This window comes from Aulonocara sp. 'chitande type north' Nkhata Bay, linkage group LG6 (assembly GCF_057382095.1).
Source record: "Aulonocara sp. 'chitande type north' Nkhata Bay isolate Kocher_YH1m ecotype deep benthic linkage group LG6, A_spYH_male_GT1.1, whole genome shotgun sequence".
In the NCBI taxonomy this organism is placed as follows: Eukaryota; Metazoa; Chordata; class Actinopteri; order Cichliformes; family Cichlidae; genus Aulonocara; species Aulonocara sp. 'chitande type north' Nkhata Bay.
The window spans coordinates 20,294,686-20,355,633 of NC_141349.1; the positions used below are offsets into that span (position 1 = coordinate 20,294,686).

The window sequence follows — 60,948 nt, forward strand, 5'->3', positions numbered from 1 at the left end:
AGAATTTTACACAGACTTCTTGGATATGGTGCCAATACAGTTAATTGCACAACAGGCTGTATAATTTGTCAGATAATGGCACCGAAAGCAACAAAAGCCATCCATAGTATATACCGTCCCAGCTATGCTACCTAAACTAGCTAAGGTGACGTCTAACCCTAACAGATGTATAGAAGTTTCTCAAACGATGTCGTGCACGCGTTGCTCAAGAGTTGTCCACCATATTGAATGCGATCTCTGATCACTAGGGAAGAATGTGTATTCCCCAACTTGTTGGTGAGTGGTTGCTGGTTGCTGCTACAGAGAGTCACCTATCCGGTTGTTCAGTCTGACGTCACTAGCCGTGTCTGGGTCTAAACTCCGCTGCAGGTCCATATATCAAACGATCACTATGGCATTACTGAGAGTTGAAAAACTGTCTAAAGTCTTTCATCTTTAATAAAATGATCAGCGATCTGCTCTACCAGGTGTAACAATTGAGTTTAACATCCAGGCATCCATGAAAACGGAATTTATGACATTTAACGGAGTTAGAAGTAGCAGGGAGTTAGCTCGCTAGCTTCTATCTAAATACAATATAGCATGTCCTGACTGCGGGGTTTTGGAAACAAATTAAAACGTACAGCTCTGTTATCACTTCCAGCATAAATGAAGACAGAAAACTAAACAGCAGTGACGTTTGTAGGGTTACTGAAGTTGGGCTAGCTGGTATATAATGATGTGCTACGTGACCGCTAGCGACACAGCTATGTTAGCATAATATAAACAAGCTAACTTTTTTTCCACTCGATAAAAGTTACCGTGAGTGTTCTTGGTGGTCAGGAACAAATGTAATCGCATGGCAGGATGCTGTAAAAGGACCAAACTTCAGCCAGGAGAACAACTGAGATAATCCATCCACAATACGAGGTTAGTCATTCCTATACTGCTGCATGGGCTGGGCTGTAGTTACATCCTAAGGTTTTAAAAACTGAGCTTAAATAAATGATTAGCGGTAATAAAAGCCGAGGGAGTTCAACAGTGATCACTGACTGTTTTAGGAGCTTTTTGAGATCAAATAGAAGAAAATACATAACATTAAACATGTTAACAACACAAAAGCCATATTAAACGCAGACTACTTTAGACCCGGAAGTAGGATTCGTCGCGTCATCACTGAACAACCGGATATTTTGCATAGTAGATAGCGACTTGTGCAAACACACAAAGTAGTAGCCGAGCAATCGTAAAGTTTGATAGAGCCCAAGACCGTTCACCTTCAAAGTAAAAGCTACTTTTCAAAAGATTCAACTTTAACTTTGAAGGTGAACCGTCTCTGTTTCTGGTGTGCGACCCACTTTATCACGTTTCAGTACCGCCATGCTAACTATCGTGTCTGCTAGCATCACAAGTAGTTGTCATCAAACTGTCGAGAAGTACACTTTTTTCCCCCATAGTTGCTATTGGTTGCCAGATTGTTGCAGAACATACACACAATCATGGACAAGTTGGCAAAACTACCAAAATCTGCAAAAGCCTCAATAGCACTTACAGCCGCTTGTGTCGGCATTAGTTTATACTGATTATAAAAATGACTCTCCGTACAGTTAATATGGGAACATTTTAATTAATTTATTTTATGTAAGTTCACTGTAGAATTAAACTTAATATAAAAACTTTTTAGGTATCAACCTATTAATTTTACTTGCAGCATGAAAGCAGATACGTGAACATGAGGATACAGTAAATATTGTGATAAGTGGAATCAGGTTCCAGAAAGGCCTAACATTTAACTTAATTTATGACTTGACTTGGCCTCAACTGTCCCTTTTGTCTGTGAGAGCGCCACGCCTCAACCTTATCTCTGTTACTGCAACAATAATGGGCAGTTCACTTTTTACATCTCATATCTTAACGTTGCTCATTCAGTGGTGCACAACAAGGCTTTTGTGTGGCATTGCTGACAACTTTTCACCACCGCCTAAATCCTCTGATTCCTAAGCAGGAAGGTACAGGTATTCATCCTGCTTCCACTGATATCCCTGAGCACAGAGTTGTGTTTTCCCAGCTGTCAAACACCTGACATATCTTTTAAGCTCGGCAGATAAAGCACTTGTGGACAGGGCCTTGGCTCCGAAAATGCATGTTTGTCATTATATGATGTTAGACCAGTTGATTTTTTTTTTATATGTGAAGAGATGATAGATTTTTATATAAAGGAAAATACCTTTTAGCTTGTCCCACATCTAATTGGACCACACAGTGCACACATAAACATAAGGTATAAGTGTAAGAAAAGTTTATTAATCATTTGGAAGTTATTCTATTTCTGTGTAAATATACTTTCAAAGATTATCAGATCTTCCCACAAACCCTAAAAGTAAAAATACCATGCTCTATATGACCCAATTTAATCACATTTAATTTATGGAGAGCTCTTATTATCCTGTAAACCTTGTTTCATCAATTATTTCAAACCATTGCAGCATAACATGCCAAAACTGCAGCCCAAACACCATGTTTAAAGGATAAGATGAGTTTCTCACACTGGCATACAGTAAAAACACTCCTCAGTCTGTCTGAGCATCACTGCAGTCAGTCTGAGTTGGACTGCCATTGTTTGGAGACAGCCTGTTATCAAAAGTGGTTATCCACAGGTTGTGGGTGTCAACCACAATTGACAGTTTGTCTTAGTCACAAAGAGATTGCCATCCTACTTTTACTCTGATGTGAATAAGCCATTAAGGATTACTGCAATGAGTCTGCTACTTCGTGGCTGACCACATAGTGGGGGCCATGTAAAGTTACAGAGTGGGGTCGCTGAGTGCTGAGTGCATAAAAGCTGCAGAGTTTTAAACCTCACAACACTGTTCACAGGTTTCCTTGACTGAGCAGCTCTTGTAGGTGACTTACTTTTGTCCACATAGTACGTTTAATATCAACTAATTTCCCACAACTGATTCTGTTGTTATTCTTTTAGATAAGTATAAATTCCAGGTCCTATTTTTCTGGAAATAAAAACATGTTCAAAGAGTTCACATGTGTTCTCTTCCTGTTGATAAAACAATAATATAGACTAAAACACAACAGAAACATTATGCAGAAGAAATGCTTAAATCTCCATAGAAGCTAAGAAACAATGCACTTCAAGTGGCATTTAAATAAAACCTGACTTACCTTCAGTCACCATGAACCATTAAAATGTTACCGATTTGATACAAAAACCAACTTATCCTTGCGGCTATGACGTTTAAAATCCATCCACTACCTCAAGAGATCATTATAATATTGTATCCAAACAATTTATGACTCACTGGAACTGATTTCAGTGTTGCTAAATGTGGTGCAGATGAGATCTGTTGAAATTGCTAAAACTGGCTTTTGCTATCGTTAGACAGAGTCAGGATATCTATTTCACTACCGGTCATCATAATATGAATGCGTTTACTTTCCAGACAAGTGAATGTTACTCATCCAATGAAATCATGACACAAAATGCTTCTTCTATTCATCCTACGACTCCTTGAGTCTTTTCAAAGAGGTCAGCGACCAAAGCGTCTGTACATTCATCCCTTCATCACTTTGCTAAGTGATTGTTCAGTTTTATTCTGAGTTGAAGTGAAAGTGTGTAGACCAGGCACAACATTTTCTGCTCTGTGGGTTTTAGATTACACCATCCCGTTACTTGGTATTTGCGATGTGAGATGATCTCCGTGCATGCATTCACCAACTTGAGCATGGCCACTCAAACAGGATGTGGTTCAGAACAGTCCTCGCGCATGTGTGTGTGTTAAAAGGAAAGAGCCACTAGTATGTTGGGTGTTGCAAGTCTCACGCATACCTGTAGCTGGGCTGTGCAGAAGGAGGCTGGCCTTCTGACTCAGCCTTGCATGGTAACTGCCAAGTAAGACAGAGGGAGAAATCTAGACTGGTATGCTGTTTATTTCAAGTGCCACCTGTGTGTCTGTTACTGTGGGATTTGTATCTCCTCAATCACTGACACATGTGGATTATCTGTACTTAAGGCAAAAAGCCAATGCAAGCCACATCTTGTGTGCAAGCAATCAGGCACTCAAACACAACATATCTTTCCCTTTGTGGACTGAATCTTCTGAAGAGCTGCTACCAGTATAATTGCTGTAATTACTTGGACAACAATGTTATTTCAGTGTAACTTTTTGCATTTGTAAATTTATTACATTTATGAAATCAGACTGAGCCACCCTGGGGCAGGACTGTTTAAAAGCTTTCAAACAGCGTGTGTGACATAACTGCAGATTTATCCTCCTGGCACTCGGCTGGCAGGATGATTGGTGATGTTTGTGGTTTTTGTCATGAGGTGCTCTGGACTTGTGCCTGGCAAATAATGTCAAACATGGATACAAATACAGGTTAATGCTGGGTCAGCTGCTGAGGAGACATTACAAGCTACTGAGTGAGACAAAAGGATGAGAAAATACTATTGAACAATAAGGATAATCTCTCTCATCAAAAACCTGGATTTCTGTCTGTGTCGGTGCAGGTGGAAGTTTGCCTTGAAGCAAAGTAACTTTCATTTTCTTTGTTTAGCTTCCACAGGTTCTTGTCCTGCTCTATTCACCGTTTGTGCCATCAGGGGGTTTATACGAACTTGCATAATGTACTGTGTGTCTGCTCTAATCCATAAAAAAACACGGAGAAGGAGGTCATCAGAGGTTCATAGATTAAAGGCCTCCATTATAATCCAAATATCAACAGTCCTAATACATAAAGCTGATACAACCGAAAAACAGATGTAATTTATGGGGAGCGGTTTGCTTTTTGTCTTTGTAAATTTTCATCCATGGTGGAAAGCTATCATAATAAAAGGGTTTATGCTGTGTAATCTGGCTAAATTATCATCTGTGCGTTCATCTGAGTGCTCCCCTTTCTCGCCACAGATCTCAGAAGTTACCCAGGTGATTAAAATGTCAGATGACAGACAGTGAAAACTAAAGAAAGGGACAGTGAAGCTAAAGTTTTGATAAAATGAAGTCAACCATTTGGAGATAAAGAGCTGCCTCTTTCCTGAACCTCGGGATGAGACAGAAAGTGCGCATAGGAGATAACACAAAAGGTTAAAGACTCGGTTAAAATAACTCTGCGACTCTATATTCTGAGAGTGCGTAAGGCTATTCTGAATCAGTTTTACCCAATAGGATTAAGTTTTGTTGCCTGACGAGTTATTCTGGATTCTTCTAGCAAATGACAGACTTTATTTTTACATCTTAGGCACTTAACTGCCCAGTGAAGATCAAGTCTTATTCCTTTGCAGCATTTGATTGAAAATAATTCCATCACATCTTAAATTAATAGTGTTTAATGTCATTGGTTGGTTTAGCTGGTTTAGCTCATGCATTTTGTTTTTGTTTTTTGTTTTCTTTTTGTGTTAAGCCTTTTCCCCTACTATTCCCCTACTAACAAAGAAATCGTTCGATCACTCCACGCCTGAATCCTGACTGAGACCCTGCATCTGCAGGAGTAAGAAAAAAAAGGAAGAAATTAAAAAGAACAAACCACTGTAAATCGTGTGCGTGCATGCTGTTGAGTTGTGTGTGTGTGTGTGTGTGTGAGATTCACGCCGTGCTTACACGCAAATAATCTTGAGCACCCACGCGCTGTCATGCATAGAGAAGTTTCAGCTGCACAATAGCAGTGTGATGGGTGTGACTGTCTCTGGGATTAAAGTAGGAGAATAGATCCAGAAACAGACAGGTTCTACCGCCTGCTCGCCGAGACTCCTCCTTAACGCTGAGCGGGGGAAATCCTGACGCTCTTTAATGTCACGGTATCTGGAGCATTACAAGTAATCTTATTGTGTGTGATCTGATCTTAAATGTCAAGCCTTTCTTTTGAGGTTGTCAGCCTTGAGCCCCTTTTGTAAATGTGAACTAATGAAACACTTTTATTCCCCTACCTATTCCGACCCCCCCCCCTCGCCCTCCCAGGTTAATTGATTTGTTTGTGTATCAACTTTTTGTTTGGCAGACCATTTGAATGGACTGACGGATTTGCACACCAAATGTTGTCCCATTGCACTGTTTTGCATGCTGCGCGGCTGGCCCTTAACCTGGCACCACTTGTCATGAGAGCCCTTCTCCCTGGTCTACTGTTGGCTCACACTTACAAAGCCTTTATAGGCTAAACCACTGTGGAGAACAGGAATAAGCTACATGGAATTTAATGTGCTCAGCACTGCCAAACAACCCTATTCTTCGTAAAAAGCCAGATGCAGCAAGCTTATTGTTCTGTGTTAAATATGAAGGAAGTTTCCATTGACTCCTTACCTGATTCACAGATTCATTCTGTGTACAGGTGTCGGAACAAAACCTTTCTGAATAATGATTTTACACCCCGCACTGTAAATACAACTTAATGACCCCATTTATTATAGTTTTACAGTAGTAAGAGACTCAAACATCAACTGCTTTGATACACGCTTATATAAGTATTTCTTTTGGAGTCACTCTTTTAATTTTTATCTCGCAATTGATCTCTTTTTGGCTACTTTCCATATGTTTTATTGGAGTGTGTCATTTTTTTTCTTTTTTTTTGGGACATTTGTTCATATTTGCACATATTTCGATTTCTGCTCTGACGCTGCAAACTTTAGTGACTAGTTTCCAAATTTTTCCAGTAACAAGCCTTTATGTAAGAAACTACTTTGTTTCTACTCATGAAAGTGGTTTCCTTTTGCATTTTTCTTTGTGAAAGTCTGCAAAGTGCTCCAAAGAAAGGCAAGGAAGACATTTCTTTTATTACAAAACGGGATGTGTGTGGGTGAGGAAATCAAGTTGAGTTGTACTCATCATCCATGAAGGGTGATGTTGCTTTCTTTTCTGTGGTTACACAATATTTCTGTTAGAGCAACATCACTGCTGAATTAATCTAATCTAATCTAAGAGTAATTGTACCTGAGAAGCCGTGTACGGGGGACTGGATACACAGGATTGGCTGGCAGGGCAGCTACAGGATTCGGTTTATACACACATCAGTCCTGTAATCACAAATTTCACTGTAAATCTGAAACGAAATAAAAGGCACATAGAAGGTTTTCTTGGGTTTAATAGAAAAATGTGGAGAAAAAAAAGTAGAAAAATGTTGCTTTCTACAGTTTTGATTGTGCCTTGAGAACCATTGTTTGGCAGCTGCAGTGATCCTGTATTACTGTAGTTATATTTGTGTATTTGACTGATTTGCTCATTTGTACTAACTAATTTCAAACTACTCACATCAGCAGCAGAACACAAAGAGCTGACTGAAGCGACTCTGTGATTCACCTTGAGAAAACTAGCACTCAGTAAATAAAGTGATGACACTGTGGGATATGCTTTGGCAACACTACTTTTCTCCAACTGATCCTTATTAGCTTTATTTAACTTTGAATTAAGTCTCCCAAAATGGTACATAATGTTGTTAGCAGTGCCACTGTCTCTCCTCCTGTTTGATTCAAAATCCACCCCAAGATTGCCCCCTTAAAGCTGGAAGTCTGAAACTCTTTAGGAAAGATGTGGTATTTTACGGCTTCATTTTCTCACGTTTTTCACTCTAAATTTCAACGAGGAGTCCCGGGTGACAGACCTACTCGCCTCTGGAAGTCACTCCAGGGCCGGAAACAATCTCAGACCTGACAGCCGACTGTGGCGTCAGACCCTCAGAGACCCTCATGGTGTGACTAACAAATTTTCAATAACACACCCACGCACCTGCGTAAAATACTGTTGCTTGGTAGTACCTACATACTTCTTTTAGTCCCTGCCTCTTCTCTTCTTTCTCTGCTCCTGCCATAGCTACCTGACCTGTCTTACTACCTTGTTTGTCATCTGCAATCACTTGCTCTTTGAGCGGCTATGACAGACAGGGGTATTAGCTACCTCAGTCTAGTGTTGAGAGCTGGGCTTCCCTGCTGAATAGAGAAACTATGTATGAACACCACAGGAAAACATGTAGCGACACACAATGGCACACTCCCAGTAACAGCTGCTTCTCACAGTGTGTGTGTGTGTGTTACTGCTCTGCAGATTTAACTCTTTTATTAGTTTTTGGCTTTTTATGTAAAAACTCCTTTATTTTTGTTAAGTGTTTGTCTCTTGTTAGTGTTATTTAAGTGCGTGATGAGGGACAGAAAATTAGAAAAGAGCAATCAGATCATCTGATATCTGACTTTTAATCAGATTATTAACACAAGTCAATTCATTCCTTAAATGCATTTACTGTGCGTTACTGTGTTTAACACACTATTGTGCTGGTATTTTAAAAGCTTATCGTGCTGTGGTTTAAAAAGTACAAAATTTCTCCTCAAACTGTAGTGGAAAACTGCACAGGAGTCAATATGTACTCAAACACAACGATTACTGTATTATTTTTGACCACAGGTAAACACAGAGCGAGGAGGACAATGCCTTTGTGTTTGCATGGCACAGAAATACTAATCCTGAACTACTGTTACCTTCATTAGTTTCAAAGTAAAGAAAGCATGTTTTTCATTATATTTAACAATGTAGTGGAAGCAGTGATAGAAAACACTAAGGTACACTGAGACATTAATACCTAAGCGAACACTTAACACAAATTTATTGTTATTATTTGCTTATATTAAGATATGTCAGGGATTACATTTACACTGCTAGAAAGAGGACTTTCACTTGGCTGACCCACTTAAGATCAGATTGCTGAATTTTACAGCACCTTTTCATGTGCCTATAATACAATAAAACTGCTATCGGAGTAAATCGCTGTTGAATCAGTGCGTAGTAATGAGAATACTTCTTTGTTTGTTTTGTTTGTTTATGTCGATATTCAGTTGAATTTATAGGTTTATATGATCAAATTTCTTTGATAGTCACACAGTAGAGGGCCTTAATTTTAGGAAGCAAATATAATTTCTTTAACATGATTCTTAGTTGTTTTTAGCTACACATGACTAAAATTTAGCTTTTTTAAATGGCTTTATTACAAACACGTATGTAGTGCAGATGATGCACTTTAATTTCAGTGTATTTACTCTTAAACGGCTAAAGTCATCTCTATGGTATCGGTTTTTTTTTAAAGAAAGCAGTGACATTTATTAAATGTATATGTTTGAAAAACAAACGATGATTAATATGATTAAATTAAGTAAAGGGTGAAGTAAATGATATGAATTAAAACAGACTAACTATTAGAGACATCCAAATCAGTCACACAGCACGACAGCATGACAGTATAAAATATTAAATTTGTTTTCAGTGCACAGTTGTGTTAGACCGCATCAGTTTTATCTACGTGTACTTGATAAATTGGTCGCTCGTTTTGTTTGCCGTGTGTGGAAACCTCGAGATGTTGATTTAGCCGTGGGAGCAGACTGCTTCGTCCTGCGTGGTGTTGCTGGTGTCTCTGCACAGTAAGACTTGTTACAGATGAGCGTAGACAGCAGAACCGGCGTTAATGCCCCACAGCCTGTGGGTGGTAGCAGGATTTGATACTTGTTGTTCCCTCACCTTCACTGAATGTGAGGAACACGTCTGTGATTGGTGTGGGTTCTTTGTGGTCTGCTGCGGTTTGGGGTTGGCCAGAACAGAGATGCAGCCTGCCATTCATGCATTAAGAGCTGCGGCGGATTCAGGTGTCAAAAATGATGGAGTGGTTGGCTGTCCTGCCAGTTTAAGCTTGCCATGGCTGGCTAAGCGAGCGACTGACAGAGTGCGCAGCAACCCTTCTCTTTACACGCACACTAAATGAATCATTGATTCTGACTCGTGCAGACGGGCCTGTTCAGCTTGATTTTAAAAGAATAACTTTGTGAACTTTGATCAAAATAGCTTCTTTGATTAAAAACAACAAATCAAGGCAGATAAATGTATTGTAGTAGTAGAAGAAACAGCTGGGAAAGGTCTAAAAGCAGCTGTGGTCAAGGATCATTTGGATTTAAGCAGCTTGATCAGTTGTTAGAAATTTTCAGGAGCCTCTTAAGTGTGTCAGGGTCTGTAACACAGGACGACATCTGGAGACACGATGGCTGTGAAGGATTATTTCTATTCTTTTTTTTTCAAAATGAAGCTGTCGTTTTGGTGGTACAGCATCCAAGCAGGCCACCCACCATGAGCGAGGGTCTAAAGGAATGCTTTTTACTGGATTGCTTGCCCCCGGCCCCCCCCACCCCCTTACTCACTTTCCTCAGACCTTGAGTGTGTGTGTGTGTGTGTGTGTGTGTGTGTGTGTGTGTGTGTGTGGGCGTGAGACAGAAGCGTCATCACATATATTACCCGGACAAGACGAGTGCGTGCTCGCGTACTCTCTGTGTTTTTGTTTGTCTGGAGGTGGATTTTCCGTGCGTACTGTGACCACCAGTGTTGTGGCTTCAGAGTGGCTTTGTTTTAATTTATTGACAGATTATTCAGGGAAATGGTAGAGAAAAGGATGGGAAGTTGTTTTTTTTTAATTTTTAAAAAAATGTTGTTGTTTTTTTACACATGAGCAATTTAGACCGGAAATTATGTGGCAACAATTTTGATAATCTTTACCTTTGTTTATGGGGAAACTCCACAGAGGATAAAGAGAACCACTGCACAAGAACTAATTTCCTTAGTGGGCATTTGAGGATTGCTCTAAAAGTAAGTTAATCCCTATAGATCCCAGTATTTAAATGCCCTCTTTTACAGCATTAAAAAGCATGTTTGCAGCCTGGCACTGATTTTCTTTAATAATGACTTATTTTATAAGTCATCAGAGTTAGGTACATGGTTGCCTTTGACTTTGCTATGTTTTGACACAGACAGCTGTCTTGAAGGCCTCAGTAAATAAAGTAACTGAAATGGATTTCTCAGCCATGTTTGTGTTGTTGGAGCATTTTAAGCGTATTTTTATGGAGCGGTCTGACGACTACTATAGCTTACTCAGTGATAGAGCTCATTCAAGAACTTTGTGCTTTAGTTTCTTGTGAGTTTAATTCTAGTATTTTAGTAGTTTTAGTAGCACTAATTAGCAGATTGCACCTGCACAGATTATGATGACAGACAGTATAAAACACAGACCCAAACACCATCAGCAATGGTTTAGAAAGTCCCATTCTGAAGCTTTGATATGAGAGTTTCTACCATTGCAATCTTGATGCTTTGCTATTGGATGTGATTAGTGGCCCAGGTCTGACTGTGAAACCACATGCTCACTGGCTAACAACTTATGGTTATCAGCCCATTTATTCCTCCTTTCTGAAATGTAGCATGACCAAGATTAAGAAACTGGTCTTACATTAATATTTATCCAAATATGACCCAAAATGAGCAAATGAGCCCATAAACTCTTCAGGAAAATGTTTAAAGAAGTTGTGTCAGAACGCCACACTCCCATGCCTTTAAGTAAAAGTTTTGCATTTTGAAACGTGTTGGCTCCGGCACTGGAGCACAGGCAAACCTTCATTTCCAGTTTGCATCATTCTTTTTAAACTTGGTGCAGCACCTTTGTTGCAGTTAAAAATCCAACAACCTCCGGGAACCTCTGCCAGCCTATTAGGAAATATGCGATTCTCTAGCAACCAATTGTTGTGGCAGTGGTGGACAGCTCTTGAGCAGTGTGCGCATGAAGTCAGGTGAGAGACCTACACATGACCTCAAGTGGCTACTAAAAAATGCAGATTTACAGCACCTCTACGCTGGCTTCATTTTTCAGATGCAGAAAGCTTTTAGAATCTTTTATGCGGTTTATCTTTATGAATTGTGGTTTAGCTCGGTTTAGCTGATCACTTCATACTCTATTCAACAATGTAATATTGTAAACAAACGCAAACTCAATATTGCAACAAAAAACAAAAATAAGCAAAAAAAATCCCAACACAGCACTGAGTCCAAAACCAGCACATCGTATCACATCCATCTTTTATATACAGTCTACTTTTGAGGACATGTCAAATCAGAATGTGTGTTTAATCTTTTTGCACTGGTGCTGGTAGAATATGTTTTTCAGCTGTAGGTTCAGCAGTTAGTCTCCAGGCAGTTGGGTTTCTTTCTTTTTTTTAACCCTTTGACCTTTTGACCTCCTATTTCTGAAATCAATCGACTGCCCTTGGCTTTCAGCTTCTCACGTGGGAATGTTTGCCATCTTCTCAAATTGCAAACTAAATATGTTATAATAACAGATTCCGTGACTTAAGAAAATAAATAAATAAATAAATACAGAGAGAGAGAGAAAGAAAAAAGAAGGAAATTTGTTAGATCAATCAATAATGAAAAACAGTTATTAAGCAAACCTCGCTCAGCTGTCTTACAAAGTACATCCTGTCCAGACGTCCACTTCAGTATTAAAGAGAGCTGTGTTTTTGATGTTAAACTGATTAAAGATAGAGTGGACGTTTCTGGCGCAACTTCTTCTTCTACCGTTCTTCTCCATACAGCATCTGAAGAGGCCCAAGCTCCAGCAACATCTGCAGTACAAAGAACTATTTTATTATGTGACCCCTGTGTTCAGTCTCATCAGCAGAATGCAGTCAACTTAATTGTTTCATAATTCAGATGGACCCAAAACATACAGCCCAGGCACCCCAGGAGTTTATTATATATATATAAAGCAAAGAAGTGGAATATTCTTGAACAGCCAAGTCAGTCACCTGATCTTAGAGCATTTAAGCATGCATTTCATTGTTTGAAGACTAAACTTTGGACAGAAAGCCCACAAACAAACCGCAACTGGAAGCCGCTGCAGTTAAGGTCTGGCAGAGGATTACAAAGGAGGAAAGCCAGCATCTGGTGATGTCCATGAGTTCAAGACTTCAGGTATTAGGTATTGTCTAATTACTTTTGAGTCCCTGAAGGGATTGTGTTAAAAAATGCTTTTGTTCCTTGTTTTGTTTTTTGTTTTTTCTTCAACCCGGTGAATTAAAGCTGCACTTCAGCTGCATGTTGATGCATTTCAAGTTCATTGTGGTAATGTACAGAACCAAAATTTGGATAGTTGTCCCTGTCCAAATATTTATACACCTAACTGTAACTAAGGTAAAGTAAACAGTAGCATTGTTTTGGTACAAGGTGAAATTGCTGAAGCATCTGGATGTAGTGGCCCGCTAGTGTTAGTCACTTTGATCTTATCTTCTGCAGATATCTCAGGGTCACCAGTATTTTGGCGCTTACAGCAAAGTTTAGTCTTCACCTACAGAAAGCTTCCAGTGACACTGCGTGCCATCCTAAATCAAGGGCCTCATCAACTAGATCTTGGTATTTTACTTTCTTCAGTTCATGGGAAATGGCTGGTCTGTCCTTCCAGGCCTAGTTGGAAATTTGGTGCTTTTTAGTTTTGAATGCTGGGATCTGGTGCTTATTAAACTACCGATTATAATAATGATTATAAATTATAATAATCCTGGTTGGCAGGTTATATTCGCTTCTTTGCCACATTGTTATCATACATATGAAATGGAGCTAATAAGAATACTTTCAGAAAGCTGAATGGATTGAAGAGTTGCTTTAAATGTATGATATGCTGAATATGTTTCATGGAAAGGAACTCATGCTGTTGCATAAATGTCACAAGCATGCCATAAACCTAAATTATAAGGTAGTACAAATAAACATCATACCACTCTGTCCCTTTCTTTTTTTTGGTTTTAAACTTCAGATATAAAATAACAAATACAACTGAACCAGATAGCAAGCTTCAGTTCCCCTCTAAGAAACTTTCCTCACAGAGCACCTTAGGTTTATCACCACTAGAGGATGCTTTGCTTCTAGTGAGTCTGACAGTCCAGCGGAGTCAGTGGGAGTCAGACAGATAACTGGCAAGGTTCAATATTTAAGAGGATACGCCCTGTATCCACAATATCCAACTGTACTCATACGACAATGGCTCATTACTGTATGTTTTGGTTTGTGTATTGTGGAATTATCTGTCCTGCACAATGTCAAACAAAGAAAAGGCTGTGTCTATATTTGCTGTGATCAGCAGAGCGACAGGCCACAGGGTGTGTGACACTGAAAACGACATGCACTAATGCTGCTCAAAAGACAGCTGACAGGAAACAGTGCTGTACTGTAGGTGTCCCTGAAGCGAGTCCAGCAGACCAGTGTGTGTTAATATATGCATGCATGTCGAGGTGTAGAGGTAAAGTTGTGTGCTTGAAAAGAGGGTGTAGCCAAAGTGACTCATGGTAAGAGACAACGGTTGAATACCTAAAGTTTTTACTGGAGTTATCTGGTGTGTAGTTATAACCTGAGACAACCTATCTGATTGTTTTGCATATTCAGCTTCCTTCTTTCACACGTGGAGCAGGCAGCAGAACCAGATCGTCCCAATAAATAAAAAATATGCTGTAACTTGCTTCCCTGTTCACAGAAATAAACAGAAAAAATGCTTTCTCCCAGCAGATGACCCTAAATCACCATTTAGGGTCATTTTTCAGGTAACAGCGCCAGCTTTCTATATCTGGTATCTGTTTTCATGTGTAAGTAAAATGAAGGTTTTGGATTGTTAACGAAAACTGAATAAAGAATAAATAAACCAGAGGACAGTGCCTTCAGCTTTAGCAAGTACAGACAGACATCTAATACAGTCTGAGGAAATGAAGATAATAGTCTGACAAGCAGTTAATGAAGGATATGGTTTCAGTCACTGTGCAGTGGTAATTTCCTGAAACATTATACAAACAGTGAATCTGAACATAGAAAGAACTTTAAAGTTTGAAAACTTTTGGTAATTTCTCAAAAAATAAACACAAATAAGCACATGTTGAAGTGGAGACAGGTACTGGTTATATGTGTCGTTCATTCTTACAAAGATATCAGTCATCAGAGGGTAACTAAATTGCCCTCCATCTACCACAAAGTTTGCTTTTATGCAGCACATCAAAGTTTATTCTGTAGAAACAGCTTCAAAGCAGACAGAACACTAAACCACAACACACATTGATGGTGATTAAAAAATCCCACAAATTGCATATTTTGTTTGATGTGATTATTTTGGCTCATCTTAATGCAGAGAAAATGTTTTTTGTTGTGGCACTGATGAGATTGAAGAAGATAAAATATTTGTTTCCTGTGAAGAAAATCTGCTTTTTCCTCCAGTTTTGACAAATCATGTTCTGTCTTTGAAGCTCTGCAGCAAAAATCACGTGAATGCTATAAAGGAACATTCAGCACTAACATCAGCACTTACAATATATCAGCATGACAATAATACTAATAAAATGGTAACAGCTCCTTTCTTTGTAGTTGATCTGCTGGTGTTTTTTTATGGAGTTGCACATCTGGTATCTCATTTGTGTTTCTGTTACTCAATTTTCTACAATTTTTATTTGTTCAGTGTCATAATACATGATAGATTGAGGCCTTACAAACCTAAAAGCCTGTGCAAAATGTGCTTAAACAAGTACTCGGTGGTCTCCGTCGAAGAAATCTTTACACCAGACGCTTTATTAGGTGCACCTTTGCTAGTACTGGGTCGGACCCCCTTTTGCCTGCAGAGCTGAATTAACTTAATTCTTCATGGCAAAAACTCAACAACAGAGTAAACCCCAACAATCACATGATTGCCTATATGAGCAAGAACTTCGGTGACTACGGGCAGTGGCGGTCCTAGCCAGTTTGGCGCCCTGGGCGAACACTCCCTCTGCCCCCCCCCCCACCCCCCCCACACACACACAAAACATATTAAGGATTGTACATTAACATAAAATTGTTGTACACACACACACACATGAAGAGAGAGTATGCATAGTATGCAAACGGCTACCAAACAGCCATCATAATTCGTCATACAATGAGAACAGTACGAATCAACAACTGACAATGACTAATTAATGTTAAAATATGTAACATAATGTATTGTTTGGAGTTTAGTCTGTTCCTGTTGCTATTTTTACCATTTATTCTGTAACTCACATTATTTCCTTAGGGATTAATAAAGTATTCTGATTCTGATTGTTTCAGGATGACCTGCCATTATCCAATGACACATCTGCTTACCTGCATCTTTTTCTCGTTTCTCCTCCTCTTTTTTTCTCTTTTTCTAAACTGAGGACCTGATGGCTTTGAACTTTCCTTGTCCATCTTCCATTGGTTTTAATTTTGCACTCCAGTATGAACACCCATCTCAACCCAAGGATCACCACAACATGATCTAACACACCTACACCTTAGTTCACAGATTCACTTTGTCTAGGGTGCATTTCTGAGATTTCAAACAACCCAGGATTCAAATCATGAATACATAATGGGCTTGGATTTACAACATTATAAATGAAATGTGCTCTATTAGGAAGCAGCAAGCCCCCCCTCCCCTTTCGACGGCTTGTGTGTGAGACTTTAAATCATCAAACTGTAAATTTTAAATTGTTATTGATCCCTTTACCCCTGGTCCTAAAGTGTATATTTATTTTCTTACTCTTCTTATATATATTATTTGTTTGCTTGCACTGCTGTAACTGGAGCCTTGTCGTCTCGTCTCTCTATATCAGGGGTCGCCCGTATCTAAAACCGCTACTGACTATGGGAAAGAAAACCTCTTTTTAACAGGAAGAAACCGGCTCAAGGAAGGGCAGCCATCTTTGAGTTCACTGTCATGTTCAGGACACCAGTTTGAAATGATTGGGCTTTGTGATATGGTCTGTTATCTTGCTCGATTTAATGATAATGACACCCATTAGAAGACTGGCATGGTCAGCAAAAACAGCCAGGTTGGCCTTTGGAGGATGTTCAGTTGGTACAAACGGGCTCAAAGTGTGCTGAGAAAATGCCCCCCATCATCACATCACCAGCAGCCCAAAGCACTGATCCATGCTGTCATGTTGTTTGCATCAGACCAGAGAGTTTTTTTTACCCAATCTTCTGTTGTCAGTTTTGGGGGATCCCACGTGAACTGTACCCTCAGTTTCCTCTTCTTAGTTGACAGGAGTAGCAACCTGTGTGATCCTCTGCTGCTGTAGCCCATCTGCTTCAAGAATCAGCTTGGTATGCATTCAGAGATGCTCTTCTGCATACCTGGCTTGAGTTCCTGTCAACTCGAAGCAGTCTGGCCTTTCTTCATCAACAAAGATTTTTAACCCAGAACACTGCAGCAGCTGAAGTCACTTAAATCCCCTTTCTTGATCCTCAGTTTGAATTTCAGCAGGTCATCTTGACCATGTTTACATGCATTGGATTGCTTGCTTGTGATTGGCTGATTAGGTATTTGCTTTAATGAATAAACAGTTGTAGTTCTAGTGTGTGCTCCAGTAATGCTTACATTACTGTGTATGTAAGCATTTGAAATGGTAAATGGACTAAGTGCTATTTCTAACCACTTAATATACTGCTGGCTTTTTAATGTGTAATATTGTATAATTTACACTCCAGTTATGTGTTTTTAATAGGTAAAAAACTGAAATAAATTAAATAAATTTATTTATATCCACTTAAATTACAGGAGAAAAGCATTATTACGAGAGTGCGATGTTGAAGTATTTAGTTAAGTTGAAAGCTTGAACAAATTTACTTACTTTCCAGTACTGCTGATAGCGGCTGCTCTACAACATAATTCCTTGTTTGTATGGGTTAAAAAAGTTTGCTTTGTATATCCCAGCTTACACATGCTTGCAGTGTGTTTAATATCTTTTGGAGCCTTTAAGATGCTTGAAGCTGCAGTCATGCTTTTGATGACCTTACACCAACAGGGTTATTTAAATATTTCAGCCGTCTTGAAAACACAAAAGAAGATTCTCATACCTGACCCATTTCACCCCCCGCTTCTCACAGCGCATCATGAAAGAATCCAGCAGGAAAATGAATAATGCATCAACCTTCTTGTATTTGCAGAGCTAAGTCGCCACCCCGCTTCCTTGTGTACTGACAATAACAGAGAGGTGTAGCGAGGTAAAATAGCTCGTGTTACATGAGCCCACACTGAGCTTAGGTTTAGTGTAGATGTGGACAAAAAGATTGTTTTGTGAAGGGAAAATCATCAGGCCAATAACCATTTCTTGGCATTTATTTGAATAAATTACACTGATTTGAACTGAATTACACATTTTTTTTCTTTACATCAAGCGTACAGTTTTAGAATCCAGTGCAGGAAAAAAACAAAACAAGAACAGAAGAAGAAAAAAAAAAACAGACCCCCCCCCCCCCAAAAAAACAAACAAACCCAAAACAACAAAAAACAAAAAAACAATCCAAAGACAATCATGTGCAGCACATAATCCCTCCTGTCACATTGCTTCTGGGTTAGATACTATATATACATCTATAGAGTATGTGTATACTTCTGTCACAATTACAAAAATAAGATACGTTACTGTAGATGCACGACTACACACACACACACACGCACACACGAGGTGAAAACAAAACACAAAAAGCTGTACAGTCCTCATTGAGGGCAAAGATACACACGATTGTTAAAAACGTGAACGACAAAAAGAAGGAAGAATTTGTTACGTCTTAAAAAAAAAAAGAATAAATACCTCTTTAAAACTGTATCGCTAGACTCCAGCCAACAAAATATACCATCTGTTAACATTGTGCTTCCCTTTGGAAGAAAAGAATACACTAAATATGGGTTATCGGCTGATTTTGCATCATTTATTGTAATTTTCCACACAAAGAAAAAAATAGTAAATGTTTATGTTTTACATTTATCCTGTGTCTCATAAAGATGTCTTACGCTGTTTCTTACTCTTAGTCCCCCCCGCCCCCAGTGCATGTTTCTCATACAAGCATAGATTAACTGAAATAAATAAATATAATTCAAGCAAACATTTTGTATGAGAAACGTGTGAAAGGTCCACTGTCATAAGCATAGTATGTCTTATAAGACGAATACGTTAAACATTCTTATAGGTTTTCTTTTCCATATAGATCTGCTGAACATAGTGAATTGGTCCATGTTTGTTTTAACGTTGAACACTGTCAGAGACAGTAGATGTTAAAACCTCAGCATCAGAGGTTCTCTGCAGCCCCATCCCTGTGCATTACTTGAAGAGTATGCAAACCCAAATAAACCGCCCGCCCCCAAAATACACGCGCAACATTTCTACAAGATGGGTGAAAATAAATAAATAATTGAATAAAAACAGTCAGTGCTGCTGCACAGGCTGTTCTGCAGAAAAGAAAACCTCAGTGATAAAACGTGCACTACAGCTCCCGACTGGGTCGATATGAGTTCTTGGTTATCGGTAGATCACCAAAAGATGGGGAAACGATCTCACATAATACTGCATACGAGCATATCGCAGGTTGGAAAAAATTGGACATCTACAACAACATCTAGTTTTTCTAAGCTCGGGCATGACGTGGAAAAGGGGGGAGAGGGGTATGGTTTATACGGTTGTATAACCGTGAAGAAAAAGCTATTTGTGTTTGCATAATTTTAACCGATATATAAAATTTCCACCAAGACAAAAAAAAAGAGGAACAAGCTATCATTGGACTCTTTCCTTAAAACACTCCTGCCTAGTATCATCAGTGGCTTACAGAAGCTAAACTACAGAACACTACTTGGACTAGTAAGGGATGCAGGAAGAAGAGCTACGCCTTCTTCAGCTGCACAATTATATGGTTTCCTCAAGTGTTAAGATTTATACATCATTATATCACAACACATCAACCATGTTTCACACTGCTGATAAAATACATGTCGGTGGACTGAGACCTGCGCACCGGAGTTTTTCTTTACATCACTTCAAAACAATTTAAACTTCACTGTTTTTAGAAAATCATGTCATCACTTCACTAATCACTGGCTCGGGTATGTGTCACATACTTAATAAAGCGTCACCTAGAATACCAAAGAACTCCAGGTTGCAAGCTTAAACCTGTTCCCATCAAACAGACTTTCTGATACCTTCCTGCTGGAGTTTCATTTTCATTCAGGTTTTACAAGTAACTTTGGTATAACATATGACCAATATGTTACAACACATGCACAAAAAAAAACCATTAAAATACTGTGTTACTTGATGAATCTCTTTAGTTTTGTCTAAACTCATTTAAACTGATTCTTTTTAGGACATGACAGGAACATAGTTTCACCCAGAACTGTCAAAAGAGGCAACGACTGTCGAAAAAAGGAAAATTGAAAACAAAAATATTCAGTTAGTTAAACATTTTTTTTAAAAAACATGAAACCAGTTGAAAACATGCTGGAACTACAGATTATTTTGTAGTGGTAGTTTGAGGAAAAAAAGAGTTTCTATCTACTGCAAAGGTTTTCACGAAACACAGAGATACAGAGTGTGATTTTGCAAGCCTGCGCTGAGAAGCTTGTGACGGACTGACAGCCAACCTAAAGCGAGACAAAAGCTGGGATGGAAACGGATAAAATGACTACGGAAGCCTGAAGGTGACTCGTGGGATAAGGGGGAAACAAGACTATAAATGCTGTTTTCTTTTTTTCCCCTCCCCTCGCTTTCTTTAAGAGTGCTTCCTTTAAGTTATCATCACTCTCACTCACATCTTCATTGGTTATTGTTTCGTTGCCGTTTTGACTCCTTTAAAGCGGAGTGCAGGTGGATAAGTAGGAATGTTTAGGAAAAGGTTACTGGGAATACTTGGAGGAGGAACTGGAGGCCAGGATTTATCGTGTCGCAGCTTCGGACACTGCCGAGACATCCTAGTGGGGCAGCGGCACCAGGATATCCACGTAGTTGATGGGAAAGAAGCCCGAGTTGCCCTGCAGCATCCCCTCGTACCAGTTGTCATCAATCTTATTGGTAAGGGTGATGATATCGCCCTCCTTGAAGCCTAGCTCACCTTCGTTCTCAGGGTCAAAATCGTACAGCGCACGACAGCAGGGCTGGTCCATGGGGGCTGGAGAAGAGGAAGAGAGCGGTTCGGAGAGATAAACAAATAAAAGTAGAGTTAGGAGAGGCAGGCGAAGGAGATGAGACTCCACACATTGATTACAAGCAGAATAACCACAAGAAAAGCTTGTGAAAGGCTCACCTGGAGACCTGGCTAAAAGAGGGAAAGAGAGCAGGAGACAAAGCAAAAGAGACACAAAGCATCAGTAGCCGCGAATATAATTAGCGTTTCAAAGAGCAGTTTAATATTTTAGGAAATGTCCTTATGGCGTAGCGTTCAGAGTTGTTGTGTTATAGCCTGTGTGGCATTTCTTAACATCTGTTTTTGACCGTGTAACTGGCTCATCGTTTCCCTGTGCAGGTGCAACATACAAGTGAGTGTTATACAGCCTTGAGCCTCCAACCTCAGGGGGACAGTAATGAGCTCACTAAAATCTGACAACAGCACATTAAAAGAAGAGTTGGCCCACAGAGGGTTGGAAGAACGAAGCCAGGAAGTCCTTTTTATCTGCATTCTATTGCAAGGCCACCAGATGGCGATAGCTGTGGTTGCGAAAAGCCCTATTGAGGTTTATGGGAAAACAGGTTTCTGGCTTGACCTCTGTAAACACTTTCCTGATATAAATAAAGTCTTCTGAATCTGAATACATCATTTGTTGAAGGTGTTATTATTTAATCTGTTTTATCTGGCTCTGAGCAGTTTACAAGGACCTCCAAAAAGTTAATATTAACTCTCGTAAAAGAATATTAGTGAGGTTTACAGGTGCCAGCAGGTGAAATTTGTTAAGATGAGCTGCTACCCAGGGGCCTGTGCTTCGTACCGCGCTAAGTGAGTTAGCTGGATTAGATTGTTGACGATTTCGCGTGATCCTGGATCGTTCGGTTCCCCGAAGCCCATCCGGGACTTGCTGTCATAGCAACAGAGCCGTAAGCGTAAACCTGCTGGGGAGCAGGTTTACTTTATGTAAACAGGATTAGATCGCGGCCACGCAGGTATGTCCGCGTCATTCATACGAAAGCAACAGCGATATTCCACCACTGTTTCACCATAAATAAATAACATCAATGTAACTAAAGATAATGCAGCACTTGATCCTTTTATTGATTTCACACAGATACATACAGGTCATTTCCTAAAAAAGGGAAATGTACTATTAACATTCTATGACATGTATGTGATTATTACAGATGTAATTCATATTTCAGAGTAGCAATTGCAAATTACTTTGTGTAATCAAGATGAGAGACCACGGCTATAAAAGCGAAGGTGGATTTGGGAAGCCTGTCGCAGCCATGTCCTGTCCGTTTACGCGAGCAGCCCATTGCGGAAGGTGCAAGATTGATAAGGAGAGTTTTCAGAATTCAGCGTATATTGCGGGATAGACAGGATCCTTTAGCTCAGCGCGACAGTGTGCTCATAGAGAGATATCGATTTTCCCGCGAGGGTATTATTCACTTAACCAACTTGTTGACGAGGGGGTGCAGGACCACCACCTGTCTTTTTTTTTGCTCTGCCCTTTTCTTGGTTGCTGTTATGAACAAACAAACAGAGTATTCCAGGGTCTCTTTCCAAGAGACGACAAGCAATATAAGTGATAAATATTACCATTCTGTAGAATATTCTTATATTTCACTTTTACTTGTTCCCATGTTCTAGTGGGTCCTGTTGTGGCTCTAATGTGAAAGGGGATATAATATAACATATTATAATATAATATAATGTAATATAATATTGGATAATATGGTGTGATATGATAAATCTACCCTACCGCCTACTGGTGTTGGCCAGAGGGGCCGATGGCGCAATATGGCAGCCTGGCTTCTGTCAGTCTGCCCCAGGGCAGCTGTGGCTACAACTGTAGCTGCCTCCACCAGTGTGTGAATGTGAGAGTGAATGAATAGTGGCATTGTAAAGCGCTTTGGGTGCCTTGAAAAGCGCTATATAAATCCACTCCATTATTATTGTTATTATTGGATTACTTACGAGTTTGATTTGTCAGCAACTTTCTGCCAGCCCTCTCTCCTTGCTTTTGCAGCCTTTGCAGTGTTCCCTTGCGTTTTAATTAAACTCTGAAACTCCTGAAATCCCTCACTCAAGAGTTCTTGCTCTGCTGCCGAAAAATACCGAGCGCGCTCCTTCGACATTTTCGCCAACCAATCAGCGGGTTGCCGATCACTGTTTCTGCTATCGATGCGTATCCCCTTTTACGACACCCAGCGATCGCACATTACTTCATCCAGCTGTACTAATCGTCAACAGCAGGTGTGTTCGGGGAACCGGATTAGCGCGCTCACGGTTAGCGCGATGATTTGATCTTGGATGTTTCATTTGATCTTGGATGTAGTAAGCGACGTACGAAGCACAGGGCCCAGGTCTGTCAGTTGGTTGGCTATAGCTTTATATTTAGTGTCCAGACAGGGATGTTCTTATGTAAGGCTAAGCAAATACTCAATCAAGAACATTTCCAAAAATGTCAGATTACTCTTTAAAGAAAAAAAGAGCTCAAAAAAAGAGAACAAACGGGGGTTAGCACTGCAATCAAACAAACAAAAACAAAAAAATTAATGAAAAAACAAGAATACACTTATTCAAAAGTCCATTTATGGAAGGATAAAAATAAGAGTGATAGCGAGATGTGGCATCTCTTCCCAAGTCACTCTTGCTCACCTGGAGATCTTGCTGCAAAGGAGAAAGAAAAAGAAGAAGGGTGTGCGATGAGAATTTTATCACTCAAATCTTCAGATGGAGAAATGATGAACTGATGGAATTACAGTGATCACAGCGATGACGAGTCAGTAGACAAGAGAGCAGGAAGAAAAACAACAATTTGAAAAGAGGTGGAAAGGCCATAGACTGTAGACAAAAGATGGACATAACCCCTTACAACATCAACCTCTGTGCAACATCTGTGTTTTGAAAAACATAACAAGCAAGAGAACCAGGACGCGATCCCAGTATACCCTGCTAGTGACTTTAAACTAAAGGCTTTGACTATAAAGCCATTAGAAAAATGGTTGAAGTGAGAAATACATTTTACAAAACTGGGCTCCTTTTAGCAAACTGAAGAGTTGCCCCCTGCTGGCCATTAGAGGGAAAAAACATGCAAGTATGAAACCCTAAAACTGTGTCCATCTTTTATCTACAGGCTATGAGAGAAGCAGACAGACAAAGAAAGAGTGGGGGAAATAAAATAAGTCAGAAAATTCACAAAAGAACGAAACAGACACAGCAAATGCTCGTCTGTCAAAGCGGTTCTTTAAGTCATTGTTGAGAAATCTTTGTTAGGCAAGTGGACGGCACGTGATTTTCTGCTGTTTGTTTCATCCACTTAAAACTGACAAGTTTCTCCCACACAAAAAAATATTAATTAAAAACAAAAGATGTATAACAAAGCAAAAAAAGAAGAAGAGATACTGTGGTATCTCTCCTGGATTCACTGTTGTCTCACCTGGAGACCTTGCTGCAGAGATGGAAAAGGGAAACAACATAAGGAAGGGGTGCAGGAAATAAGAAGTAGTAGTTCTGAGTTTCCAGTGTAAATGAAGACGGGTGATGATGAACTGATGATCACACAAAGGTAGAAAAAAAAGCACAAGTTTAACCTGGCTCACCTGGAGACCTCGAACCTACAAGAATTTAAAAAAAAAAATCATAATGGGAAAGAGAAGAGTGCAGAGTTGGATTCATTGGTTCTCATTTGTTGATGAATATTCTGATCAGTTCATGTTAAAAACTGTAAATAAACAGTAGGGGAAAAGATAAAATTAGGAAACCAAAAGATGCACTGTAAATTCTCAAATATATTTCACTTCCTTTATTGGCTGCTGCCATTTAAAAGCAAAAAAAAATATCATATTGTTCTTCTGCTGTTTGAACTGCTGGTTTAAATAGTTACAAAATATGGAACTGTTTGTGTATTGTGCATATTTTCTTTTATCTTGATAGCAGATCTACTCCATTTTTCATGCGTTCTTTGATGTTGTTACTGTGCCTCTTTGCTGTTAAAAGCAGAATCCTGCGTATATTATATTTCATAGTAAATAGCTTAAATGGGAGCGATGAAGATGTATTCTTTTCCGGGAGCCTTTTATTGTGAAATATATCGAGCAGAGCGTTACTGCAAGCAGGTCATAAAGTCAAGCTCTGCCCACAATCCAAGAACAGTTCCTGTCTGACTTATCAATTTCATAATTCTTGACACTGATGTCTGGTTTGATCTGTACCCTGGGGATGAAGGCCTGCTGTTGCTCTCCCTCCTTTGAATTTCCATGTATGCGCACGAAAGGGCAGAGACATTTGCTCTCCACACACCCCAGGCTTTTTTACACACATGCATGTGAAAGGGCAGGTGGGTGCCAATATAGAGCGATGCTGCCAAGTACATTTAAGGGTCTACAATCAGACCTGACTGCAGCAAAAAGAACGTTTGCACAGGACTCTGTGCAGAGATACAGTGCAGACATACTGCTTCCATAGGAATTAGGAGGATAAGTAGCAGTCAGACGCTAATCAAATGTACTTCCTTAACCGATCGTCACCAAGTGGGACCACCACCACTATAAAAGCAGAAGTTCTGGCAGTTTGCTGATCTGGAGCATTTGGGTGTTTGTTAACACAATGCCACAATCTTTCCAGGAGTGGACATCCCAGAGAATTCATGCCGATGCTCAGAGAAACTGCAAAAACCCCAAGAGCTACATCTCAGACTCTGCAGGCCCCAAAACTGAACAACTGAAGACTGGACTAAAGTCTGGCTTGCTTGTAAGGGTTTCCAGAAGAAAGGAAAAAAATAGCGGCATAGTGTTGCAATGGCCCAGTCCAGACCTGAACCTGACTGAAATGCTGTTGTGGGACTTTCAGAGAGCTGTGAATAAAGGTGGGTTGATGATGTATATAGTTTTTTGCTTATGATGCTGCAGTCCTGTGAAACTCTGTTTTCCACATGATTGTAAGTGGCCTAAAATTTGAACAAAGTCAAATATTCATCAGCGAAAGGTATGAGTAAGGTTTTATCAGTTAATCTGTTACATCTGTGTTAGTGTTGTTTTTTATTTGAGAATTTATAGTGAAAATGAAAAACGGAGAAAGGTTAAATGAAGGGAAAAAAATAAGTTTTGAAAGTAGCCCAGAAACTATCCTTGAAAACAAAATTAGACTCACGAGATTCTCAAAATTGAGATGAAAGTATACATATAGTACAAGGACTAGTTTCTGGGCATCTTCCTGAACAGTAAGTTTGTATTCTAGTTCTCACCTGGAGAGCGAGCACTGTGGACACCTCCATTTTGGCTCAAATTGATGGAGAAGTCCATAGATGTGCGCGGTTTTGGGACAAACTCTTTCCTTGGTTTGGTGGAAGTATCCTTTATCCTAGAAAAAGCCAAATAATCCCTCAGAGATTCTGTTTCTCTGGCTTTGCTGCATCACTAAATAACACTTCAAACATGTAAATCATGAGAAGACCCAGCGGGAAAGTGAAATGTCAGTACTGACCGTTCATCGATCTTACTGGTCAGCTGTGTGAGGATCTCGGCAGCTCGGGTGTGATACTCCACCTGAGCGTGAACCAATGCAGCCAGCTGGCTCACCTGTTCAATCTGTTGATGCACAGAGAAGAAGCACAAGATCTGCTACACATCCATACAACAGGCTGATGTGTTTCTACTTTAAACCTTTATCACCAAAGTTTCATACAAATCCAATGAACTTATTTTGTATTTTTGACTGTAAAACTCATCTTTCAGGAATCTTTTTATATTTTTTCTTTAGGCCAAAACGATTGAGGACTTAATGTGAAGCCCACCAGGTAAAATCTAAAATCTAACCGGGATTCACTCTCAGACATGTTCAGAGGTTCACATATGTCATGTGTGCTGATGAATTTGGGGAAGTGCATAGTGCTTACATCACTCTCCAACAGGTGGAACATGCTCTGCTCAGCGACCTCCTTGGAATCATCGAATTTCTCAAGCGCTTGTTTGAGTTCGTCATCCGTCAATTTGCCCTGACGTTTCTTTTTATAATCAAAGTCTAGACGTCGACCTTCCAGTTTCTTCAGGTGGTGCTGAAACGAGAAAAACCAGACAGGTGATATGAATTCCCGACCCAGAGATGATTTTCATTAGTCCCCCACCCCCACCATGCCGCAGTGTCAGAGTACCTGGATCTCCCTGAGATCTTTGTCGTGAAGGTTCTGCAGAGGATCCACAAAGTTCTGCTTCACCTCCATGTCCAGAGCATCCTTAACCTCTCCAAGCTCACGCATGGCTTCTCCAACATCAATCAGCGCAAGACCTACAAAAACAACACACATTTTGTATTTAGTCGCCACATAACATGTGAACACGTGTTTTGATTTCAGTGTATGATGCAGAAAAATGTGGGGATTTTAAGTGTAACTCTCTCGTTAGAGCCTACAGCAGATTTTCAAAACAGGTGCTTCTCTTTGAAAAACATCTTAATGTTCAGTCATGAAAAAGGCACTCTGCTGTGGATCTTGGCTGGAAAACAGACTCATACATTTTTCATGATATTTCTTTCCTGCGTACTTGAAGGAATAAAATCGTTCTGCTTTGTTCTTGCAGAGTCTGTAAGAAAAGTGTTTGTCAGACTTTCTGTGACCAGCTTTTAATGTGCTGCAGCTCACCAAAGTTTGACTCCTCTCCGAGCTCCCTGCCAAACTTCTGCATGGCCTCCCCCAGGATGACCTCAGTCTGGGTATAGCCCGGCCCCTTCTCTTGGCCTCGGATGCGTGACATGGAGTTCATCATGCTCATCTTTGCTCTTGTGGCTAAAGAGACAGAAAACTAATGAAATCCAATGCTTCTGGGATTCACGTTTGAAGGAATTAAATCTGCAGTCATGATCCACAAGCCTAAAATGTAATTAAAATGGCTAAAATGAGTTTATTGTTTACAGGAAGTTTAATTTGCAGATTAATGTTGCAAAATACAAGAAGAAATTAAGGCTAATAAGCATTTTGGATTAACCATTAGTGAATGAAATAACACTGGAAAAGTGGTAACACAGGTAAAGGTCAGCCAGCAACACCAAAAACCAATCCTGAAGTTTGTGGGATAACCATCATGTTACCTGGGTTAGGCTGCAGATACTCAGTGGTCTTTGTGATGATGTCCATCACCGCTCGAGCTGTGGTGTCCACCCTCTGCACACCACAACGTGGAAGGAGATACACAAGGCAAAGAAAGAAATTACAGGTAAGAAATGACAAGCTGCAACAACATTATTACACGAGGATATCAGATAGCTCACATCGCAAACAAGTACTAACACACATCCATGCTCTGCTCATAGGTGTAACATGGAGCTGTAAAGTGGGTGCAACATCCCAAAGGTATTAGACCTTTTCAAGCACACTTCTCTTGCAGCTTTTTAGTTTAAATTCAGCGTTGGTGCAAATATGTGTGAAACATGTCTCCACAACTTTAGAGTTTTTACAGTAACGTCAGCGTACGAAAACGAAATCAGTGGATTCTTGACCAACGTTCTCTTTAAATGGTCCATGTTAGTCCAACAAAGTTTTGATAATCCAGTGACACAGCAATAATTTCTGGAAATTATTGAACAACAAGGTGATAATGTGAACGTGTGAGTGCAGTCGTGCCTTTTCCATTTCAGTGAAGTCATCATCAAGCTTTGTTCCTTCTGCTCCTCCGACCTTCTCGCTCACTCTCTGCAAAACAAACAAACCAAAAAAAAAAAAAAAAAAAGAATTATCAGGCCGGCAAATCATGAAAAGGTGAAATGCTGCAAGTGCAAGAGGTCGAAGAAATTTCTGTGATTCTCAGTGATGACGTTAAATAACTGAATCTGAACAATATGAAAAAAGCCCTGAGCAAAGTACAGGCACAGATAATAAAAGGTTTCTCATAAGTGCAAGCTTAAAATGAAGATTCATCATTCATCAAAGAAGAAGCAAATTAGCTAAATTTGAGGGAAAACATCTTTTGGGTTATATCGGAGTCCCCCAGGTAAACTCATACCCGTGGATAGTTTAGAGCATGTAAAAGCCTTCAAGTCTGATTAGAATAAAAAGGCTTCTGGTTAGCTCCTGCTTTTAAAGTTCAGGTTTAGTGTTGACGAAATTCACCATCATGTCTCATTATGTCTGCTGATAGAGATAAAATAAGTACGGGTGCCCAACAAGCTGCAAGCGTTTGCATTTATAGCCTCAGACATGGCACGAGCTATAAATACAGAAATAACTCCCGTCCCCTCGCTCTAACATTTCCAGCTCTGCCACCATCGGGACCGATCTGTGATGCGTCCGGGCGCCTTGAGGGGGCAGCAGTCTGACACAACGAGGCCAGACACAGCCCTCAGAGGATGGACTGAGGGAGGAAAAATGCTTTCAGGGAATGTCATGATGCGTGACTGAAGAAATCATGAAAGCTAAGGTCAGTCGATGAAATCTTTCCTTGAGCGGGAACAACGCTGTACCCCACCACGCTTGCGTATCCTGTGCTGATCACATCTTTAGTGATGTGGACTGCGAGGAGCTGAATTATCTCTTATTATGCGAGCAAAAGTGAGACGTGTTTTTCCCTGCTGGTGGTGGGGAGTGATGCAGAGGGATGATCTGTGACAGACAGAGTCGGCAGGTTTATAAGGCTAAGCCTGTGGCAGCAGTTTATGCAGTGTAAGACTTTCTGAAGATTGGTGCTTTATGAGTCATCGTAGCAAAGTCTTTTATGATCTCACTAGTGAAAGAGCTCAATATTCTGACAGCTACATACACACACAGACACATATGAAATCCAGCAGCCAGATACATTTCCTGTCATTAATTTTCCCTCAGCATGAAATTCTCCTTCAGCTGGTGACAGGTACCTGCCCATGCCTGGCTTATCAGGTGTGTGTAACTTCCTGTTCTTAATCACGCAACAAATTCTTTCTCCTGCCAGACCTCAGGATCAAAGACTGAAAGGGATCAGGAACAAAACAATCCAATAAAATGGATGAGTGTGTTTTTCAAATGTGGGGAAAAAAAGAAGCTGGAGTAATTTATATGTGGTTCGTGCATTCGCTCATGAGTCACAGCTGTAGTGGCACTGCTGCCGATCAAACAGGCCGGCTAATTACATCCTGAACTACTTTACACCTGGGGTGTTATATATAGGCAAGTGCATGTGATTGCTGCGCGTTCCCAGACGCACGAATGCAGCGAGCTGACCGATTACAAAAGGAAAACAAAGACAGGCCGTGTTTTATGTAGAATTATTTAAAAAAATACGAGCCCACATCTACATGTGCTTGACTCTGAGCACATGCTGACGTGTCTCAGCTGATAAAACTGACAAAGATTGGGACAAAATCAAAGAGTTTTCTTTTTCATTTTTAATCAAGATCTAGTTGGAGTGTCAGCTCAAAAATAATTAGCACAGAATAACAGCTGTGCATAATGGTCCAGTCACAGGTTTGGTGCCTCTACAGGATTTTGCCCATTATTCTTTCACCACAGAGAGAATTAGATGATTATTACTCTTCCCATCCGCCCCAGGTTTGGCATGAGCGAGGAAAGTTTTGCTGGGTTTTCCATAATCTTGCATTTACAGGCTGAAATGTCTCTTTCGCGTTTCTCACCTGCTGTCTACAGAACTGACGCTCGATTTTTCACTACAATGCGGAGGGTGTTATTATGAACTGTAGCAAAACACTGCAAATTGTGGGAGATTAAGCAGAAAGCAGTATTCTGTTTAACACTCAGGATTCATACACAAGTAAAGACAGTGAATATAATAAACAGCTTTACACTATACAGCAAAGTATACATGCTCTCTTACACAACTGCTTTTCTGGATGCGGATGTGACCCATAAAGCTTAATAATGTACACAACTACAAGGAATGACTTGCAATGTAGAAGAGCCTTGTCACATTAAATATAAAACCTATATAATTCATTCACTTCAATTTGTTCCCATCAATTCAACATGAAAACTGTTATTTGTGTTGGTGTTAAAGAAAGAAATGTGCAGTGTCCTTTAAAAATCCCTTTAACCAGATCATCACCTGTAAAATTACGTGAGAATTTAAACACTATTTGCCCATCAGGACAGAACAAGCCTTGTGACTTTGGGTTGGGCAAACTAGATGTAATTTCAGCCCTATGTAATTTTCTCCCTATGAACCTGCATGTATCCAATAACTATTGACTTATTTGACTTAAAGATTAAGGGAGGCTAGAAAGTAAGAGCCAACAGAAATGGATGAATAACAACAAAGTGAAGCAGCGTCTGGGGATCTGCATGAGAAACTGACGGAATAAGAATGAGCTCTTGGTGGCTGTTTTGAGTAAGTGGAGCAGCGTTGCTGTGCTTGCTGCTGCCCAGCACAGCATTGGCTGCTGTCAGTGTACGATGAATCCCCCCCAGACACTTTGAAAGTGGAGAGCAAAGTCAGTCACTATTGTGCTTTGATGGCTGCAAGACGAGGAGACGGCACTTAAGTGCATTGATGGAGGGAAGATGTGCGCAAGCTTTCCCTCATGTTAGAGACTATATATAGAAAGTCACAGCCAGTCACGAGACAGGGAGTGAAGATTGATCCAGCTACTCCCAGTGACTTACTACACATTAAGTAAATGTGTCGCATGCCAACGACCTCACCTAATGGTCAGGAAACCGACAATCTAAAACCTCCCCGGGGTAAACGGCGATGTCACTTTCTTTTTATCCCTCCAATCAGTCACTCATCCAACAACTAACCCTACGCTTTTCCTCCACCCATCACTGTCTCTCAGCCCTCCTACTCTTCTCTTCCACCCCCCCCTGCAGGGAAAGGAGACACCAAGGGGAACTGAGCAGCAGTGGTGGCAGTGTGACGTGACCCATTCACAGAACTGTAAAATGCACGGTTGGCTGCTGGGTAATAACAGTAGTGTCGTAGTAGGTGACACGCAACCTGTGACGTCAGAGAGACGCAGTGCTGATTTACGCAAGCACACGGACACGAGGCTGCTTTGTGGTCCCAACAGATGGAGAAGCAAAGCACAGATACAGTTTCCACTGCATATCTTTTGCCAGGTTTTTTTTTTTGTTTTACCACACTGCAGAGCCTTATTCTATAGACTACTTCAAATTTAAATAAATAAATAAATATACTGTACTGTGTGATAATTTTTGCCTTGACCCTGATTGAAAAGAATCTATTAATATGCAAACAATGTTTCTTTTTCAACAATATGAGACACAAGCCGCCTCCAGCTTCAATGAAAAGTCATTTCTCAGTCTGCGTTTACTGTCTACATAGCACGTGATTAAGCTTCACATAGGACCATAAACATGTTTTAAAACATGACCTGAGATCCTGCTCATATATACACTCATTCAACTTCAAGATACAAGATGAGACCCAAAGACCTTGTGATTAGACCTAGAGACCTATTGGTGACCCCCTAGCGTGCCTGGTTGCTAGGGAAAAATGGGTATTACCTAATCAGTTGGTGAGATTGCAAAGAGGCTGCCGCACCAGAAACCTCCTTGTGTTTGCTTTGGTTTCCAGCAAATTTCTACACTTGCCAGTAGTTTGCATGGAAGATGCCGACTCGCTTTTTACTCTCCGAACTGCAGTGAAACTTGATAAAGTGTGACACAATCTGGAAACGGGGGGAGTTTAATTAAAAAATAAATGTTGTACTTTTAGAAATGCGCTGGTTGCAGCAGTAATAAACAACTTTCTGTGAGTCTTTTTTCCATGCCAACTACTGGAGACTGTGGCAACCTGCTAGTGACCAAAGCAATCATAAGGAGGTTTTTCTGGGCAGCACTGTATCCAGTCAACTTCACACTAGCAGCTGCCAGTAACCACTCACCAACTGGTCACAGAATAAACACTTCTCCTTAGCAACTGGTGGTTAACAGGGGCACTGACCAGGAGCTTTAGCCAGCAACCTCCAGGAACCACTCGCACCCAGCTGAGGAATACTAATTTCCCCCCCATGATTGGTCTCCGGGCCTTTATGACTAAGGCCCTACGTATTTTTAACAGGTGATGGTAAAAACAAAGAAATAGATCTACCACAATTATCAATAAATTTCTTCCTGTTACTTAAAAAATGGCAGTATGGTTAAGCAGTAAAATAAACATCAGAATGATCAAACAAATGGAAAGGAGGTAAAATTTATGAAGACTGTCCAGTCGTGTCTGGCACAGTCTCAACACATTAACAAAATTATAATTACTATGCTAGCATGAATATGCTACATAAATTCGCTAACAAGCAGTAAAAAGCCTGTTTTGGTTTTTCAGGGCAGAACTGACACAACCTTGCAGTAATCACTCCAATAATTTCTTTTTGAGAGATTAAAATTATGACCTGATGATGCTCCAAAGGTCATTTGAACCTTACGACCTTTCACTTTGAACAGAAGATTTCTTTCTCATGGTGGTGTAGAGCAAAGATCAACGGATCAAAGTTACTAGGATTAATCTTCTAGGGACTGTCTGTCTGTACAAAATGTTATCCGCTCCATAATAGTTGGATTATTTAAAATTGGTGGAGTGACATCACAAAAGCAGCAGACCACACAGAACAAGAGGTAAAATAAAAAACACCGACTCCAACCAGAAAAAAAGATGCTCCCCCTCCATTTCTTTCTCCTCTGGCTGCCATCCACACAATGCAAATCAGACTAGATTAAATATGCTAAATAGGGAGAGAAAAGTAGCCCAGAGGTCTTGCCAAAGCCTCTTCTTCCCCTGTCTCAAGATCCGTTACGTCACCGCTACAGTCAGACAGCATGTCCTGACACGCTCCCATATGGATGTTTTAACAGTGCGTCTACGTTCTTAGAGACTTTGGCGGAAATAACAGGATTTAGTAAAGTAAAACCGAGCATGATGATGTAACGGGTCACCTTACTCATAAGATCGATTCAGTTCTCAGGTTCTAGATTTTACTCTGATGAAAAGTAATTAAGTAAATCCAATCATCGGGACCCACCGTCTCATGCTCTTTCTTTTGCTTTTGCATTTATGTGTTTTAAATTATGTTCATGCTAATCATCATTTTTACCAAATTACTTTCTTTTTGAAGTGTGATGTCTGTTTTTCATGCTGCAAGACAAATTACCGGTGCAAGGCGAATAAGATCCGCAGCTAAGATTGTGACAAGTCTTTTTGCACAAGCTAACCTGCCCTGTCAGTTAAGGTGTAATTTAAATTGAAGGTACAGATTTTAAAAGAAAAGGCAGGGATACGAGTGATATTGTCAGATGAGGAGGATTTTCTAGACAGACAGGGGCAATGACTTCACTTCACATCAGCAGTAAAAACATATTTAAAACCCTGCTCAGGTTTAAACGGAATTTATTCCAGTCACTGAAATATGAAATCTTAAAAGCTTCAGCTCAAAATCTTACATTCTACAACGTCTGTGTTTCAAACCGATTGTTTCAGTTCCTTTAGGCTCAAATCCAAGTGAGTTTCTGCCCTTTTCAGGAGCCAATTTCACAGATGCACCACCCCCTGAACTTTTTAAGACATTACCAGACAGAGCTGTATGTGAGGATACAAATGCCAGTTTGATTGGGCGTAAAGTGGACTTTACCCTCCCAGCTTCTAAAGTTCAAACTAACGGCCTTCTAGCAGTCACAGCGAGTGATCATATGTCTTTCCACCTGCACACTCTACCCATGTGTCACCTTTCACCTAACTAGAGTATTTCCAGAGATGAGAATGGATTCATCATGGAAAAACCGCTGTTAGCTTACAGATCATAAGAGGCAGCTCCTCTGATCGGCTGCTTTGATCTACAATCAAGCTAATGATTATGTTAGCCACATTAGCCATGCAATGCACTAACACTCACAATTATTTATGCCTTTTCTTTCTTGTGGGGACACTACCAAATAAATAAACAAATAAGTAACAAGTAATAAGTAATAAGTAACATATTGGTTCTTCAGTTGCTATCTTATATCTTAGGTTTTCTCCTGCAGCTGTTATAAGGTGCCCGGGGTCACTATTCTGTGGTATTTGCAAGTGGTAGCTTATGAGATTTGTTATTATGGAGATTTTGCATTGAATGTATTGCAGTAGCCTATACTGCAGAGCATTTGCCACCAGAGGAAAGCATGTACTGAAGAAATTGGTAGATAAGCTCAGTGAGCTGTGAAATACGGCAACTGAATGGAACAAACTGGTATTCTGATTATAAACATTCTCTGTTTTCCACGTTATTCTATGCCCGCACGCACTTTATCTAACTTACTCTGTGAGTAAGGCCAATTTAGGCCTTACTCACAGAGGCCATTTTGAAATGTTTTGCTTGCAGCAAAGATGCAGTTTTTCTTATAAGGTGAACGTTCTATTTCTACTTTACGTCGCACTCTTTCCACTACAGCGCGAGGATTAGCTGGTGAGCGTTTGTTATATTCAGTCACAAGGAGGTCTTGCCAGCGATCGGTGGTTGCCAGGAGTTTGCCAACTTTAAAATCCTTAATTAACCTAACTTGCACGTCTGGACTGTGGGAGGAAGCCAGAGTAGCTGGAGGAAAGGACATGCCAGCTCCACAGAGAAATGTCAAAACAAAACCCGGAGATTCACATGTTTGCGCTATTGGGCAACAATGCCAATGGCTGCACTGCCATGTTGCTGTGATGACAGCAACCCCCCCACCCAAAAAACAGTAAACTAGTAAAAAATAAAAATGTCTTGCATCCGTTTCAAAACACTAGTTTTAGAAATAACTATACAAATGTGCTGATATTCCCCTGTTGCAGGTATCATCGGCTCCTCCAGTATGGAAGAAGGTTGGGGTGTAGCAGATACCCAGTATGTCACCAATTTTAGCAGTGCTAGCACCGTCCGCCTTCTCTCCTGGCAGGTTAACGTCCTCTACTGTAACACAATCTGGAAAGCAGCTACTTTTAATGACAAATTATATCACATTACTTTATGCAAACTCTGACTTGTAAGACGAGTGCTAGTAGGATGTATGTTTTCTATCTTTTCAGCTAAACAAGCACAAGTGTTTCTCCCACACAGGCTCTCGCTGGGCTTGGCTACCTGGCCGGTGGCTTCAGCTTGGCTTTTAGTGAAGGATATGAGAGTTGTATTGATCCTGCAGTCAAGCTTGCAGCAAGAACCACAGCGCCTTTCTCCTGACTTTAAAAGGATTTATTCAACACCGTTGCCAGAATAAAACCTTTACCAGGTGCTGAATCTCACATTTATATATTTATTTGCCAACAATGATTCACCAGCAGGCCATCACTGCTTGCTTTTTGATTAAGAGACCTGCCCACAGGGATTACTAAAAACCCAGTAGGCAAATACAACAGGAGACTTTAAAGAGCAGGCTTTCACACCTGTGTAGGACAGGCTCAGTTAATACTCTTAAAAGGCTGCAATGAAACTGAGCTGACGCTGACACAGAAAGTGTCTGCTGTTGCTTTTAAAAGGAAGTCCAGGATTAGATTACTTCGCTAACTGCAGAGCACACTGTGATCAATTCTATATCATCATAGCTGCACCGGCGCAAACAGTCAGGCTGTTATTTTCATATTTCTACACATGCATTTGTGTTTTTATGATTCACAGTTTGGAAATCTGCTTCTGAGGTGGTTCAGCTTATTATATCAAAATATTACCATTAAGAAAAGTGCAGTTTAATACAGAAGACATTTAAAAACAAGTCAGTAGTCTTTTATATTTATTTTATCTTCTACCTTTCACTGTAAATGCTATAAATAGAAAGAGTGGGTGGAAATAAACATGGCTTTTTTTTGTTGTCTGCATGCTAAATACAAAGTTTTATATTAGTAAAGTAAAGACCCCCCCCCAAACACCACCACCACTACCACCACCACCAAAGCAAAACTGAAGAGATCTTATGGAAGTCCTGAAAAACAACATCACAATTCACTTTATGGGCAAGGACAATCCTATTAAGACTTATTTTGCTTCATTTATGTTTTAAAGGTATTTTAATTCTGCTTTTATAAAAAAACCTACAGAGCTAAATTCACTGTTACTGATGCTATGTTTCATATTTCAGTTATGTTTGTCAGCATGCTAATATTTACAAAGTGCCACTGAACCGAAAGCGCCGCTGAGGCACGAATGAATGTTACCTGATATCAGGTCTAAATTAAACAAACCAATAAATAGATTTAACATGGCTTACACAGCTATATGACTGCATGTAATAGGGGTGGGGGAAAAAATCGATACTGTGTAGTATCGTGATATTTTGTTTGCTAATAATGTATCGATACAGGGACAGCAGAAATCGATATTTTGTTACAAAAAAGGTTTGTTTTTTTCAAATGATTTCATGTATGGATACGATTACACAGAAACCCATGGGATACACGGAGGTTTTTAATGCTGACATCCCACAAGCCTTGCAGAGATCATGGTTTAATATAAAAAGATATAAATTTAGATTTGATTTAAATGACCTATAGGTTCTCTTTGTCTATGATGCAGATCTACATTTGTACCTGCTTGTTAGACTAAATGAATGTAAATCCAAGTGCATCCATCCTCCTGTCCTCTTCATACTTGTATATTCAGTATTAAAACAGTGCTGTTAGCATTAGCATTAGTCACATGGCACATAATGTGAGGCACACAAGGAGCGTGCTGCTGATGCCACTCTCCTCCCCGCTGCCTCCCATGCCTCCCCCCCTCCTTTCCTGCTCACTATTCTAATCCAGGCTGGGCACACGGAGGCCCCTGCTTTAAATACACCCAGGGTGGAAGAGGGAGATTAAAAATGACAAGAGTGATTAGTGAAGCCATTAGCAGGACAGCCCCTGCTGCTGGACAATACACTTCCTGTCAGAATTAAAACATCCCTCCCCTCCTGATCCAGTTACCTGCCGCCGAGCTGTCCTTTTCCCACCATAGTGGGAGACATTTTTACAGAGTAAAAACAACACAGTCATCACACGACTCTTATTTTGTGTGTACAAAGGTTAAATTGGTACATTTATCACCTTTTTTCCCTCGTCCGTTACCTCCTTTTATGTTGTGAAAAACAGCACTGAGGTAAGGCTATGTTCAGGTCAGCTGAGAATACGACAGTGAACTGTCAAATCTTCACAAAATATTAAAAAGAAAAATGTTTTTAAAAAACTACATAAAAATGCCCAGGAGGTTTTTCTTTTTTTCTCTCACGTCCTTTTCTCTCTCGTGTTCTGCTTTTTCTCTCACCTCTAAATACCCTCAAGGCCTCAATGTTCTCATCGTCTTGCAACTCGTGCAACACCACGCTCCGAGTTTGGGCTCTGACTCACCAATTTGTCTGAATTCACCTTAACTGAAATCTGCAGTACGCTGCTAAACTTTGACCTCAGCTGACCAGGATCTCTAAGGACATAACACCAGGAAGCTGTGAGTGCGTAATGTCGCCCAATTTAGTAGACCTGTGCTGTCGTGGAATCAAGGAAAATCCCTCCGTTATTCTTAAATCGCAGTACTCAGAAACGACGTGTGGGTGGGCTAGCTGTTCCAGACACAGCCGTTTTAGGATGATAGTAATCCTGCTAAACATCAAGGACCTTGTGAGGTATTAGTGGGGACAAAATTCAGCAATACTGTTGGTTCTAATGATGACTACAATCTCACTCAACCTACCGGGACACAAAAGCAGGGCTCATGAGGCCTTTTTTAATAGCTGTAAGACACCAAGTGTAGACTAACACCCAGACACGACAGGGTGCCAGCCATATCTCTCTCCAAAACTGCCAGCAGCAGTCCATAGGTCCGCCATGTTGCTTCACTAACCTCCATCCTTTCTAAGAGTGTGGCCCATGGCTATTATAATCTGATTTGTAAGCCTCTGCGTGGCACTTATGTAACAGCAGGGATGAGTCTGTAGCTGGGGAGATAGCTGTGCACACATCCTTCCATGTATTGCTCAGTAACTGGGGGAAGAGAGGGAGGAAAGAGAAGAGGGATGGGTGGCGGTGGGGGGTAGTGATGGTGGGTGAGAACCAGCTGGCTCTGTGTGTCTGTGTGGTGAAAACGTGCCAGAGTTTGCAAGCAGTGGGACTCGTGATGATGACGACATGACAACGGCGGAGGATGAGCAACTGCACACGCGACAAAATTTGTCATACTGAAAGTTATTTATAGTAACGAGTTATTCTCGGGCTATTATATTAAAAATGTGCCGTTTTATTTTTGCAAATTACGGCAGTTATGCTGATGAGCATATTTCAGGCAAGGCAGGCCCAGTGATGCAGGAGAGTAATCCTTCATCTGTTAAAAATATGACTGATTCGGTCATAAAGTATGAAATTCTCAGTAGGTCTGCCTTGGATGCAGATGAACGTGTGAAAAACTCACCATGTTCCTCTTCCATCCACTCAGTGCACTTTTGACTCAGTTGTTAATTTCACCTGTTTAATGAAGTCTTTTTGTCAGTCACTCACTGTTTAAACCTAAAAGAAAAATATTTACTAAATGTACAGAAAGGGCCCTGAAAACTGCCCACTGCACTTTTACATATTTAATTGGAGATTATGTATCAGAATTTCAGGAGCAGGACCACGCCTCCAAACACGCTCCTTCCAGCTGTCATCTATATAGGTTCCCTCAGTTCTGCAAGCTGATCATTCTCGTTTACGTGTCAATTTGCCAGTGTTAGTTGGCACAACAGACCCCAAAATAAAGGAAACAGGACTTCTGTTCGTTCTAGTTGGTTAAGACGTTTCATCTCTCATCCAAGAGGCTTCTTCAGTTAAGCTGATGGAGAGTCCCCACCTCTGGTGGAGTTGTCCCCTTGGAGGGGGTCTTGAAAGCCCAGCTGTAATCATTTAAGTTGTTAATAGTCAGTTGAGGCAAGGTGTGAATTAAGGCATATGTCATTCCTGAGGCGAAGTTGTGACTCCTCTGAGAAACATTGCCTGCCATCATATGCGTTATAAGGTCACATGAGTCAAGGTGTGTGTGAGGGTTGAAATGCCTGGGAGGAGCTCTCAAGGCTGAGATACAGATGGCTGATAATTGGTGCTGTAGGCCCTCCTTCACTCCTCTCTCAACCCACCTTTACTCACATGATTTCAGGGGGGATCAACAACTCTCAGGACCCCCCCAAACTGGACAATCCCACTGGGGTCCATTGGCTTTTAGAAGTGACGAAACCTCCTGGATGAAAGCTGAAACGTCTTCATGAACCAAAAAGAAAAAGTGCATCTGTCGTTATTTCAAACGCTGACGACTGAGAACCTCAACTGATAGATAAGCTCAATTAGATTCAATAGAATACATCACAAATTCCATAGACAAAAAGCAATATGTGGCTGGGTTATTCATAGACTTGACAAAGGCATTTGACACTATAGATCATGATATATTAATAAGAAAACTGGAACGTTATGGTGTCAGAGGGGTAGTTTTAGATTGGGTCCGGAGTTATTTAAGTGACAGAAAGCAGTTTGTGAAAATAAATGGTGGTTGCTCCTTATGTATGGACATTGCTTGTGGTGTACCCCAAGGGTCAGGTTTGGGTCCAAAATTCTTCAACTTGTACATTAACGACATCTGTAAAGTGTCCAAAGTATTAAAAATGGTTCTCTTTGCTGACGATACAAACATTTTTTGCTCTGGTGATGATCTGCAGAATTTATTGGAGGATATGACTAATGAAATAAGTAAAGTGAAGTTCTGGCTTGATAAAAACAAATTATCATTAAATTTGAATAAATCTAAACTGATGTTATTTGGAAATAGTAGTTTAAATACAAATGCAAAGATTCAAATAAATGGTGTTGATATTGAAAGAGTCAGTGAAAATAAATTTCTGGGGGTAATAATAGATGAAAAACTTAACTGGAGAGCTCACGTAAGATATATTCATTCCAAAGTATCACGAAGCATTGCAGTACTAAACAAGGCAAAACAGGTATTCGACAGAACATCACTTCATATTCTCTACTGTTCACTGGTTTCACCATACTTAAGCTATTGTGCAGAGGTCTGGGGCAATAACTATAAAACCACATTACATTCACTTTTTACTCTTCAAAAGAAAGCAATTCGAATCATCCACAATGCAGGTTATAGGGAACATACAAACTCACTATTTTTGCAGTCTGAAATATTGAAAATTGCTGATCTAGTGAAATTCCAAACAGCACAAATTCTATTCAAAGCAAAAAATAAAGAACTGCCAGGTAATATTCAGAGTATGTTTTTTTTGAAAGAAGGAAGTTATAATTTAAGGGGTTTTTGTAACTTCAAAACAATGAAGGTACGTACTACAAGAAAAGGCTTTTGTGTTTCTGTTCATGGAGTGAAACTATGGAACAAACTGAATATGGAATTAAAGCAATGTCCAAACATAAAACTGTTCAAAAAGAGTTATAAAAATATGATCTTCTCGATCTATAAAGAAAAGGAAAATATTTAAATTAAGTGAATGTCTCTATTTAAAAACAAACAAACAAAAAATTCATGATGTGATATTATAGTATATAGTATATCAGAAATCTGTTCACTATTTTTATTACAAATTATATCAGTAAGGAAGCTGACTAAATATTCACTGATAATTTATGGGACAGGGGTGGGATTAAATAAGTGTATACTTCTTCCCACTCCTTTTCAACATGTAAATTAATCAGAATGTTTTTTTGTATGTAATTTGTATAGTATTTTTTTTCTCTCTTATTTCTTTTCTAAATGTACTTGTATATTGTTCACATGTTGAAATAAAATTACCAACCAATCAATCAATCAATCAATCAATGATTAAACTGAATCATTCAATTGTCCATTTGTTTCACTTGATTCATTCAGCCTGTTAATGTTTAAAGATTTCTTGCAGGAAGAGTGTTTTGAGAGGTCAGTTCTACTAAAGTGCTTGTCAGATGGTCGATTAGCTTCTTTGTAAGAAAACATTTACAATTATCCTGTTTTTAAATCACTCATTGTGTTTGATGGGCAGTTTTTAATGAACAACAATAAACACCTTTTGACTAACTATATAGCTGAACAGCATGTCTTACAGAATAATTCTGAATGAGCGTAAATGGACCCTTTTTCTGTCCTTATCATTCAGTATTAAGGTAATCTAGTCGACACAAAGGCTTCTGTGGCGGCTGAGATGGCCAAGTTGGTTTCACAACAACAACAAAAAAGCAAAGAGCAATCGGTTTAGCAAAGACGTATAGGAGAAGATTACTGAGGGGGCTCTTCACTGGGGTTGTGGTTTATGGCTTTTGGAGCATCCTTAAAGGTCTGTTTTAATATGTCATTAGCTTGTTATTTAGAAAACAAACCATTAGCATGCTTAATATATGAATGGTTCCTCAAGATTGCTTGCAGTTGCTAGGATAAAACTGATCGCACAGAGGCTGTGGCAAAAAAAACCTCCTTGTGATTGCTTTGGTCGCTAACAGATTGTATGGGAGACGTCATACTATCTGCAAATGTGTTAACTGCTAGCTGAATGCTAGTAAAACGTGCAACACAAACAGTAAACTAAGAATGTCCTCCTTCAAAGCAAAGGTCGTACCCATTTGCTGCAGCAAACACATTTCGAAAGGAGCTAGCTTTATTTTGAGGGCAGGCGGTCTCTGTCACTACTGCTCAGCGAGTAGTTGGCGAGTGTTTGCAGACAAGACTGTGGCAATCTGCTAGTGACCAAAGCAATTCCAAGAAGGTTTTTGATGTGACACTATATACCTCTTTGCAACCAGTTTCACCAAGATACCTCTAGCAACCCCCAGCAACCACTTGCCAAATGGTCAGGGATTACACACCGTTCCCTAGCAACCAGCGGTTGCCAGTGGGGTGGGGGTGTCACTGAGTGGTCTCTAAGCCTGTGTAACTGGGGCCTTAATCAGCAAACAGGTAAGATTGTAGAGGCATTCCTTTTTATTTATCACCAACAGACACTGAGGAACATGACCCTAAAAAAATATTTTACATCTTCAGATAGAGTGACTCACCCTTTATTTAAACACACGCCCTGCATAATATGCAAATACAAGTTTAATGGCACATCGCAGCATGTCGGTGTTCTGTTTTGCTGTACTTGATTGCCAGACCGCAATTTCCATTTCACGTTCGCTTGTCTGTCAGTAGAGATAATGACAGAGCTTTGAGGACTTGACTTTTTCTAAAACATAAGCAAACAGAAAGGCACCTTCTGTGTGTGCAATAGATTCACAGTGATATAATTTTTCTGTTTACACAGCAGTGCTGCGAGTTATATCTGTGTGGGTGTAATGATGGTGCTGTCTAGGAAGTGGACGCTGAATATCCGTATTAATGATCGTTATTAAAGCGCTCAGTTGCAACCTGCTGTGTGCTGTGTGCAGTGTGCCGTGTGCGTGGGCACGCATCTGTAATCCACACTTCTGTGACCACATCAATTATCCTGCTTGTGAGTATAAAGTTCCGCTTGACTGTCAGTTTACTAAACACAAAGAAGAAGAAGTCGTCTCAACAACTAGACTTATCAGTGCCATGTATGAACTATAGTAACTACGACTGCTGCTAAAGTTGTGATGTCAGTTTGAATAACATAACATAACATCTGAGAAGATAGCAAGTGTCGGAATATGAAACAGAATATTAGACACTCACAGGCCACTTTGTTAGATACACCTGCTTGTTAATGCAAATATCTACTCACCAATCACACTGCAGCAAGTGACTCTGAATCTGCCGTGGTTGTTGGTGTCAGACGGGCTGGTCTGAGTATTTCAGAAACTGCTCATCTGTACTGACACTTCCCTGAACAACCATCTCCAGTGTTTGCAGAGAATGGTCTGACAAAAAGAAAATATCCAGCAACACAAACTCAAATAACCACGTTATTTAGAATATCTCTGAAGGAACAAAATGTCAAGCAGGCAGAAGACCACACCGGGTGGCACTCCTGTCAGAGCTAAGAGCAGGAGTGTTTCCAGCACCTTCTTGAATCTGTGTCATTAATTATTAAGGCAGTTGAGGCAAAAGGGGTTCAAAGTGGTACAAGGAAGGTGTGCCTAATAAAGTGGCTGGTGAGTAGTGTCATCCAGGTATATTAAGAACCCATCATTCCCTATGAGAACATGTGATCCAGCTGACTTGTAGATTTTGGCGGTCGGAGTTGTTAAAACCAGTGAAAGAGACACAGCAGCCATTTTGTGTGTCTTCTGATTTCTTTGTGTTGTGTGTGTGTTATCGTTCGTCTCAGAGGAAACAGTTCCGCGTCAGGAACGATGAATCTGGCTTGTCTGCTGAGAAAATGTTTGACCTTGTACCAAAAATCAGCCTCACACATATATACGCAGTCATGCACTCAATGGCCTGGATCTTTATTCTTCATTTAAAAACTAAGCAAAACTCCTCACTGCCCTCCACGCTATCAGTCACTGACAGAGAGCAGTCCTCCCACAGAAAACATGACCATTAACAATGAGGCTCAGTGCAAAACAACAGTACTGTTTGTACCGTTTCTGTAAGGATTAATCAATTAAGCAGACAATCTCGAGAGAACAGCTTTGATAAAAGGCGGATATTTATTTAAAAAAAATATCAAAGGTTTCACACAATCACAGCCTCTCAAATATAAGGATTCATGTATGTGATGATAAAGAGAATAAAGCATGTTCAGGGTTTTGGCTGCTGGTTGGAATAAACAAGTAATTAAAAGATCATCAAGTCTGAAACACAGAGTGATTAATGATTATGAATAAACGATGATATCACACAACACCGGAGACATTGCCACTTTTTAAGTAAAGATGAAATATTGCAGGAAAAAGAAAAAAGCAGAAATATTGGCTTATTAATCGGCCTTGTGGTGTCACAGAGTGTATTATCATTACTCTTCAATTTTAATAGTGTGTCAGTATAATTAATTAGCTCGATGATATGACTCCAGGTCTTATCTGTTTACATAAGACAAAAGGAAGTGATGCCATAGATTGCTGTAGCTACATGGTGTTTGGGACTTCTGTATTTTCTGATTAATATAAAAGAAAATACTTCCTGGCAGCACTATAGATGAACTATACACAGAGTTTGAGTTCTGTTAAAAATCTACTATAATTACCATCTGAATGCATTGCATTGTAATGCAGCATAACAGAAAGCTGCAACAGAATCAAGCAGAGCTCTGTGTGTGACAGTGTGACAGGTGAGGACATGTGATGGTGATGACGATGATAAGAAAAGCAGGAGAACAAATAGGTGGAAACAAGTGTGTCTGAGTGTGTGTGCTGTGACAGTGTCCACTGAAAAACGCTATTAATGAAAAGAACTTCCTGCCATGTTTTTTCTACTTCTGCTTCTTCTTCTTCTTTCATGACTCCAATATGATGTTGTTGTTTTGTTTTGTTTTAAACCCAGTTGATTAACATTGCTGATGAGGCTACCATCAAGCTAAACCATGATTTAGGAGCAGCGTTGGGTAAAAACAAGCAGTGATGCATTTATGCCAATATCCAAAAAACCCTCAAAATAAACAAATAAATAAAGAAACAAACAAACCCGATTCCTTCTCCGAGACACAAATTTTCAATCTCACTGCAGAAATAACTCACAAATTACACGATGTCATCAATCCGTACCTAATAAAAGCTGAGGAAATTGAAAAGCCTCGCCAGTCCGGCGTTTTGTATATTTGATATTGACTGTCTGCCTTTCAAGGCTGGTCTGGTTTGATTAGATTTCCTGCCCAAAAAGGAGGTCATGACAGGAGAGAAGAGAAAAACAGAAATGCAATGAAACCCAGAACAACGAGGACTTCTGCTTCACCTTCACATTTATGTAAAAGCAACTGAATTCTGACGACCATAAAATATAGCAAAACATATAAAAACATCTCAAGATGAAAGGATAAGTATAGAATAATTTTCTGGTCGTCGTCCTATTTTAACATAATTAGTTATTTTTATTTCAGATTTCTGCCAAGTGGGAATTTGAGACTGTTTTGTTAGTGACAGCTGATTAAAATCAGCATTGAGAAAATAAACAGGAAGGATGCTGCAGGCACGTAAATTCAAAGATTTAAAAATGGATACTGACATAAACAGCATGCAATGACATGCTAAAAACTCCTCGTTGAAGGTCATTACGCACTCAGTCGCCAGTTTATTAAGCTCGCTTCAGTAAAACTGCAGCCTTTCAGAACAATTTTGAAGGTTTAGTTTTTGTTCAAGCTTAAAAGGCAGGAGGTGGTCTGCAGTTCCTGTTTGTGCTCATGCAAACTCAGCAGGTTAAATCAATAATTTATGAGGTGATGCTCAGAACTGCACATCCTTTGAGGTTTTGAGTGTTGAGGCTAATTTTTCTATTTGTGTTCCACTGCAGCAAAAGATACCTAAAAAAAAAAAATATAAGCTGCAACTTAATTTTGCTACTTTTTTTTGCATTTGGTGACTGACTGAAAGTACTTGCACCTTCAACTTCTGGGTGACGACATCAGGTCACAAGGCGATTGCACTGGTCACCTGGTGGGAGGCTGAATGTTCAGTACTACATCATATTGTGTTGTAAACTATTAAATGCACTTAGGATTGATTAAAACTGAAGTGTTTCCCACATTACAATTCTTCTAGAACTGCCATACCTTCTTGACTCGCTTCCTGCAAAATGCACATGATCATCATCCTGTAATAATTTATTTAAATGTCTTCGGCAAACACCTTGTTTCATGACTGCAGAGACACACAAGTCTACAGCCTCTTTCTGATTAAAAAGCCATCTTATATTGGCTTTTAATTCAAGGTGCCTCATCTACAGCTTTGTCTGTGGGTGGTGTTTGCCATATTGAGTCTGAGCATCAGAAAAATAACAATTTACCGCCAAGCCTGTGGCACATTTTTATAAATCTGGAAGGTGATGAAGAGGATTGTTTATACAGCGCATTGAGCCAAATAAATAATTACCCCACCGCACAGCAAAGAATAACATGAAGGCAATTATAGGACATTATAGTGAATGTTTAATTAGAATGATTTATTACTAATAAAATGAACATTTTGAGGCCATATTTATAATAGGATTATAGTAAAACAGATGTTTTATCTCTATTCTCACATCATTTGTAATAATCTTAACATATAGCTTGATAAATTAAAAAAAAAGGTTGTTAATCATGTAGGGCATCAGCACTTAAATTGCTAAATGAATCCACAAAAAATAAACCCCCAAAACAGCCTGATGGCAGAGTCGTGAACCTCTGTCACATGGTCTATTTTGCGGTCTTGTCCGGCACATGCTGCACGTTTCGCAGATTACCGTGCAGCGCCCTGATTTTGGCTCGCACACAGCTCAAATATGATGCAAAGTCACTGTGCTCCGATTAATCTGAGCATAATCCCTGACAAGCCATTCGGTCTTACCCCCACAGCTGGTGCGAGGCTGTTGTCTGGGCACGAGGCGAGTGAGTGTTTTTTGTGTGTCCACGTCTAGGATGGAAACATGCATTTTCTGTTTGGGGGAGGGGGTGGGGGATGCTGAGGTTGTTGGTGTTGTTTTAAAGAAACAAACAAATAAAAAACAGAAGGACCCCACCTTGTCACGTCCTGACATACCCCCCTCTCAAAACACCCGGAGAGCTGCTTTATCAGACATGTAAGTACAATAAAGCGTGTTCTGTTCCCGATCCTCATTACTGCCCCTTCATGAGCCAAATTAGGCATTAAACTGGGGACACAAAGCGCTGCCTCCTCATCAGCTCTGTTCCCAGCATCCTCCACTTCTCTCCATTTAACTCCATTACTTCCTCCTCTCATCTCTTCCTGCTCTCTCTTCACAAAATAACCCACTTTTCCTAGATTTTCTTTATTTTTCAATTGCTTTCACACACACACACACACACACACACACACACACACACACACACACACACACACACACACACACACACACACACACACACACACACACACACACACACACCATCTGCAGTCAGGGAATGAAACCCATCCGGTATAATGGACAAGAAGAGCTTCTTCATTCAAACAGAAATACAACAACTGAAAAATAAAAATCAACCACAGAAAATTCCTTTACCAATATTACACATGAAAAACAAATTTGTGCAACAATAACTGTATTATCTGATATTTTTTGTAATTTTTCTTTCTTTATTAAATATTTGACATAATGAAACATCTGAATAGAGAAAAATCTGTTTAGAAGAACTGCTCGCTGCTTAGTTGATGCCCCAGAGGAAGTGGTCACAGTGATCGGGGGTAACAGCTTTAATCTGTAACGCTGTTCAGCCTATCGGAAAATATAAAATAATATAAAATAAAGATAAATAAAATGAAAATAAATAAATGAAAAAGTAGGAATAAAAACTGGAAATGGATCTAATAATTTAATATAAGTGGAGTACTTGGCTACGAACTATCACTGCCTGTCAGATGTGTTCTCAGTAATGCTGTAAAAGTATAATTAACACCTTTTTTTCTGCTTAAATCTAAAACAAGGTGCTTTTATGTGACTTAAACATGACCTCTAATTCCAAGTGAATGCACAATAAAAGCATACGTGTCCCTAAATTATGTTGCAGTGCCTCTTCAACATGTCCAAGCATGTAGGCAGCTCAACAATCAGTGGGATAAGCAGGTTTACAGGGAAATCTTCTGCATTCTTCAGGGTTAAAAATGCAGGTAATAATGATGTGACCTGAATGCTCCTGAAGTAGACGTCAGTCCTATCTCTGTCTGCAAGAATAAAACACTTTGCTTCACAATCCTCACACAGGAAAATCTTATAAAAACATATTTAAAATGGGAAAATGCTCATTTTTCTTATTAATTAAGTGTGGTGAGGATAACCTTCTCCTAATTCTTAGTAACAGGTACTGAGAGTTCCTTTTTACCGGCCCCAAGTCTAAGCTAGTGTCTCTTGCAGTGGCTGATGCCAGGAATACATAATATGAATAAAACATCCACCATGGCCTGAATACTGATGCTGAGCGAGAGAAAGAGGATGAGGAAGGAGTGAAAGGAGAAACCACGGACGGTAAAGAAACTGCAGGAAGAAAGAAAAAAGAAAAAAGGAACCTCTAGCGACTGCTGCTGTCAAAATAAGAATGACTGAAATAGCAGAACACCGGGCACCAATGTTTTCACTCCGCACACCTTCTTCTCTGACAGATATCTAGCTGGCTAAACAATGTTCATTCACGTTTGCTCTGCATATTTAAAATGTCCAATGTGCCGACAGCACCCAGTCACTGGACGAGCTAATAATAGGGAATATGGGGAACGCTGCAGGTCATGACTGTCTTTAACCCACAGAACAAAAACCTGACGTCAGAACAATGGCAACTCCAAAGGCCAGTGCTCAGTCCACAAGCTCTCCGTGGGCTGCTGCTGGTGGTTTTCAGCGGCTTAAACCCGATTAAATAATTTAAGTAAACATATAGGATTTAGTTAGATATACAGCGTGTCAGATCTGTTACTGTGTTGTTTTTGGAGACACCCTTTCCCTGAAATGTGTGGCAGCAGCTCTGGAGAAAGCTGGTCACACGCTCAAAGGTCAATAAAAACTTGTCGTAATACTATCTTTAGGATTAATGCAGTGTCAGGGAAATTAATGATTTGTTTGAGGTGTGGTGATGGAGGTGGCGTTTGACTTTCACACTGGACGAAAACCTGTCACGGTTACTTTGATATATCTATGTGAAGGTCTAAATTTCTTTCTGAAGCACGCCTAATAAGAAAACAAGAGTTTGCACGTGTGCTGTGCAATATACGGCAAAACTGTGTTAGAACCAGTGAAAAATCTTCCAGTTTGAAGACAAAAATCAAACATTATATATCTTGGAACTTTACACAAAAGGTAGAAGGGCACTGCAGAAAAGTTTGATATTTAGCTGGGAGGAAAATGACAAGCAAGTGCAGATAATTAGAAGCACCAATGAAGGGGAGAAATAAAGGAGATAAAAAGATGAGAGGGATATTAATGCAGGTACTGCTGCTGGACTGGATCCAGTGCAGCACTGCTTTTACTGCATTGCTGATCCACTGCCGGCCAAACCTGGATTCACTGTGTTGACTTAAAGAGAGAGCTTCCAGGCCTTTGGAGGACATTTCACCTCATGATGTACGTGCAGGAAGAAGCGTGCCACATATGACACGAAGCAGGAAGGTGGGAAGAGTACAGCACCTGTTTGTAGTCTCCTGCATGTCTTTTCTGTCACAGACCAGAAATCAAGTATTTATTAACAGTAAAGATTCCCATAAGTGCCACCTTGGGTTTGTTCTATAACCTTAAATGGGATATTTTATGCAACATGGTACTGCAGCTCAATCTTGCTATTTTGGACTCTATTAGCCTGGAATGATTCAGTTCAATTACAGCTCTTATTGATCTCATCATCTCATGTTAAGCCCCTCCCCTCCCTCCTCCTCGCAGTGTCTTATGATTGGCTGCTCTTCGCAAACAGATGGTTTTCAGGTTGAACCTGTCAAGTGAGAGGGACTTCTGGGCTCACAGCCAGAGCTGTGTGAGAGCATGTTGAGGATTTATGCTCTCAATGACATCATACAGAGCCTAGAGCAGTGTCAAAGTTCCTGTTTTTCACTCCTGACTATAGGATGTTTTTAAACAATGGGTCAAAAATTTTTTACAGAAACTTTTAATTGTATAATTACAGTCCAGTCTAGGCAATGAACGACACCTTTATTCCTTAGGTTAAAGATTTCTTTCATTAACTGGAGCAGTGTCTCTTTATCGTGTGGAAAAACTGAGAAAAACAGCAATGTTGGATTTGCAGTTCTTATATTAAGATATCTTCTCGTGGATTAAATGTGTGGTTAAACATCTTTTCACTGAAAGAAGGGGAAGTTTTACTGGTCCGGCCCACTTTAGAAGTGTGCTGCATGTGACTTATATGTGATTACAGCATGAGAGGCACCATTTGACTACAATTTAAGCTCTGCCATCAAAGTGGTGCTGTTTTTCTAACCCTTTCAAAAGCAAGAACAGGCTGTTTCCCATGCCATCTCTGTTTTACACTGTGTGAAATTTCTGATATTTAGAAAAAAATATTTTGGCCAATTAATAGAAATAATCCATCAAATAACTGAGAAAATGTAAGCTGCAGCCTCACCCAGAATTTAGAAGTAAAAAAAGGATCCTGTCAATTGTCAAAATTCAGCATTGAGCTGCATTTTTTCCCTACAGCCTGCATGTGAGTAAATCCCTGCAGAGCTTTTCTGTCCTCCACACTCTCTCTTGACTTCGGAGAGTTTGTCCTTCTGCTGCAGCCTTCAGCATCTCTTGGCTGAATTCTCCCTCTGCCTCTGTGCCACTCCCTATCAGCACAAGGATGCTTGCTATCCTCCTCTTCATTGCTTTTCTTATCTCTTATCCTTGCTTCACTCTTGTTGTTCCTCCCGCCCCATCTGTTATCTCCCAGCTGGATCTGTTTTACGGTGCACTGCAGTAGGCCTATAGCGAGGATCCAGGCTGAATGAGTCACCCACTTGCAATCTGCTGCCCTAAAGCCCTGCAGGCGTCAATCACATCCACAGACCCTGCTGCTATCCCCAGGCTCGCATGGGTGTCCGTCCACGGGCGTTCACATTTTGTCACTGCATACTTTTCCAGAACCAAGAGATGATACTGGAAAGATATACACACACAGTGTTACATGCTAAAGAATTTGCCTTTCACCCACAAACTACAATGAACCGCCCAGTTTTTCAAGAAGCATAAATCAGAGTGGCACGTGTGTAGCTGTTATATTAGCATTCAGCACACACGCTGGGAAATCTCCAGTAGAACCAGGCCTGACTGCTAAATAAAGGATCACGACTCCCATTACCCACTGCAAGAAATATACGACGTTCAAATCTAATAACTGCCTCTTGATTTTACAACTCGTAACGGCTCGCAGACAGCCATAGAATCCAACAATCACTCATCGACATGTAGCTAAACTATCTTCACAGACAATTTCATTTGCAAACAGATCAAGGCTGCTTGTATTTCTGTTCCTCAACTGCATCCTCACCACTGATTTCCATCTTTTGGCATCCACGGAAACATAAAAGGTGGCGTTATTACCCAAATATACCAGTGCATAGATTTAAAAAGTAGTGCAGGTTGATTCCAAATTATACTGTTATCATGTCAATGCGCACATTTTTACTCACATTGATGTGTGCTATACTATAGTTAATAAACTGTATTGCAACATTGTGTTGATCATTACCCAAGAACAGGCTGAAAACGTGGGTAGTGCATATGCAGAACAGCCACGAGTCTGGATCGAGATAACGGTCTCTGCAGTGTGTGAGGTACGGTTGAGATGCACATGTAATGCAGACAGGAGCGAGCTCTACACACATGCGTAATTTCAGTCATTTTCAGAATACATTTTGTGCAACAAGAAGCTAAATATTCCAACATGGCATGAAACAAACTGGATTAAACCTCTTTAGACTCACTATGTTTTAGATGCAAGCGTGACTCATACGGAGGGAGCCAAACTTGGAAACTCGTCAGCTTCTTTCTGACACTGACGAGAAGCAAAGAAACCATTTTATCTGAAAAGCCTGCAAGAGTGAAACCCCCCAAAGACTCGCTTTATTTTTTCATCTCTCACTGGTTCTGCCACACGTTCTCAAGCTTTCCTGCTCATCCTCCCTCCCTCCTCTCTCTTGCAGCTTCTATTTGATGAACAGATTTTCGTCTTCCTGCTTGCAGGACCGAGATAAAAAATGTGCTCACCGCAGCCCTAAACCCTCCCCAAAACCGGTATTGAAAATAGTCCCATCACAAGAAGCTTTTGTTTTCTAAACAGTTAGCAGACGGTACGATATAAAAAGCTGCACGTCCACACACACACACCATTGGCTGCAAATGAACCTGAAAGCGACGGTGGCATCGTGAGAGTAGAATCTGCTCTAAGCGTGACTCATTTGACTCCGAGGTGGAGTTGACTTGTGACGTATTAAGCCAGAGATCATCACCTTTAAAAATAAGATGGTTGGAAACGCTGCTTGTGAGCTTAAACACAAAAGGGGAAGAATACACTGTGCTGTCGTTATAGCAGGTTTAAATGAAATACAAACACTTTCGAGGTATTATAACTTATTATAGCATGTGCTGAGTTACATCACATAGTGAGAATGACTAATGGATTGCAGATTAAATGAAGAAAGTTTTTAAAAAAAGCTATTCCTAGGGACCCTGCTGGGTTTTACCCTTCATGCCCCCGTGCTTCACTTCTTTTTAAAATGGCCCCCATTATTAATGCAGCACACAGGGCATCGATGTCCTTGAGCGAGGGAGAGAGATGTATTCTGTCAGAGAAAAGTGTGATTATGCTTGTGTGAAATAAATTACTCTGTGATGCATGTGAAAAGGTGAAACTGAGTTTGCGTGTGTGTACTTCGCACTGAAGTCGCAGTTAACTTCAGGGTATTCTGCCTTTCATGAGCCGTTTTTCTCAGCAGTGTCTACAATAAAGAAATGCATCTTCCTCCTCCACTAAAACGAGGATTTGCTGTTGCTCATACAGCAGACGCCATAGTCCTCAACTCCAGACTGAAGCTGCACAGATAATTAGCAATTAGAGACACATTGGGCTAAAAGGTCGATGCAGCATTTTAGGATAAAAAAAAATTCCAGTTCACATCTAAAACATTTTGATGTTAGTGTGGTTTTGGATTTTCAAACAATCACTCCATAAGTGATGTATACAGGCCTGCTTGTGTGGGTATATCATCTATTTGATGTTCCTGAACTTAATTTTTATATAACTTAATATGCAGTAACATCTGTTATAGTATATCATTGCTGAAAAAAATCAACTATTTGATATGAATTGTTAATCTGTCATTTTGATCTTATTTTTCAATAAACTGAATAATAAGGTGCTCGAGGCCTCAAGGTGCTTTACGTTGTTAGTTACAGACCCTCAAATCATAGAGAGAAAACCCCAACAATCAAACGACCCCCTGTAAACGAGCACTTGACCACAGTGGAGGGAACATCCATCAAATCCCCAAATTTATTTTCCAGTCATATAACACCACAAGAACCAGTAAATGTTACTGGGACACCCCAACCAGAGAATTTTTGGGGGCATATTTGCTTAAAAATGGTCTAAAGTTGATCTGGGAACTTTTATTCACTGATTAGCCAGAGTATGGAAAATCAATCAATTGTGAATAACACAGGTAATCAGTTCAGGCTTCCTGACTTCACTTTAACATGCATCACGGACCAAGCACTGACCTGCAACTCACAGGACTCAAATCATCTCCTCCTGCAGCCCCGTGCCAGACGCCACAGGACAACACTACAGGTTCTGCATCCGTGTCCTGATAGGTCAGAGGTGTTTTAGTGGCACTACGGGGACTTACACAATATCAGGCATATGATTTTAATGCTGTGGCTTATTGCCTCTAGCCTGCACTGAGACGTGGCAATGATAAAACAATTGAAGTAAAAAAACAAAGCAGGTATGGATATAGATTGTTTATTACTGCTTTCTGACCATTATGAATCTCCGATTCTAACACTTCATGCATTGACGACGTCTTCTCATGTTGTGTGACTGTCTTCTTAAAGTATGGTTGAGCAACATTTGTCATCTGTGTACAACTAGCCAGCTTGCTGGGTTGCTTCCCACATAAGTCTGGGCTTGGATTACAAGGCTGTGGCACAGGAACAGAGGGGTTGAGGGGAACCTTCTGCCACTGGGATTCTGTGGAAGAGGACTGTGTGTGTGTGTGTGTGTGTGTGTAATGTTGAGGAACAGACAGCAGGAGACCACAGAGACGACACACTGTGAGCCTAAAGCTGATTAAATCACACTGGGAATAAAACAGATTATTGAAGACAGCACCAAGTAAAAATCTTCAAGTTCAGATACAGTTACTGCATATTTAGACAGTCAACAACACCTCTTTATGCATGCACAGATCCACATAAATCTATGCATATTTACAAATGCTTATGTGTATCCCCACCTCTCTTTTACTCTCTTGCGCCTGCACGCACGCACGCACACACACACACCCACACACACACGCACACACACACACGCACACACACACACAGATTCATCTGATGACGAGAAAGGAACATCTGCAAGGAGAGGGAGGGCGTGCTAATGGGTGACAATAGACTCATCACACAGAATTAACACAATCAGTGCAGCCATCCAATGCCCTGTGTGGGCTGCTGTCTATTTCAAATCAGATAAAATGAGCTCTTGATTAAAACTGAGAAATGTGTTAACAGCAATTTGAGATTGTTCCCAATTACTTCACTTTGTCTTTTATTTAACACTCGAACCCGATCCAGTCTTCCAAACATAACGCACCTAGCGGTGATCTGCAAGCACTGCTCTTTGGGAACATGCAGTCAGAATGTATGATTCATTATCAACACAGGCCTTACAAATGTCAGTGTGACATTAGCACTAATATAAATGACTCATGTTGGGAGATGTGAAAAACAAATGAAAAAACAATAACAGAGTCTACTGCATGTCGATATTGGATCTCGAGCTGCCAATTGTTTCAGTAAACTCCTCTCCTCACGAGCTGCTACTTAATTCTCAGTTAGTCAGTTTCAACCTGCAATTAAGAGTGTTCAGTATCTCCAGGCAGAGACCTTGAATAGACATGTGATTATTACTGTCACATTCAACGCACTATTCCCCTCCATCTCAGAGACAGCTGCTCATAAAGTTGAAGAACAATGCAAAGTGAGACTTGTCACTAAGGCCATTCTGAGATTGAATAAACTGCTGAACAATGAGGGGGAGGGCACACATGTGTGTGTGTGTGACTCACACAGGCTCTGTGTGTCTTGCAGTGAGGGCCCTGAAGCTAATGGACAGTGTCATTGTGACTCAGCCCTATAAATGGAAAACCTCCCGAAGTTTCCAAGCTAGAGGAAATAAAACTCACTCAAGGCCTTTGAGCTGCTGATGAGCCCATACATTCAAGAGCACTCTGATTGGCTCCCGAGTTAAAGGTGATTAAACCTTCAGGTTGTGCACTTTGACCTGAAATAACATAATAATACACGACTAGCCTAAAATGAGAGGGTTGAGAAAGCGCTTTGGGTAACCTTGAACAGAATACCTTTGCGGTGGGCTTGCGCCTTACAATAATAATAATAATAATAATAATAATAATAATAATTATAATAACCGATGATTCAGTGATGGATGGGGAATGCTTAATTCAATTTATCACCTGGTGTCCCGCAAAAGGCGATAAGTGCATTTAGAGGGCGCAGAGGTCATGGCGTGCCGATGCTGGTAGGAGCGGATTTCCGCCAAGGCGCACTTAACGATTGCATAACGAGGTGCGCCTCGGAGTGTCTCCTGTACTTAACTCGTCCTTCATTTCAGGGCCACAACTTGCGCATTGCAAGAGTGAGCGACAAGCATGAGCTGCAGCTCCGATGCTTGTCAGCGCGGAATGTCATCTGAAGGGTACGGAGAAGAACCGACGTTCCCGACATCACTGTCATCACAGTGTTGTGCCATCTGGCTCCCAGATGGACACGCAAAAAGCGTGGCACTGAATAATTATCGTGTTTTCCCCGTCACGCACTGAATAACCACCGGAGTCAAACACGACTGATGCATTCTCCCGTTGGTGCAGTGCTGCAGCACGCCAGTGTTTTCAGCGGAGTGCACCCCAGAACCACAAAAACACCAGAGGTTGTAGGTGATAAATGGAGCACGACTCGCAACAACACTGCGTGTTAATGCAGCGACATTTAGCGTGAATTAATCATCACTGTGTTGGGGATGAATCTCTGCTTTTCCAAACCTTACGCCACTCCTCCTCCCCCAGACAACGTGACACTGTAAGTGGAAGATCTAGTGAGAGCCGGAGCACCGTACGCCGCATCTTCTTACCTGAGTGGCTTTGTGGAATTGCTTTTTCAGCCCCGCTACAGACATGTTCGCTAAATCGAGGTTCTAGCTGGGAATACGAAGTGCTGCTGCAGGTGTGAGCAGGGAATCTCGCTCCTAATTGAATCTGGTGATCTTGCAGCCGTGGCTAACTCCCGTCTACACTGGTCTTCACCAGAGGGATCTCCTGCGAGAAAGGGGGGGGGGGGTGCTAAAGCCCTTATCAGGCTATTGGATGTCAAAACCACATGTCTTAAACGGCTCTGACGTCGAAGCCTGCTCAGTTTAAAGCGGCCGCCACCTCACTACAGCTGAACTCTAAAAAGGGGGCTGAGGTATTTCTAATCTAAGCTCGTTTAGCAGAAAGGACGCGAGACTAACGTGATGCGATACCAAGAAAAAGGATGACATTGCTCTTCATGTCTCAGTGATTGGAGAGGATCTAGGTGGTAGAGCTACATGTGTTGGTGAGGGGCACTGTGCCCAAATGTGATGTGTGAACGGTTCCCGTGGGAGACAGGAAAGAAAGAAAGAAAGAAAGAAAGAAAGAAAGAAAGAAAGAAATATGACCTTTACACCTCTGCGTTTCAGCATCTCCAGCACCCTGGACAGCGCCCATCTCTCAAGGGAGAGAGCCGTGCCACCCCGGACAACCAGACTACAGCAAACCAATAATTACTATTATCTCCCTTAAGAAAGTCTCTAAGTGTCACAGAGCCATAATGAATGGTTACACTGCAGGTTCGGCTGCAATACTGACTATTAATTGAAAAAAAGCAATGTACCATACTAAATATGCGTGTACCTACACAAGCTTTCAGAGCGCAGAGGAGACTATAGCAGTGAGGCAAACATGAGAAAGAAATTAAAAAAGCAACATTAAAACCATCTTACCTATACAACATTTAGCAGAACTCTATTTTATTAACCACTCGTAGAACAGACAATGTTAGACTTTTAAAGTCATTTTGTGTGTTTATATTTGTCTTGTTTTTATTTTTAAGGTATTTTATAACATAAATTCTGGGGAAAAAACCCAGAACTCAGAAAAAATGTCAGTTCCCGACTATCCAAATCATATCACTTCTGTACTTCTTACTCAGTGTATTAAATGCAGCCTACTCGTGCGTCATGGTGCAAAAACTGTTTTGGCATCGACTCACACAGAAAATTAAATGAAGTGCAGAAATTCACTGTCACGTTCCATCACACCTATAAGACTTAGCTAGTAACTTGCGCACACTCAGTGTTATGGTGTAAAAAAAAATATCAGAAGTTTTCACACACACACACGCGCTTACGCGTGAGTCCATCACCTCTCAGATCCATACTCAGTCCATTAATCATTGCATCCATTAAAACAATGAAAAGTCTGCTCAAAAATGCAGGACCAATGCGAGCAGCGGGTCTGAATTCAAACAAACAAGTCACCTGCACACATTTGTCAGCAGCGGCACCCCCTACGGCGCCAGATGGCTAGTCTACTGTCTGCTGGCCACTTGTGCAGACAGTCAGAGACGCATCCCACATGGCCGAGGTTAGAGTATTTGAATTAGGCTCGGAGCGACGATCACAAAATTGGCCATGAAATCGTAAATGTGGCCATATCTGCGGCCGTGACATACTTAAATGAAACGAATCCTAAGCGCGCAGTCGAGAAAATTAACTCTAAAAGGCGCAATCATCTTACAAACTAGATAAACGCAAGCATTCAAATGTATAACTTGTTTCGGAAAACAAAGCACAACCGGCGAAATGTAAACGACAGGTGGTAAAAGTTATACTGTGTCCATTTGTCTGTGGTGGGAGGAGTGCTTCTCAGCAGCAGGGCGCATAGTGGGTGTAAGAAGTGCAGAAGCGCTGGCAGCACCAAAGTAACAACCGAAGGTCTCTACGATCAGACCACAGTATGTGCAGGGAGACCACGCAATATGTTCATAGGCCGCTTTACATTTTAGAGTAAAGAGCAATATTTCTATTTTCTTATGTAAAATACGAACACCTCACACAGTGGACGCATTTGCGCTTTAATGCGAATGTAGTAAACGGAGAGGACTTTTAAGTATTCTGGCTAAATTACAAACTGTAATCTTCACCAGTTTCTTTATTATTATTTTTTCTTTGTGTATACTCTAGTAATAACCAGGCATTACACCACAGAACATCAGAACTGGTTAAATGAGGAGCATTTGCTGTGTTAGTGGCGCCACCATGTGGTGAATCCCCGAACACGGGTTTAGAAGCGGGTTTATTCATTTATGTTTATTATTTCTGTTTCTGTTACTAAAATAGCAAAGAAACAAAAGCCCAAAAAAGTAGTGATTTTAATTTAGTGACATAACTTAATCTTGAAAGGGTGTCACTGTGAACAGCCACTGAAATGGAAGGCCAAGGCCAAGCTCACAAAAGAACAGTGACAATGGGCCTGTCACGAGAATTTCTTGAATGTTATAATTTAAAAGTTGATACTAACTTTTTTTTTGTGGTTGGGGGGGGGGGGGGGGGATGAAAAGTCGGTTTTGTTTGTCCACAGTCCAGATTATAAAACTGCTCTGCTTCCACCTAGCGGTAAGAGATGATGCAGCACCGCTGAACCGCATGAGAAACACAGACCTTGCAATAGGCCACATATTATTACAATAAATGATTGTGGCCTCAGAGATTTGTGCCGTCTGTCTGCTGCAGTAGAATAAATGATGTGAATGTTGTGCTATCCTCAGTTTTCCTGCTCGCTGGCCTTCTGCAGGCAGCTCTTATGAAATGCTTGGTTCCTCAGCTGCTTCAGGTGACCGTCTGTCTTACCTCATGAGACATTAAGTCTCAGCTGTACTTTTCACACAGACGCTGAGCTGAACTCAGATGTTTGTCTCATTTACAGCCGTCATAAAAATAAATCACACACTCTTTCAATTCTAAGATTTTACAAATGAAAACGTAATAAAACAGCCTCTGGATTTATTTAAATACCTCACACGAACAACTACACATGGCCCATTACACCGTATCTATAGTTATTTAACCAAAACTAATCCAAACTGCAGAAGCAGGTGTGTGGAAAAACTAAGTACACCACATTATTCAAAAGTTTGCAGAATCACCTTTAGTAGCAATAACTTTGAGTAATTGTTTTCCCTTTTCTTTACAGCGTTGCATCAATTGAGGTTTGCGGGCATTTGTTTATGCACGTCTGTCTTAAGGTCCCATCACCGCATTTCTTTTGGTTTAAATAAGCTGTGTTTGCTTTTCATTAAATGTGGCGCTGTACTTAATGGCATCTCCACTTTGGTCTCATCTATCCAAAGGACATCGTTCCACAAGTGTTGCGATTTGTTCAGGTGCAAGTATGTGCTTGTGCCATACTTGTTTGGTCTTCTCCTGATTGCACTGTCATGAACTTTAATATTTAACATGCTTACTGGGGCCTGAAGCGTCTGAGATGTCACTCTTGGAATTTTTCGCAGTTTCTCTGAGCACTGCTCGGTCTGATCTAGAAGTGAATTTGCTTAGACGTCCACATCCTGGGAAGATTTTAACACACATCAGATTGCTCCAGACCAAACACCTGTCAACACATCTTATAGAGGTGCTCACACTTGCTTATGATCAGTTAATCAGATGCATATGGTTAACAGTAGCTGGCTGCAACTTACCATTTCAATTCCTATTGAAGCAATAAGCGCGTACTTATTTATCTATTTATTGCTTCTAATTTTGGCTTGGTTATTGTTGAATAAATATTGAAACGATATATTACGTCATGTATTTTGCAGATGATTTTTTTAATGTCTTGATGCACAAAAAACTTTGATTTGAAAGATGGTGTAGTTTCTTCTTTACAATGACTGCACACTAGTAAAAAAATGAATATACAGTGGTGGGCAAGAGTATACGGACTCTTTAGAAATTTCTACATCAAGTGATCATAACCTGTGATCACATAAACACACACACACACACGAGAATGAGTTTTGGCAGAGAAAGCCTTAAATGAGCTGTAGCTGGTATCAGATCCGCACATTCACTGATTCAGGAAGAATTTTTGACAGTTTTTACTTTCAACTTCAGCTCAGCCACATTATATGAGATTTTCTTCAGTGTTTGGGATCCTTTTCATGCTACATCATTCAACCTCTTCTGAGCTTCAGCTAGCGAACACTAACCCAGTTATTACCTTGTCACTGATGGTGAGCAGGATATGCCCAGAAGCTGCAAAACAGCTCCACATGCTGATACTACCCCAACTTTAACCCATCACGCTTAGTGTAACAATGAGTGATACTGTAAAAAGAATAAAAATGACACATGTTCTGTAGAAAATATAATACAAATCACATATTTGGTTTGCTCTAGGCTTTTTTACACCATAAGCAGTGCTCACTCAGG

The 60,948-nt window shown here is 40.4% G+C and overlaps 1 protein-coding gene across 2 annotated transcripts; it reads right to left on the minus strand.

Annotated features, from left to right (window-relative positions):
* Window positions 1-17,906: 17,906 nt before the first annotated feature.
* Window positions 17,907-56,751, minus strand: sh3gl2a (SH3 domain containing GRB2 like 2a, endophilin A1). 2 transcript variants are annotated; one of them, XM_086295500.1, is made up of 10 exons: window positions 56,569-56,751; window positions 28,360-28,428; window positions 27,828-27,900; window positions 27,382-27,525; window positions 26,896-27,029; window positions 26,641-26,799; window positions 26,229-26,332; window positions 25,990-26,105; window positions 24,347-24,361; window positions 20,878-23,414 (listed from the first exon to the last, which is right to left on the minus strand). In XM_086295500.1, the coding sequence occupies exons 1-10, from the start codon at window positions 56,611-56,613 to the stop codon at window positions 23,389-23,391; spliced, it is 885 nt and encodes a 294-aa protein (XP_086151626.1). In that variant the 5' UTR covers window positions 56,614-56,751; the 3' UTR covers window positions 20,878-23,388. The 2 variants fall into 2 exon arrangements, with proteins under 2 accessions (XP_086151625.1, XP_086151626.1); XM_086295499.1 differs by lacking the exons at window positions 20,878-23,414; window positions 24,347-24,361 and adding an exon at window positions 17,907-20,741.
* Window positions 56,752-60,948: the final 4,197 nt, after the last annotated feature.

Coding starts and splice junctions, on each gene's coding strand:
- sh3gl2a (XM_086295499.1), bottom strand. CDS start 56,613: ATGTCTGTAGCGGGGCTGAAAAAGCAATTCCACAAAGCCACTCAG. Junction 27,526..27,827: donor GTATCTGCAGCCTAACCCAG/GTAACATGATGG, acceptor CTGTCTCTTTAG/CCACAAGAGCAAAGATGAGC. Junction 27,030..27,381: donor CGGAGAGGAGTCAAACTTTG/GTGAGCTGCAGC, acceptor TTGTTTTTGTAG/GTCTTGCGCTGATTGATGTT.